The 70,589-nt window shown below is 52.7% G+C and overlaps 2 protein-coding genes across 3 annotated transcripts in view; one reads left to right on the forward strand and one right to left on the reverse strand.

Annotated features, from left to right (window-relative positions):
• Positions 1-10,299: 10,299 nt before the first annotated feature.
• Positions 10,300-32,329, reverse strand: PCDH1 (protocadherin 1; the record flags this gene model as incomplete). The annotated part of the gene is made up of 5 exons (XM_082651058.1): positions 32,289-32,329; positions 23,334-24,196; positions 18,190-20,385; positions 12,875-13,094; positions 10,300-10,694 (listed from the first exon to the last, which is right to left on the reverse strand). The coding sequence occupies exons 1-5, from the start codon at positions 32,326-32,328 to the stop codon at positions 10,300-10,302; spliced, it is 3,714 nt and encodes a 1,237-aa protein (XP_082507184.1). The 5' UTR covers position 32,329.
• Positions 32,330-59,541: 27,212 nt separating this feature from the next.
• DELE1 (DAP3 binding cell death enhancer 1) overlaps positions 59,542-70,589 on the forward strand; it is a 13,458-nt gene continuing 2,410 nt past the window's right edge. Inside the window, exons 1-10 of one of the 2 annotated variants that reach the window (XM_082650474.1) lie at positions 59,543-59,662; positions 60,371-60,485; positions 60,587-60,704; positions 62,739-62,886; positions 63,841-64,002; positions 64,245-64,333; positions 64,436-64,532; positions 67,377-67,519; positions 68,348-68,506; positions 68,600-68,692. In XM_082650474.1, coding sequence (XP_082506600.1) covers positions 59,632-59,662; positions 60,371-60,485; positions 60,587-60,704; positions 62,739-62,886; positions 63,841-64,002; positions 64,245-64,333; positions 64,436-64,532; positions 67,377-67,519; positions 68,348-68,506; positions 68,600-68,692 — 1,155 coding nt within the window. In that variant the 5' untranslated portion in view covers positions 59,543-59,631. Of the gene's footprint in view, positions 59,663-60,370; positions 60,486-60,586; positions 60,705-62,738; positions 62,887-63,840; positions 64,003-64,244; positions 64,334-64,435; positions 64,533-67,376; positions 67,520-68,347; positions 68,507-68,599; positions 68,693-70,589 lie in introns of both variants that reach the window. The other variant, XM_082650475.1, reaches the window with a different exon arrangement.

Genomic DNA, 70,589 nt, shown 5'->3' on the forward strand with positions numbered 1-70,589 from the left:
GGCCTCCCCATCCTGAGCGCCCCCCACCACCACACACACATACAGCCTCTTCTCATGGCCCTGTCCCTGGTCTCAGCCTCACCCGGGGAAGTAGAGAGAAGAGGGAGGAAGCTGATAGGGCTCTCTCAGGGGTACAGTTCTGCAAAGCTGCATGTGTGTGTGTGTGTGTGTGTATGTGTGTGCGTGCGTGTGTGTGTGTGTCCACGCTTGTGTTCCAGGCTTCATAGGGCTTTGAGGGAGAGGCCACCCTCTTGGGATGCAAGTCAGGTTGCCATGACAACCACTGCAGGTGCACAGCACCTCCAATCTTTTCTGCTTCCCCCTCCACAGCCACTCTGACCAATTCTGGGGGAGACACCATCTCTCTGATGGGAGTCTCCCCAACCGCACCCCAGGCTACCACCCCTGTCCCTTGCCTGCCTTCTCAGGAAGCCCCAGGGCTCAGGAGGGGGCCAGGGACAAGGAAGAGCCCTGGGAAAGGATTCCTCTTTCAAGCCCAGGTTCCTCTAGGGGCTTAGTGCTAATGAGTTGATATTGCCTGTCACCTTTGATTTGGGCAGATGGAGGTTTCTGAAGCTTGGGTAATCAGAGAGTCAGGACCCCCTACTGGCTTTGTGTACCTCCCTCCTGCCCTGGGAAGATCCCTGGCTCCTTCTCTGAGGGTGGCACTGGTCAGCGCAGCCCGGGGCATTTCCTGTTTATGGGCTTAGAAGGGCAAGTGGAGGGGACCTCAGTCTGGGCATCTGGCCCAGATTTGGGGGTGAGGGTGAGTTGGAGGGACACTGATGGTACCAGCAGGCCCTGGGAAACTCCCATGGCTCAGCTATTCCTGGTGGGTTTCTGCATTCCACCCACTCTGGCCCCAAACCCAAATTCCAAGTGTAGACTTGCTCAGGGTAGAGCCTGTCCTTGGCTTTCTATTCCAGGCTTGACCTCCTTCTGCTCAAAGGCACCTGCCTCTAACCCCTCTGGGGGCCTGGATCCTTTCCCCCAAAGCCCATGCCTCATGGCTCCAGCTCCATCTACCTCCATCTCAGCTCCCTCCTCACATTCCCCTCTTCCCCAGTCTCCCTCTCATCCCCATCCCACCCACGCCCCTCACTTTCCACACCTCCTTCCCCCTCTCCACCACAACCCTTCCCACCTGTATCCCTACTCACCTGTGGCTGCCCTCCCTCTGCCTCCCTTTTCTTGCTCTGGCTGCAGACTCCCCAGGCAGATTTCCTCCCATTCATTCATTCAGGGATGGTAAATAAGTTGAACAAGATTCTTGCCTCCTGCAAGCTTTTATTCTAGGGGGAAGAGACAGAAATTGAACAAGTAAACAAATAAATGAAATAATGATAGACTGGCCAAGGTCAAGGAAAAGGATAAAGGGGAATCTGTGACAGAGATCACAAGGGCACTTTCTAATCCCCCAAATAGATGTGAAGTCAGGAAAAGGACCATGGAGAGCAGCCGACAGGGGCCACCTGGAGGCAGAGATTTGGCAGAGGCCGTCCCCCAGGTCATCTGTAAGCGGTGGACACGGAAGCTACTAGACCCTGCTGCTCTCCGCCCATTCACCCCCTGCTCAGACAGATGCCTTGCTCTTCAGTCAACCATGATGGACAGAGACAGAAAATCGGAGAGACCTCCTTCCCTCCAGCCCCGCCTCTGCCCCCACCCCATCAGCTCTTGCCAACTAGTGGCTCTCCTGATAACACTGAGATGAGGGCCAAGAGTACCAGTCCCGGGGCATCTAAAGCGGGAGACTGAGTACACGGGCAAGAAAAACATGACCATGTCAAAACACAGCCTCAAACCTGAACAAACTACCACAGCTGTTAAGAAATTAAATATGCAAGTGCTGAGAGAACTTGGGAAGGCTCCTGGCCAGGAAAGGGGTCACTGCAGGCAGTTTTCCGGGGGTGCAGGGGGAATGAGCACGTGGAACAGCTCCAAGCCACGTGGAGTCCAGAGCGCGTTCACAGACACAGCTCGGGGACTTTGCCCTTCCCGGTGCTGCAGCCCCATGAAATATTTAGGCTTCTGGACTCTGCTCATCCCATCTTGTCCTCCTCAGCAAGTGCACTTCCCCTACATGATTTATGGCTGTCCCCTTTCGTCTTCTTCCAGGCCTGCAGAGGAGGGAAAACCCAGTCCCCAGACTGGAGAAGGGTATGTCCCGAACCCCTACCCCCGTGGGCAGGGGCAGGATCCAAGCCTAACCTCCTATTCCATACTCATCCCCCACAACGAGGACACCCACCCATAGAGGGGAGCCTTGAGAGAAAGGTCATGGGGCTGAGTCTAGGAACTGAGAGGTAATTTAGGGGCCGCAATAATGGGGAAGCAGAAGAAGGAGAAGGGAAAGATGCACACGTCCTGGTTCCCAAAGGGCCTGGGAAAGGAAAGGAGCTGCGGACTGAGGATAAAAGCTGCGTTCATCGAGCACTTATAACTTACCGTGCTAAGCAGTTCACATGCATCATCCTCTTAAATCCACACTACAAAGTTAGGATGTATTATTCCCATCTCATAGCTAGAGAAACTGCTGCTCAGAGAGGTTAAGTTACTTGTCCAAGGCAATCGAGACAGTCCAGTTCCAGAGGCCAAGCTCCACATACTCCAGAGATGTGATGACACTTGGTTAGGGGAGGGAGGTGGGAACAGAGGTGGGTGTGTGTCTGTTGGGGGGAAGTCATGCCTGGGCAGTGTCTGCCCCCTTCCCTCTTACTCCCAAAAGATGAGGCAGCTCTCAGTACAATCCGGCCCCCCTGCCTCTCCTCCACTCCAAAGTGGATCAGCCCCAGCCAGCACTCCAAAATCTTCAGCTGTTTATGAGGCAAACATTGTTGGCCAGAGATTGGGAGACCCTGAAGAAGGGGGAAAAGAAAGATGAAGAGACAGAGAAGGAGAGAAGGAGAGAGAGTAAGAGAGAGCTAGAGGAAGAGACAGACACTGAGCACAAAGCAGGTGTGTGTGACGGAACACGAGTGACAGCTGGGCGGGGGTATTAGAGTGACCCACAGCCTGGACAGTTATAGCCCAGCCCATCCACTGGATGGTGACAGAAAGGATGGAAGGTGATAGAAGGAACTCCCACTCCCCACCCCCACTCAGCTCCCTTTCCTCCCGCCCTTCCCCCTTCACACCCCAGCTTCTCCTTCCCCTCCCCCACTGTCTTCTCCAGAACAATTCTAATTAGACTAAGTGACTAAGAGCTGGTTTCGGCCTGAACAGCCAATTAGGCCAGGAAGAAGGGAAAGTAGCTCCCCTAAGTCTCGCATCCCTACCCACACACCTCCTCTGCCTTTTACCCAGACCAAGTCTTCTTAGTCCAAAACTCCAGACTCACTCAAGTTCTCGGGTCCTGCTCCTCCCTCACTGCCCACTGGGCCCCTATGACCTGTGTCCAGACAGCCCTCAGCCCACTGCTTAGTGCCCACCTTGAGGTCCTCCATTCTTGAGGCCCTGAGTCCATTCGAGTCTTCCTGGCAGAGGGTGCAAGGAAAGAGAGGGGGCCTCCTTGGGAGGCTAGCTTTCTGAGTCTCTTTATTTCTGATGCTGCTCCTCTCTCTCTCTTTCCCTTCCTCTGGCACTTATTTCTAACATCCATGGACCAGGCCTTCTGGTTGCCATGGAGACATAATGTGCAGCTGGATGTGAGCGGGTGAGAGGAGCTGTGTGCGCTGTGCAGCACGGGTGGCTGTGTGTGAAACGTATCCACGTGTAAGGAAGCTTTCCTCAAGGTCTCCCTGAAGTGAGATCCCAGCCGAGGGGGAGACTCCAGAGGGCCCCAGTAACCCTCAACCACTGCAGGTCAGATACTAAATCATGTTCAATCCAGGCTCTTAATCAGCAGATTCTGGGCGGAGGCCCAAGCTGCCCCTCCTGTCCAAGGAGAGGATTGGGAGCCCCAGGAAAGGAACAGAAGTGGGCAGACACCTTTCCTGTATAGAACAGCTGGAGGGAAGATTAAGCTGTGCAGATGGGCAGGCTGAGAAGAGGCCAAAAGCACCCCCCTCACAACACACTCCAGGGGATGGGGGTGGGGAGGTTGACCCAGCAAGCCGGAAATTCCCCTCCATTTGTTTACTTCCCCCAGTATTCATCCAGGAGGTGGTGAGAAGTCAGAGACCTAGGTTCCTGCCCTCAGGAAGCCTAGCATCTTAGAGGAATCATGCTAACTTCCTTATTGTCTCCCATCTCGGGGCATTGGCAGCTGCAGTTTTCTGTACCTGGAATACTCTGTCCTGAGCTCTAAATCTTCAGGTTCCCTTGGAGAAGCTGCCTGGGCCACACTGAGTAAGGCGGCCCCCTTCTCTCCCCCACCTCCAGTTATCCTCCTTTGTGTCCCACTGTTTGTTTCCTTCACAGCGCTTTAACACAACCTATAATTACCTCATTTGTTTGTTTATTGTCTGTCTTCTCCACTGGAATGGAAGTTCTAAGAGACAGTAGGGACCATGCCTGTCTAATTCAGTGCTGTAACGCCAACAGCTGGCACAGAGCCTGCCCCACAGTAGGTGTTAAATATGTGTTAAATAAAAGAGTGGACACACGATTTCAGTGAAGCCCCACGATGATCCTCTGTGATGGTAAGCGTTATTAGCTCCATTTTACAGTTGAAGAAACCAAGGCACAGTCACCTGCCCAAGCTCATACCCGTAGGAAGCACTACAGATTTCTAATGTAGGTCTCTCTAACTCCAGGTGTGATGGAAGGATGTGGGGACCGAATTTCCTAATATACCCTGTACCCTGGTTCCTCTTCCTTGCTGTCTGTGGGTATATGCCTCCACCTCCAACCCAGGCTCTCCAGAGAAACTTCGGCAGAGAAGGCAAGAGGACAGTTAGAATCTGTAAAGAACATAAATCTGACCTTTTCTTTTAGAGGCTTAGAATCCCTCAGTGGCTCCCTTTCCTTCCTTAGGTTGACCAGCAGGCCCTGCTAGCTCTGGCCCCTGCCTTCCTCTTCAACTTCTCCTGCCCTCCTGAACTACCTCACCTTCTCCTTCTGTACCTCCAGGCCCTTACACACACTGCTCCATCAGCCTGGGATGCAGACCCCTTCCTCAGTGGGCTCTTCCCCATCTGCCCTTTAGAACTCAGCTCTGGGACCACCTCTTCCAGGAAGCCTGCTGGACGGTGCTGGAGGAGACACCTCCTTTGGCCCTCTAGCCTGAATTTACGGCTCAGGGCAGGGCTGAACGCGATGTGGTCATTGTTTACCTGTCTGCCTCTCCCATAGAGACCGTGAAATGTTTGTGGTATGAATGAACCAACCAGGGACAGGATTCTAGTACCCTAGTCCCTTGACCCCTGATATCATTGGCAGGGCTTGGCCTCAACAGGAGGAGCTCCTCACCCCTCACTGTCTGGCCAAGTCAGGGGTGGAGGTGACATGGGGCCCTCCTGCTGACTCAGCGCCTCCTGTGATGAGAAGGTGAGGCCTCAAGGTTAGGGGCAGGTCACCCTTGCCACAAGTAGAGGGAGGGCTGGAGATTCTGTAACTGGAGGATCGGTGGGGAGCACGGAGTTGCACACTGAGCCAGGGAGCTGACCTCACCCCTTGTGGATTCAGAGGCTGTCAGAAGGGCTTCTGCCCTTCCTTCAGGTGCCCCTCCACCCACCCACCGCCAGGCTCTCTGGGGCGCGACTGATCTAGGCCTGATCTGGGCAGTGTCTTCACGCTGCCCGCCCCCGCCGGCCCCCACCTCTTCCGCACAGCAGATCCAACCAACTTGTCTCCAACTGTAGCGAGGGGGCGTGGGGAGGGTCCAGGCCCTAAGAAGCCCGGAGTATGGGAATGGATAAAGGGGCCCCCACGACCCCCGCCGTACCGGCGGTCGATCGGGGTTTACACGGAGGCTCATCCAGGATTAGTCCCTGCTCTCGACTAATCCCAGCAGCTGAACCAACCCCGGGGTCCGGGAGCCAGGCCCACGCTGCGCGAGCGGGGGTACACGACGCGCGGGCTGAGCGGAAGCGCGCGCGGAGGGAGGGGCGCCCCGGGAGGCGGGGCCGGGAAACCGGCTGATCCGGTCTCTGTTCTACGACCTCTCCGGAGCCGGTGTTTACCCGGGAGCCGGACTGAGGAGGCCGGGACCGCTCGGGCCCGGAAGCAGGGGAGGGGAGCGCAGTCGTGGACGGGGGCTGAGACCTTTTCGGGTCCCCGTACACCGACTTCCAACCCTCGTTCCTGAGCGTGAGAGGGAGCGACAGACAGATGTCTCCCGTCCTTTCTCCTATCCAGTTTCACGATTCAAACTCGTTGCTAAATGAGGGGTGCGTGAACGGATACATGCCCCCTGGAAGAAGGCAGCACAGCTTAACCCTCCGCAGCGCGGCGCGCCCCCCAAGCCTAACCCCTAGCCTGCATGTCAGCTCCGGTGGGAATGGGGTTGCCGGGAGAGGATCGGGCCCAGCGGATGGCACGGGGGCCACTTTGAGGCGTATGAAGTAGATGTCTGTCCTCAGTGTCCGTCCTCTTGCCCCCATCCCTGCGTGGAACCGATTAATCCCAGTATGGGTTTCGATCCCTCTTCTCCCGTCCGCGTCTCCCGGCCCCCCTCCAAGGTCTCTACCCCAGACGTAGCCTCCACTCTCCCCGGGACGCCGGCCCGAGGGCCCAAAAGAAGCCAAGTGGGGTCCGGTTTTCACACTTTTATTGTAAAGCTCGGGAATAATTACACGGGTCTTTCATTGACAGCTCAGCAAACAAACCGGAAACGAACCGAACCGGAGGGGTAGGGGAGGTGCCTGCGCATGCTCGCGGCGGGGTGGGGGGGCGGGGGTGGTCAGAGAAAGAGAAAGACAGAGACAGAAATCATTACAAATCGAGGGGATTGTGCTCGCAGCGCCAGGGACGGGGGTGGAGTGGGGGCGGGACGGGAGCCCTTCCCGGGAGGAGCGAGGCGGTGGGAAGTGGCACGAACCAAGAGAAACACGACCCCAGTGTGGGCATCCGATGCGCCCAAAACCCCCCTCCCCGACCCCCGACCCCCAACACACGAGAGAGACACGGCCCCCCTCCCCACTCAGATAACCCGAGGAGACACAGTCTCCCCCTCCCCACGGGCAGACACACCGCCCGGGAACCCCATGGGCGAGACACAGTCCCCCCTCCCAGAGAAGTCCCGCGTGGAGACGCCCCCTAAGAGGCTTTCTCTTGGCCAACACAAGCCAACCAAACACCAGGAGACGGCCCCACACAGGGAAGAAATGGCTCCGGAGGCCGGGCCCTCAGGAGAGAGAGGTATCCCAGAGCCCCTGCGAGAAAAGACAGCTCAGAGCTGCCCAGTCTCATCCGAAGTGCTGCAAGTCAGAGACACCCCTGGGGAAGAGGTACAGGGAGGGCCAGAAACATCTCTTCCCAGACATGCTTCAGAGATAGCCCCCTTCCCTGGGAAGAGAGATGGCCCAAGACTGACATGCCTTAAGTACTCCGAGAAACCCTGGGAGGACAACAGGCTCCCCAGAGAGCCTGGGTAGCGGGGGAGACATGCTCCCATGGTCCCCAGCGGGAATACATGTCCCCCCCACCCAGAGACTCCCAAGGGGAGAGATAGGGCCTAGGGAGCCCCCAGAGGTGAGGGATGCCCCAGAGACCCTCCCCCGAGGATGTGAGACGCGCTTCAGGGACCCTAGGAGAGAAGTATGTCCCCATATACCCTCCCCCTACCAAGAGACATGCTCTGAAGTAGGAGGTAGGGACAGACTAGGTCCCCTCTAGGAAGACACTGACTGGGTCAGGCTGGGTTTGAGCGGGGTCTCCTCTGGCCAAATGTCGCCTATTTGTACATAAAACTGTACGCGACACAAGGCATTGGGGAAGGGCTTCACAGACCTAGGACCAACAGGCATGGTCCCCAGTGCTGTCACCCATCCCCTGCCCACCTTTGGTTTCACCTCTCAAGTGCCCAGGTGGTGACAGACTCAGTGCCCCAACCCCAACCAGGGGGCTAGGGGCTCTGCCTTTGCCTGTGGGAAGGGCTCCTCCTCTGTGCTTCTCAGCCCTCCCAGCCACCTGGGCCACCCCCTTCCTTCTGGCTTCTCCACTGTGCAAAATGCTCCTCTGCCCTTCCACCTAGTGCGCAGGGGTCTCCGAGACCAGGCCAGGGTGCCCAGGCCACCAGGGGCTTCCAGGGGAAGTCCACTGACCCCAGGAATGCCTCCTGTCTGGACCACCCTCTCCACCAAGCAAATAGGCCTCGTACAATCCTCTTGCCAGAATCTTGACCCCCAGGACCCAGGACAGCCCTCGAGGCCACTGACCCACCAGCGGGGCACCTCACGTTACCAACTGCACCACTATTGCACCTGCCCCGTTTGTGCAGGGGGAAGGGGCTGTCTCTTTAACAAGCCCCAGCCCACTTCCTGGGCCTCCCCCAGGGAAAGGAGCCTTTGGCCAATCCCTAGACCTGGTTGCTGCCACCCCAGGCCACTCTACACCACCCCCCCTCCACCCTCCACTGAAGGGCTGTGTATGCTGGGGCCACGAGCCTAACAAGGCTCTCCTTCCCAGCACTGTTACCCCAAGCCAAGCTAGGGGCACGGAGCAGAGAACAAGGTGATTCTTCAGCCCCCTGGCTTTCAGGGGTGGAGGTGGGGTCTCTGGGGTTACAGGAGTCAAGACTCCAGCAGCACAGCTCCCAAAGGCACCAGACGACCCAGCAGCCTGTACCCACCCCTCCCACCCTCGGGCCACACCCCCAGGCTTAGACTAAGTCAAGCAAGGGCCATACCCTGAGTCTCCAGCCTCCCAGCCTGGGCCCCTGGGGAGCCGGAGAGGTATGGGCCAAGGCAGTGGGGGTTTGTGGAAGGAAGAGGGGCTGAGGCTTTGAGATGGCCACAGTGGGAGATGGGGCCTCTGCAGGATGCCCCTCACACCCTGGCCCCCTGAGGTGAAGAAAAGAATCCCACCTCATCATGGCTGACTGGGCTTCTCTGCCCCCCCGATCCCCCCACGCCACGGGACCCCTGACCCTGGCAAAGGGAAGCCCAACTGGAAGAAGGGGGCCTGGAGCCCAGGGTGCCCTAAGGCAGCCCTTCCCACCCCCTGAGATCAAGGCAATGGTGGTTTTACAGGCTGACGGGTCAGTCATGGCAGGGGCTTGGGGGGGGGTGCAGAGCAGAGAGGGGGCAGGGTGCAGGTACCCCCTGTTGGGGGCAGCAACCAGCCACCCCCTGAGCAAACCTTCCTGCTCCCAACTCACCCAACCAGGCCAGAGGCACAGTCTCCCCACCCCCGGCCAGCTGCCCCCCACAGCCTCAGGGCCCCTCCGTGATGCTCGTCTGGATGTGGGGGCCAGCCTGAGCGGGGATCCCCCCCACCCCAGGGCACAGCGCAACAGTTCCAAAAAAATAGAGATTTGTATTCTTAAAAAAAATTAAATAAAAGCCCAGCTCTGCTGATAGGCGAGTGTTCCCCTATCCCCACCCCCACCCCCCTTGTTTCCCTGGCCTGCACCCCCATCCTGCCACAGCCCCAGGGGTATTTACAACATGGAACAATAGAGGCCTGGGGTGGGGGGCACTGCGGCAGGGAAGAGGGGGAGCAGGGCAGGTCTCCCCCCAGAGGGGCCCCCCCAAGACAACACAACATCAACAAGAAAAGTTGCAAATCAGGCAGAAATGGGGACGTCATTCCAAGGTCCTTATATACAGACACTGCATGACCAGTGGGAAGGGGGGGTGCCCGGATGGGACCAGGCATGGGCATGCGGCAGGCAGGTGGGCCAGCCCAGGAGCAGTATAGGAAGACAAGGCCTCCGCCCCACTCCCACCGCCATCCCACCCCACCTTTGGTAACAAAAGCCCTTCAGGGAGCCCCTGGCGGTCAAGAGTTTCCTCTGGGAGTTCCCAGGGAAAGGGGCTCCCCAGTTCAGCCCTGCTGCAGGGCTGGAATGGGGGCGTCCTATGCCCGCCCTGGTTGGCCATGCGGGGCACAACGAGTTAAAAGTGTGCTGCCCACCCTTGACTCTGCCATCTGCCCAAAGTGAGGGGGTGATCCCTGGAAGTCGAGGAACCGGAGCCTAGTCATTGTAGAGGAGCCCTCTTGGGCATCAGCTGGGGGGAGCCCCATAAAGGGGAAGAGGGGGCTCCCTAGGGTTTGGGGGCTGAAGTGAGGGAAGAAGACCTGGACCCTGCATGGGGGAAGGGCCAGTGTGGTCATGAGGCCAGTAACCCCCCCACTCAGGGCCCTGGCCAGGAAGTCCACGCTAGAGGGGTCAGGAGCAGGGGCCCTGGCATGGGCCCACCTGGGAGCTGGCCGGTGGCTGGGGAAGGGATGGCCGGCCGGCCAGAAGGGGGCTCACAGGTAGATCTCGCGCTTGGCCGTCTGGGCAGATGCCGGTGTGGCTGCAGGTGGGAAGTCCGAGGTCTGGGTCAGGGGGATTTCCTCCAAGGTGGCCGAGTCCTTGCAGGAATCATGGCTACTGTGGGAGAAGGCACTGTAGGAGGGCAGGAGGCGCACGGGGGCCGTTTTGGTGTTCCGGTCTTCCGGGGGGCTGGGGCTGCCGGCGCCCGCAGGCTCCTGCCCTCCTCGGTCCTGGTAAGGCACGAAGGTGGAGAGTTTGAGGGCGCTGCTCTTGGTCCGGCGGCTGGGAGATGACTGGCCAGGCATCCAGCACGTGTCGGAGTGGCCAAACTCGCTGCACTCCCGGGTACATGTGCCCGTCATGGCGACGTCAGGCAAAGGGCGCAGGTCTGCAGGGGAGAGCCGGGAGGATGGTCCTCAGGCAGGGCAGCCTCGCAGAGCTCGGCTCCACAGCCTCCCACCAGCGCCTCCATGCCGCCTTGGAACGGGGGTGCACGCCCCTTCCTGCCCACTGAGCTCACAGGCACACACACCCTCAAATAGACACACACCCTCCCACCATCCACCGCAATAGACACACACCCTCCCACCATCCACCGCATGCGTGCTCTCTCACACACACACACAATCTGTCCTTAAATAGACACATTCTTTCCATCCTCACCCACCCTCCAGCTCTCCTCTCACACATCCACCATATCTGCCCTCAGACAGGTGCACAAACACACACCCCATCTACACACTCCGTCATCTATCTCCAGACGGGCTGAAACATGCACATTTACCCTCAGATAGGGGTGAGGAAACCCCCATCCTCATTAAAGACACAATCTCTCTCTCTCTCTACTGCTCTCTCTCTCCTCTCTCTCTCTCTCTCTCTCTCTCTCTCACACACACACACACACACACTCCTACCCTCAGATAGGTGTGGACACACAAATCTACACCAGGCATCTCTATCCTCAGACAAAGGTGGGCACATGCCTCCCTTCTGAGCCCCCTCCAGCCTCACCATGCTCCCAGTTGCCCTGGGACCCCACCCCACACCAGCATAGCAAGGCCCTGCTACAAAGCCAGGGGTTTGCGTAGAAGCACACACTCACATATCCACAAGCACACTCATGCAGCCCCTCCCCGCCTCACTCCGGCCCCTACACCACCCACCACCCCCCTGGCCTTGCCCCGCTCCCTGCCCAGAACACCCATGGGAACAGAAGTTGGCTGTCTGACATCAGCAGTAGCCAGTGTGGTTGCTGGGCAGTGGGGGTCTCCATGGGAACGTCTGGGCCTTGAGTACTTCCTGTCACAGTTGCCCCTGTCCCGCCCTCGCTTGGGGACAGTACCAGGCGGTGCCCCCCCCCCCACCGTCCAGGGATGTGACTGAGCGGCACCACCCTCCCTGGCTTGGCCTCCTGCCAGTGCAAGGTGAGGAGGGGACAGCTCTGTTGTTAACCCCTCCGGGGCTCTTCAGTTCAGGGCAGAGTGGGGGGACCCAACGTGGCACGGAGCAGAGCACGGGCACTGGGTGGGCGGGGCTGGGTGCTGGGCCGAGTCCCACAGACCCCAGACCCCAGAGCAGCTCCCACATACCTGGCAGTCCACCTCAGGGCCTGCTCCGGCCAGCCGGCTCTGCGCGGGCACAAAAAGGACGAGACGGGCGTGAGATCGCACGATGATGGGCAGGGTGGGGATGGAGGGCACTCTGAGACCTGGGGCCTGGGAGGTTAGACAAGAGCCCTGGGCCTGAGGGGTGAGGTGTGAAACTTTTCATCTTGTGGCGGGCTGGGGGAGTTTGGACTGAGGGAGGGGATGAGATCTGAGGAAAGCTCTAAGCTGGAGAGTCTTTCTATCCCAAGGGGAAGCTGATTTAGTCTCCCCACCACGGGCCACCAGAGGTGCCTTCACGCACACACACGCACTACACACACACATTCTAACAACACGCCCCCCATCCATTCCCATGCTGACCTCTGCTCCAGCCCAGATCCCACGTCTGCCATCACCCTCCAAGCCCCGCCCACACAAGCCTTTCCCCTCCCCAGGCCTCCCCACTCCTTCTCCTCAGCCACACCCTCTCCTGCTCCTCCCGACAGGGGATCATCACACCCTTCTCTGGGCTCCTCATAGCATCCAGGGTCCCTTCCCTTTTCTCAAGGCCCTCTGCGCTCTCATTATCTCAGGATCCCCTCAAAGTTCCCTCACCACCACCTGAGCCCTCTGGCTCCCATTCTCAGGCTCTCTGTTCCCAGGAAGCAGAATAAAGTAGTGCTGAATTCAAAGTCTTTGGAGTCAGAGGTGCCTGGGTGTGAATCCCTCCCAGCTCTGTCACTTCCTGTATATGACTTTGGGTAAGTGACTCAACCTCTCTGAGCCTCCGTTTCCCCCACTGTAAAGGGGGCACAATAAAGTTCTCAGATCAGAGAGCGGTTGCGAAGGTTAAATGAACGTATACCAGAAAGCACTCAGCACAGTGTTTACTGCTGAATACACGAGAGCTCGAGAGATGGAGGCTACCTCTAAGGTCTCGTCATCACTCACAGGCTTCTACTCATTCCTGGGGTCCCCTCACCGTTCTCGGGGTGCTCCATCTCTCCTATGCTGCCATCGGGGGTGGTGCGCTCATAGTGATCCTCAGGCAGAGCCAGGGGACCGAGTCGGGGCCCCGAGGATGACTTGCTGGACGGCGTCTCGGACTCCTCCAGGCCACTGTCGTAGTAACTGTGCTGGGACGGGTCCTGCAGCTCCTGCGCCTGGCTGGTGGCGGAGAAGGTGACTCGGCGGTGAGGTAACTGCAGGGAGAGGGAGTGTCACTGCCAGCCAGCCAGCCTGCACCACGGGGCCACCACCGCACCGGGCTACAGCCCCAGCCAAGCCCACCCCCAGAGCTCCTAGCCCTCTAGGCCTCAACAGCAACCAGGAAGAGGCCCAGCCCCCTAGCACAGCAGAACCCCCCCAGAAAGCAGAGACCTTAATAGAGGACTGCCCCTTGATTCTAGGTCAGCTCCCCGGACAGCCAGGACCACGCACTGGAAGTCCCAACACAGCACAGGCCCCAGTGTTATGATAGCTCCCAGGCCAGCACAATAAGCTTAATCCAGTACAACCACTTGTTAGAGCACAGCTTCCCAGTACTGGCACGGCCTCTGTTTAATTCCAGACAGCCAACACCAAAACAGCACAACACCAGCCAACTCCCCTAATTCCAGCATAGCCTCTAAACACCAGCAAGCCTCCAGTTTTTACAACAGCTCCCTAAAAGCAGGACAGACTCCTAATTCCACAACAGCTCACCAATACCAGAACAGTTCCCTGATTTCCAAATAGCACCCTCCAGACTCCAGCTCCTCACCTGTCTCATTGCTCTGTTAACTTCTCATTGCCTCCAGCCAGTGGGGTGCTAACCTCTTTCTGATCTTCTGTTCCTCACCCCTGGTCTGTAATGCCATAGGCAGGACTCCCTGCTGAGTCCTCACCCACCCAGGTGCCCACCGCGTTCCCCTTCAGAGAGGCCTGGGAGTGGAAAAAGGTGGGAGGGAAGAGGGAAAGGGAGCCTGGGCACCTTGGGGGTGGGGTAGCAGAACACTGGGAACTCCCCAGTCCTCCAGATCAGGAAACAGTATTAACTGGAGCGGGCAGGGCCCAGGAGGACCTGGGCATAGGGGGAGGGGCCCAGCAGACATCAGGGATTCGGAAGGCTGGCTTCTTCGAACGGAGACTCCTTCTAGGAAAGAGGAAGGAGCTTCCGGGAGGGGCCGCTGGCTTGGTAGAGCCAGGATTTAGGAGCTTGGCGCGGGGACTGGGGTGGAGGGAGGGCAACAGGGACAGGCTGCTCCCAGACAGCAGCCCTGCCTGCCTGCCATGGGTTGACGATCTGGCAACCTCAGCCTGGCACTCGGTACAACCAACCCATCCCCTAAACACCCACCTGGGACCACCACTGGTTCTCCTGCCAACTGGAAATTAGAAGTTGTGGAGGGCACAGACCCGGGCCCCTGTGGGCCAGGGGTGGGAGCAGCCCAGGCCCAGGGCCCTGCTGACGAGTCTCCAGGCTCCTTCTAATCCTCTAAGACCTTGTGGTGCTTTGTCTTTAAAACTCTCAATAGGAGGTTCTCAAGATGGCCAGAGGAGGGTGTCCCAGGTCTGCAGACCCACCCTCCTGATACCCTACACAATTTCCGTGCCATCCAAGGCAGCTGGGGTAAGGGAGGTTGTCAGCACAGGGAGCTTTGGAGCCGCCTTCCCACCTTGGCTCCCACCCCACCTTCAGGCATAGGCAACCCTTCTTGAGATCCACGTTGGGATCCAAAACACTGAAAGGTCTGGGTGATGACAGACAAGATCCCCAAAACTGACCTGATACTTGGGGCTGGGAGGATGTAAAGGAGCACGTCCACCTGGTGATGGAGTGAATAGGTTCCAGGAGGGTCTGGGAGGCACAGGGCAGTCTGGCTGTTGGGTGTTTTTCTTTCCAGTTTTCTTTTAAGACATTAGCCAGCAGCCCTCCCTCCCTGCAGAACCTGTGCCTGGTAATCCAAGGCTTCAGTCCTGCCTCCTAGGCACATCACTTGGTCTTTTTCCTATGATTCTTTTCTGTAAAATGGAGGGTTGGGTCATACTCAACACTAAATATTCCCTATCATTCTATGACTATCAAATCTTAAAAAGCCTAGATCCAAAATCTCTCTCAGACCCTAGTCCAGAAGTTCTAGACCCTTGCTGGTTATTTCCAATCGGCCGTCCCTATGGACCCTTCAGATTCAACATGCCTGAAACCAAATTCTTTTTCTTTACTCAGTGTCTGCATGGGCAAAGATCTCATCATCCTACCACCCAGATGCAGAAGGATGATATCTATCTGGGGATCCTGGTAGCTCTCCACTCACTCCCCATCCTTATCCCATATCCAATTATCCCTTGAGTCCTGTGGGTCGTTTCTCCAGAAGGTCAGCCTGATCCATCCATCCATCATGCCCTTTTCCACCATCCTTGCTCAGACCTTAGAGGTGCAGTCCTGTACCTTCACCTCTACCCACCTTAAATCCACCATACACTCCAGTAAACTCTCTAAAACTCAGTTCATCCAAAACTCATGAGCTTTCGGGGCCTCCCACTTCTTCTTAAGGAACTTTTGGCAAAGCATCTATGTCCTCTACAACCTACAGTCTTCCAGTCTCCTGTCTCAGCTCCCTCCTATACCCTCCACTCCAGCCAGAATCCCCTTTCTGCCCTCCCCCTGCCTCCGACTTGGTCACTCTCGCTCACTCCCGCCTCACCTCGGGATTGGCTCAGCCTCCCGTCCAACTCCAGCTCCTCACTTTATGAAGAGCCAGCTCAGGGTTCTCATTCCCCTCCCAGAAGCCCACCCCCATGTCCTATGCATGTTTTCTCATACTATGTGCCTCAAAGAAAGGGAGGGGGCACCATGGTCAAATAAATTTGGAAAACCCAGAGTTACACAAAGTTTAACAGGTTTTCCCTTCTTGCAGGCTTTGCAGAGCCTTTAACAGGTTAATGTGAACTTAGTCTTGGAACCCCTTTTTTATAGCATAACGGAAAACAGCAGACTCTGGCAATCAGATTTCCTGATGATTTGTGTTTGAATTTGACTCCGTCGCTAACTAGTTTTCACTTCTGTAAAATGACCTGCATCACAAAGAGTTATGAGCAGTGGATGAGCTAATTCACATAAAATGCTCAGCATGGTACGTTGCACCTGGTAAGGACTCAAAAAAATGGAAGCAAGTCGTGGCAGAAGTGGTAGAACAAGTTGGGAAGAGCTTTAATATGTGGCAGTTCTCACTGGTGAGAATCGACACCACGATTCTCAACTGCCTCATCTTGTTACTTGTATGTCTTGTAGAAATGTGACCATTTTTCCCTCAAGGTCTAATACTATGCTGAGCACACAGTAGGGATTCAGCCTATGTGTCTTAATGATGACACTGGTGTTGTGGTTTTGTTGTGTTTGAATGTTCAGTGTGGCTCCACGGATGGGTTGGACTGGAGCCGAGTAAGGGATAATCCCTCAGACCTTGAGAAAGAAAAAGAGATTAAGGAGCTAAAGGAACAGAAGAAAGAGAGAGGCGGTAGCAGCAAGGAGAGGAACAAAAGAGAAAGAATGATTGGTCAGGAGCTGCTGGAGGTGACCCTAGAGATGCTTATTTGTCCAAGGGAAACGCGATGAAACCAGATTTCACTTCCCCATGCACCACTCCTCCAAAGCCCCTAGGAGTTTTTACTTTGGGGATACCCCGGGGCATTGGGGAGTTTGTGGACGGAATCAGAGTAGAGAGCTGGCACCCTGTACCTCCTGGGAGTGTCTCAAGCCTCTTCAGTCGCCATGGAGACAGGTTGCCTCTGGCCTCAGAGACTCCCCCAGGACCTGAGGCCCCTCACCCAGACTTTAGCCTCCTCCTCAGGCACAGCCAGAGACAGGGCAGACCCAGGAGAGCAAGAAGTGAGAGACGGAGAGAGAGAGAGTGAGTGAGAGCTAGCAGCTCAGGGTGGCCAGAGCAAGGAGCTGAAGGAAGGGAAGGGAGGGGGCCGGATAGGGCGCCTCAGCCCTGGTCAGCAGTGGGGATACGGAGCAGGTCAGTCCATAGCACTGGGGGACATCCTCCCCTCTCCCTGGGTCCTCCCTCCCGGCAGCCCAGACTGGTGACCATGGTGGGAAGACACAGGGCAGAGCAGGCTAATTGCTGGGTGTTGAGCGGTATTGGGATGAATAGGCTGGGAAAAGGACTTGGGACGATCTTACCTCGAGGGAAGGTGCCTGGTATAATTAAGAGGTTCTCTGCCTTCACCTGAGGCAGCCAGGCTGCACTCCACCCCCACCAGCTGCTCTGGTCTGAGCTCTGTTGGGAGATGCTCCGATGTGCACAAATGGGAAAGGTCAAGTCTCAGCCAGCAGAGAAAGGGCAGGACTTGGGTGCATCTCCATCCGCTTTCTTGGTAAAGGGTGCCATTCCCAGGGAGGTCTCACAAACGTGAGGGAAGGGGACACTGCTGGACAGCTCCATTTGAAGCCTGCTCAGAAAGCACTTCCCCCAATCATGGACATGGTCATGGTGGGGCGGCGGGGGGACCTGGTCAATTAAGATAGGGTTGGGGCAGAGGGGCAGGTCTGGGACGGGGGAAGGGACAAAGAGCAGGGATGGGGAAAGTGAGGCAGGACATCGGACAAAGGGCTGTTTCCAGTCTCTCTCGCTCCTTCTCTCAGTTCCAGGAAAATAAGAAGCCAAAACTCCAAAAATAGAGAACTTTATTATCAGGGTGAAGTGTTTGGGGCTGGGGGAGGGGAACTGGGGCCCAGCCCCAGGAGTCTGGGGTGGGGAAGGGGGTGACACACAGTACACAGAGAAGGCACAAGTGGGGAGGCCCCCTTCCCTGACAGAGCGTCCACCTGGTTACCCACCAGGACCCCAGGTCTCCCCCTTTCCCCTCTAGAGAAGCACCCATGGCTGGTCTCGGACAGAGACCCACGTTTGTAGGAGACTTCTTCTCCATTTCCCTCCCCGCTTCTGCCTCCAAACCCTTCTGCTCACCTACCCATCAGTCCCCACCTGCAGGACCCAGCGGGTGGTCCAGTGTCCCAGAATGTGACAAGCCACAGGCCTCTCCCAGTGCGGAGCGGGGGAGGGGGGGACACGGAGCACACCCTCAGTTTGCATTCGGCCCGACCCTCCAAGCCTGGGTGAGGCAGCAGGGTCATCAGTGGTCCCAGCATCCCCCGATCTTTGGCTCCACCTCCCACCAGCGACTTGGGCTGGTGAGCACGGCAGGCCCGAGACACCAGCTCTGTTACTCCCACACCTCGGTCCAGATGGCCCCGTGGTAGGGGTGGGGTGGGGGCCGGGGTATGCTGAGCTTCAAGGGCTGGCCTACCTGCTTGCTGGGGTATTTGGGGGGGTTGGTGCGGTAGCTGTAGTCGGAGTACTGCTCAGAGCCCGTGGACGTCGTGTCCCCAGTGCCTACGAAAGTGTTGGCTGGTGGCAGGTCCTGCACCACCTGGTGCTTCTTGGAGGCGGAGGGTGACTGGGGCTGCAGCTGGATGGAAGGCAGTGGGGAATTAGAGCGATAGTGGCGGCCGAGGTCAGGGCTGCCTGGTGGGTAGTTGAGGGGCAGGTGGATGCGGGGGCTGTCCCCAGGGGCATCGCTCATCAGGTTGAACTTGAGGGATTTCTGCAGCCCGGCCTCATCCTCGTCCTCCACCGGCTTCACGGGCTTGGGAGACTTGCTCTTCTTGCCCTTGCTTTTGTTTCCCTTGGAAACTTTGCTGCTGGGCTTGGGGGCATACAGGTCCTTGGTCTCCTTCTTGCCAGCCTGGTAGCCACTCTTGGCCTCCCGTTGCCGGCAGTAGCGCACGAGCACAGCCAGGGCGATGAGCAAGGCCACGGCCACGACACCTGCCACCACGCCAAACAGGATGTTGCCGCGCTGCTTGGAGCGCTCGTATTCCGGATCCCCAGCAATGTCGATGTCCAGCGGCGTGTCCAGGCTGTGGCCCAGCAGGGTCTCCAGCAGGGTGCGGTTGGCCAGGGTGTCATTGACATACAGGTGGACCAAGGCTGTGCCAGAGCGAGGGGGCTTGCCGCGGTCAGTGACCTTCACCACTAAGCGGTGCAGCCCGTGGTGGCGCCGCTCAAGCTCCTTTTCCAGGGTGATGGCGCCGGAATGCGACCCAATCTGGAAGAGTCCGTAAGGGTTGCCGCCGGCGATGCTATAGGTCAGCTCAGCGTTGACACCAGAGTCAATGTCCTCAGCTGTCACCTGGCTGACCGTCTCGCCCAGACGGGTCTGGGGGGTCAGCAGCCGGTGGGAGGTGTTGGAAGGGGCGGTGATAAAGGGCGCGTTGTCATTCTCATCCAGCACGTTGATGGTGACGCCAACGTAGGCCGAGCGAGGTGGGACGCCGCCGTCCACCGCCTTCAGCTGGAAGGTATAGGTGCTTTGCTGCTCCCGATCGAAGCTCAGGCTGGAGAGGATGGTGCCCGTGCCGTTCTGGATAACAAAATCACCATTGTCCTGCTCCACCGTGAGCTGCACGCGGGCGTTCTCCCCCTTGTCCCCATCAATGACCGTCACCATGCCCACTGGACTCAGCGCCGGCATGTTCTCCATCACTGAGAAGTTGTAGCCACTCAGCATGAACTTGGGGTCATTGTCATTGCAGTCCAGCACGTTGACAAGGACGGTGGCTGTGCCCTGGAGGCTGGGGCTGCCCCGGTCGGCTGCCACCACCTTCAACTCGTAGCTTTCCCTCTGTTCCCTATCAAGGGATGTCTTCACCCGGATCTCTCCAGTCTCAGGTGAGATGGTGAAGAGGCCCTTGGCAGCCGGCTCAGGCTCCAGAGAGTAAACCAGCTCAGCATTGGAGCCCGAGTCGGCATCACTGGCAGTGACCTCGGCGACCACTTCACCTGGCTTGTTGTTTTCTGGGAAGGCGACCTCAGTGACGCTCTGGGTGAAGACAGGTGCATTGTCATTGACATCCACCACCTGCACCTTGAGGGAGTTGGTGCTCGAGAGTGGGGGGTTGCCAGAGTCCACGGCCACAATCTCGATGGTGTAGTCTTTGACCTTCTCATAGTCGAGCGGGGTGGTGGTCTGCAGGAAGTACTTCTTCTTGCTGTCACTTCCCGTCTCACTGGCCTGGCGGAGCTGGAAGGGCACGTCACCTGCCACCACACAGGTGACAGCTGCGTTTTCTCCCTCATCTCGGTCAGATACCTGCACCAGGGCCACAGCTGTCTCTTCTGCCACGTCCTCTGAGATGTTAGCCATCCCGTCTTGGTGAGTCACCAGCCCTATGCCCCGGATCTCAATGGTGGGGGCATTGTCGTTCACGTCCTTCACGGTCACCACCACTTGGGCTCGGGCACTCTTGGGGTTGGTGCCTCGGTCCTTGGCAAGCACCGAGAAGCGCAGGGTGCTTAGGTCCTCACGGTCCACGGGGCCCTGCACAGTGATAAGTCCCGTGTTCCTGTCCAGTCTCAGAAGACGCCTCACAACCTCGGGCACCTGGTGGAACGTGTAGTCGATCTCTGCGTTGGCACCTTGGTCAGAGTCATTGGCCTTCACCTACAGGGCAGGGGGAAGAAACAAGGAAAACGGGGCTGGGTTAGTTTGGCGATAAATTAAGCGACACATTTCTGCCTTTCCAACGAGCACGGCAGACGCAACTAATCTAACAAGGCACCCTTTCCAAAAGCAGCACATGCATGCCCTGCCCTTTTCCCAATCCTGACACTTTGGCATATATTACGGATCTCTTTCCCTGAAGAGCACAGATACAGCCCACAAATCCTCAGTGGTGCTACAAGCTACTACTAGAGATGGGACAGGGCAGAACTGAACTCTACTTATCTCTCCTATACTAGTCCACCCAAATATGGGGATGAGGATCCAATTAGCAGCTAGGGCAGCCCTTCCACCCGATTAAACTGGCCTTCAAACCCTTCCGAAGAGCTGGAAAGGTGTGAGTAGTAGAGATGGTGTGTATGCGTGACATATGTGTGCAACATGCATGCATGCACACACACGTGTTGTGATTACGTGAGAAGGTATGTTTATGCACGTGTCTACTGGCACACGAATGGAGACCCACGTGCCCCTCTGGAGGCCACAGGTGAGGGGATTTCTTTTTTGAAAGGAGCCAGGTAGGGATGTGGGTCAGAGGGAGCCCGCCAGGCCAGGTCACTACACTCTGTCAAAACCGGGGAAACCTGTTTCATCTCTCTTCCCCTCCCATGGCTGGCGCTGGCTAGGCATCAACTTGAGGAATCCAGCCGAGCCTGCGGCCAGGAGGGAGGGGCTGGTGCAGCCCACAGAGCCTGCTGGCAGCGGGCTGGGCTCCCAGCATCACACAATGAACTGTCTGTCCCTTTGCAGTGGGCGCATCCTTCCACGCCAAGGCCGACACACACTCGGCCCAAGTCTATACAAACATGGGTGGTAGTGGGGCAACAGGAGCCAGTTGGGAACGGTCATGAGGTAGCACTGGTCAGGGAGCAACAAGAGGGATGGAGTTAGGTCACAGCCCAACAGAATGTGATGGCAGTGCGGGCGGGGGCGGGGGAGGAGGGGGTAGGGGGTAGACAGGATAGGCGCCACTTGGCAGAGTCTCTGGGGAGCAGAGCAAGAGTCCTAGGTTCAAATCCCAGCTCTGCCACTTCCCAACTATGAGGCCTTGGGCCAATTATTTAACATCCTCAAGCCTCAGTCTACAAATGTGTAAAATGGGGATAATGATAGAACCTACTTAATGGGGGTGTGGTGAGGATTAAATGGGATGATAAGTGTAAAAATGCCTAACACTGCCTGGCACATGGCAAGCGCTCCCTAAATAGCCTTTATCCCTCTTTTTGTCCATCCAGCTCTGAAAATCGGTGCTGACACAGTATTGGGCATTGCACCTAGCAGGCCCTCAGGCCACTGCTAGTCTCCTTTCCTTCCCATCAGGATTTTTTTGTCAGTGAAAACACTGGTGAGCTACCTGGTCTCTGCTCACCCCTCTAATGGTTTCTCCTCGCCCCTCCATCCCCCTGTTCCCCCAGTCTGTCACCAACTTTTTCATTATGATCCCCACTGTCTCCCTGTCTCTAAACTGGTCACCCACCTCCTTGTCTGCCTCTCTTGCCATCTCACCTCTCTGTCTCTGTCTCTGAGTCTTGACTTCTGTCTCTCTTTTCCTCCCATCTTGCTCAGTTCTCCTTCTGCCTCTTTCCCACTGCTGGCTCTCTCCCATCCTCTCTTTTCTGCTCTGTCTACCCGTAGCCTTGTCTCTGCCCCATTCTCCTGCGTCATCCCACTTCCCAGCTCTTACACACATGGGCTCTGAAGCCAAACTGTTGGATGTGGCCAAGGTGGAATCTGAACACATCAGGTGGGGGTTACCAGGCAAGTTTCCTAATCTCTGTGGGCTCAGTTCCCCATCTGCAAAATGGGGATAATGCTTACATTGTACTGTGGAGATTAAATGATATAATACACATAATGTATTCAGAACAGTACCTGGCACCTAGGCTATGAGTATTCGCCATCCCCGACTGTCTGTCTCCCTTTTCTTTCTCAGTCTCTCTTCTACAGGTTCCAGTCCACCAGCCTCTAAAAAAAGGCCCAAACTCCTCCCCGTGCCCTGCTTCAGCTTGAGGACTTGGGATGAAGGGTTTCCCAGGACGGGTAATGGTGAGCCCTCCTCAGCTTCCTCATACCAGAGACAGACAGCTTCAGCCCATGGGGAAGGAGAAAGGAGCTGGGGCTGGCAGGAGGCCAGGGCTGAGATGACAGTGGGAGATACGCCCACCTGTCTGCAGGGACGCTTTCTTTGCTCTCTCCCAGGCCCTGACCCCACCAAGCTGCCCAGCCCCTGGGGCAGTTCCCATCGAGAGGGGTGTTGAGAGCTTCAGCAGAGCCCACCGACCCCCCCTACTGTGCCCAGCACCCCACACCCATGGGTACCCTGTGCCTAGGGGAGGAGGTGGGTGTACAGACATCTGTGTACAGTTTTCTAGAATTCTGAGGACTCACCTGGCTAAAAGGATCTCTTGTGACTGTCAGGGATGGGCAAAGCAAGGCTCTGTCCTCCAGCCTCAGGAAACTCGCATGTGGCTAAAGGGCCCCTGGTTGGGAAGACATTCTCATCTCTGGAGAGATTCTACTTGGACAAAAGGCGGTTCACTTGTTCCAGCTCAGCTCACTTGGCTGGGGAGAAGGATATCGTTTGACTTGGGAGGGGGTTTCACTTTGCAGAGGTTTCTCCAGCTCGAGTCTGCCTCGGGGATGGGGGGAATCACTGTTCATATGCTATGTCACTGTCACCTGAATAGCTTGACAGAGGAAAGTAAATCCCCTGCTGGGGTGTGGTGGGCTTGTGGGAAGGTCTCACCAGGCGGGGGCTGGGGAAAAGAGATCTCACCACAACATCTTGGCCATCTTGCCCTTAAGTGAAGGGAACTCTCACGAGGTTGGGGTAGGCTCCCATTTCTAAATGTGGGTCACCCTGACAGTTAGATGGAGGGGCCTCTCACCTGGATGACTGAGTGTCCTATGGGGCTGTTCTCAGACAGCTCAGCCTCGTAGGACGGCCGCTCGAACTTGGGGGCATTGTCATTGGTGTCGAGCACAGTGACCCGCAGCAGGGCGCTGCTGGCGCGTGGGGGGTTGCCACCATCCTGCACCTTGATAGTGAGGTCGTAAGAGTCCAAGCGCTCCCGGTCCAGGTTGCCCATCACGATGAGCTGCGGCTGCTTTCCGTCCTGGTCCTCTGCCACCTGCAGCTTAAAGAGCCCCTGGGCCTCGGGCCCCACCTGCAGCTCATAGGATGCCACACCGTTGGGGCCAGCATCGCGGTCCGAAGCCACTGGGATGGAGAAGAGTGAGCCATTGTTGGTGTTCTCGGGAATGGGCAGCGTGATGACTGGTGAGGCGAAGTTGGGCGTGTTGTCATTGATGTCCTGGACCTCTATCTGGCCCTCTAGCAGCCGGGGGCTGCCATTCTGCACGAGGTCCGTGATAGACACCTCAAACTCCAGGATGCAGGGCTCACCAGGGAGCTGGTTCTGGCATTCTCGGAGCCCCTCGCGGTCGATAGAGGTCTCCGTGGTAAAGATGTCGCCTGTCTTGCCGTCCACCCGCAGGTACGGGGCGCCTACTTCTAGTTTGTATAGGTGGCCCACGTCTGGAAAACCGTAATCGGCTGCGAGGCTCCCAATGAGGGTGTTGGGCGGTTGCTCCTCTGGCACCTTGTACACCACCCGAGTGGCGTGGCCTGGGGACGGAGCCAGCAGCAGCAGAAGGGCCAGCAGCAAGGCAGGCGGCAGCAACCGTTGCCCCCCAGGGCCTGGGCTGCGCCTCAGGGACCCCATCCGGGCAGGCTCCAGAATCAGGAGGGCTGTACGCGAGGGAGACAAAACAGGGGGTCAGCTGCGAGGAGGGCCCAGGCCCTGGGGGCTGCCCAGAGCCAGCCCCTGACTCCCCCTCTGCCACCTACACACTGATCTCCCAGGAGAGATCTGCCCTAGTACAGAGCCCAGAACCCTGAGTCTCACCCACAGCTGGTGTAGCAGCGGTGTCTGCCCCAGCTGGAGGAGCAGGTCTAGAGCAGTTCCTGCCCAAGGAACGCCCTGACCCACCTGACACTCCCTCCCTCCCGCCCTGCTCTCTACTCTGTGCTTTGCCCAACACCTTCTCAGCAGCATCCTGCCATAGTCACCCATGCTAATTACCCTGATACTGAGATAGGGAGAGACAGCAAGTGGAAGGGCGAGACCAGGGGCAACCCCCCACCCCCCCACCCCCACATACAAGGTAGGAGAGAGCCGCAGGTACCCTCACGTTCCCCAGACCCCGGATCGTCAGCTGCCCACACTGAGGGCCACTCACGTTGGCTGCAGGGAGAAGGGATGATGTCACGTTCCTCTCCCTTCTGAGATGCCAAGTCAGTGTACGCACAGGAGGTAGGACATCTCAGATCCCTTTCTCCTGGCAGTAATCACCCTAGTGCCCAATGTCCCCGCCCTTGTGAAGGGCCAGCTTGGACTGGGCACCAGTCAAGGCTTGAAAACGGTTAGGGCTGTGGAGTAGGTGTTAGCCCTCCCCGAGCCCCTTCCAAACAAACATGCCCCTGGGCACTCACACCTGTGTGTACACACACAGCTCCCGGGGCTCCTCTACCCTCCCTCTCCACCAGGGTGGGGGACGGCGGGGAGGAGAGACACGGGCAGGTAAGTGGAAGAAGAGAGTAGACGTCAAGACTGGGGTCAGGACTGTGGTCAGAGCTGACTAGCCCTGGAATTGGCATTGGGAGCTGCCCCAGCCTATCCTTAGCAACTAGGAGCCCAGCAGGTCTAACTGGGACAGAGCTGCCAATAACACCAGCAGCCTTGCCCTGACCGCTCACTCCCCATACCCCTGCTCAGTCTCTCAGTGAACATCTGGCCCCTCCCCCGCTTAATCGGTCCAGTCCCATCTCATACCTGCCTCTCCCCGCCCACCCCCAAATCCTTCCAGTTAGAGCCCTGTATGCCCCAGCCAACCACAAGCTGCACCGCCATCACCACAAGAGCCTGCTTCTTCTGCCCATCTCCCCCAGCTTTGAGCTGTGCATCAGCAGACCCCAGCCAGACCCTCCAGCTAAGTCCCAGTCTTGACTCCCTCCTCCTCTCCAGCACTACCACGACCACGGCCAGCCCTTCTATTCAAATCCAAAATCTTCAGCCCAGTATTTTCAGCAGAGGCTCAGGCTCAATCTTCCTTCCCTAGCTCCTGGAGTACGTGCCCCATACCTGGAAATCCCACCCCAGGCCCTGTCACAGGCCACACCCACCCCACTGAAGGCAGGTTCTGGTCACCCAGGAAGCCTTCCCAGGCCTCCTCAGCCCTCGGTGACCTCTCCTTCCTCCAACTCACAGCCACTTATTGTGTGTCTCAATCCCATGGCAATGAATCACTGTGCAGCCTGGGACACCGCCCGCCCGTGTTGTTCAATCCCAGTTATTGTGCACTTATTCCTGTGTTCTCTGCACTTATTCCTCTCTGAGCATCCCGAAGGAAGGGACAGGGCTCCCTACACTCATCCCCCAGCCCCCACCCATTCACCTTCACAGAGCTGGGCATACTATAGGTGCTCATTCATGCATTCAGTGAGCGTTTATTGGGCACTTACAACATTCCAGGCGCTATCCTGGGCAGTGGGACACAGCGGCGAACAAGACAGATGCAATCTGTCATTGTGGAGCTGACAGTGGTTCTAACTCAAGGACTATTTGTCACTTTTGTTGGGCTGTACCCATTTGACAGATGTAAGGCAGCAGGGTGGAGAAGAGCAGGGAATGTGACATCAGACAGCCTGAGGCAAACCCCAGCTGCCCACTTTCTGACTGCGTGAGCTGGAGCAATTGACTTAGAGCCTCAGTTTCCTTACCTGTAAAATGGGGATAATACTACCTCTTTCCTAGGGAGTCTGAGATCATGTGGGCTAAATGCCTAGCACAGTGAGTATTCAACAAATGCTCCCTCAAAGCACTCACAGTTGCAGTTAGGTAGCTGTTTGGGAAATAACCTGTGAATTGTTTCTCTTTCCTATGAGACGGTGAGTGGAGACTGGGAGGGCCTCTGCTCTGTTTACATCCTCAGGGCCTTGCCCTGGACCCTGCACACCGTAGGTACTCAGTAACAGCTCATGAATGACTGTGATTACTTCACCTCTCAGGCTCAGCCTATCCTGGAACTTTCTGTATGGTCACTGCTTGTTTTCTTGCCCAATTTCCCTACTCCACTGAGAACTCCCTGGGGTCTGATTTAATCCTTCTCTGTGTAGGTCCCTAGCAGACTCTCAGCAAATGGTCATTGAATGCAGATTCCTTACACAAGCATAGCCCCTCCCAGGTCACTCCTCGCACTAATAGGCTCAACGCCTGTGAGGCTGTTATCAGATTAGTGTGTGTGTTTGCTCTCAGCTGCAATCTTAATCTCTTTAAAGGAGGGAGGAATCTATCTGATGCTCTATTTGGACCCACCCTCCAGCCATTTCCCCTCTCTCTGCATGGACCTGGCACTGGGCTCATCTTACCAACAAGCCTCAACCCAAACACACCTGTCTCCAAAGAACCTCATTCCCTTCTGGGCGCCTTGTCCTGCCCTCCCTTGCACAGCACACACACGACACGGGATCACTGTGAGCACCGATTCCGTGCGGAAGTCTTGGCGGGGTGGGGGTTACTTGGGAGTTACCCTAAACATGACAAAGAGGAGAAATAAAGCAGTGCCGGCCTGCCTCCACTCCCTCCCTCCAGATCAACGGTTTGTAACCTTTTTGGGTCACATTCCCCTTTACGTATTTTATGAAACCACACCGCAGATTTTTCCAAGAAAAATGAACACTTAGAAATTTTGGCTACAAATTCAGAGGTCCGTGGTCTGGCACCGTCAGGGTGACTTTCATTTGTAGCCGCTCTAAGAGCTACAGATTAAGCACTGACCTTGGGGGCTTCCTTCCCCATCTGGGGTCACAACCAGGGGCTCTAACCCCTCAGGCCTTCCAGGCAGCACAAACGTAGCATGCTTGTGACACATTCCCCCCCCTCCCCCCTCCCCACGCCTGCCCCCTAACTCTCATACACATTCTCTCACTCACCCTGTCACCCTTAGGGGTCAGGAAAGGATTGTGGCATCTAACTTCTGAGTTGGGAAGAAAACCAAAAGGGAATATCCAAGGCAAGCAAGGTTGGGGGCGGGGAGGGGGCGCGGTTTCCTGGGAGGAAGGTGGAATTTGGGGGGGAAATGGGGTTGGGGGAGGGTTGCCCAGAGTAGGTTGCCCAATAAGAGCTGAAGAGAGTTTAGGCTCTTTTAAGCACTTGGAGAGTTCCTTTAAAATGAGTATTATCTGGCTCCACCCTTAGGAATTCTCATTCTGGAAGAGGGACCTGGAGAAACCCCCAGGCAGCAAGGTGGAGGCAGCAAGGGTCAGGAACCTTTTGGGAACAACTTTGAGGTACTCTAGGTCTTTGGAGTTAAGAAAGAAGCATAGATTCTATTATCGTCACCTTTATTACCATCATCACTCTCCTCACTATCACCATCGACCCAACTAACACTCCCCGAGAGATTTCACTACATTTACATCCATTTCCCATCGAATCCTCCCAACCCACTGAAATGGGTACTATTTATTATTAATTTATGGCTCCCCATAATACAGATGATAAAACTGAGGCTCAAAAATAATAATTGCCTTAGGTCACAGAAGTAGTAAGCAGAAGAGTTGGGATTTGAGAAATAAGAATGCCTCCTCACTGAATTGGGAAAAGGCTGGATGGGGGAAGGCAAATCAGTGGTTGTTATGTACCACCCCTGTCACCCCCCCTCCCTGCCCCCGCCAACACACACACACACACACACACACACACACACACACACACACACACACACACACAATCCCTGGGCTGCCAAACCTGCAGGGCAAGGAGTGAAAGAGAAAGCGAGAGCCTAGGGTTCAAGGTCCAAAGGAACCCAGGCCTCCCAGGATGCAGAGAGAGAGACAGAACAGCCAGGAGTGGCAGTGTGGCAGCCTTTCCTACCCCCTGCTCCCACCCACCATCCCTGAACTTTGTCCTGGTGGTTGGTTGCTGGGAGTCCTTAGTCCCAGACAGCAGCCTTTGAAACGATTAGTGCCTTATCTGCCCTTCCCTAGGCATTGGCTGCCTTCCCAGCAGGGGTGTCCCCACCTCCACCTAACGACACTGGGCACCCAGGACCCTGAGAAGCCAGAGCCTCAGTAGGGGCAGTGACTCATTCTTCTCAGGCCAGAGGAGCACAGTGAGGTGTGAGGGGGCAGAGTCCAGGGAAGGGCAAGGAAAACGCCATCTGTGTCAACATCTGGGGAGGAAGGAGAACAGTGCTGAGGGTTCACCTGGAACCTTCATTGACAGTCCACCTCGGGGACCAGGGGCCATTTCCTGCTGAATGCTGTGGCCAGAGAGGAAACATACAGGGGCAGACATCACTGTTCCAGAGGCCAGGTCAGCCCTGACCCTCACTCCTGCACTGTTACACAACAGTCACCACCACTGTGGGCACAAATCACCAAGGGACACAGCAAACATCTGGGAGAGGAGGGTAAGCAAGCTGGGCTGTGTGGGGTGGAGCTGTTCAGAGGCTTCCCACAGTGAATAAGTGCACAGCCCTCAGCTCCTCTCCCTTCTTTTTCACAACCCTCTGTTAGCCTCTGCAGGGTTTCCAGGCACCTGCATTCTTGAGTCAGACTGTCAGGGTTCAAACCCTGGTTCCACCACTTCCTAGCTGTGTGACCTTGGCCAAGTGACTTTACCTCTCTGAACATATTTCCATATTGTGAAATGGAAATAATCCTGCCTCTTGAAGTTATTTGGGAGGATTAAATGAGAGCCGATGCATTAAGGTCTATTACGTTGTAAAGGACAGATAGCTTTCCATCACCGAAGACAGCACTTGATTTCCAACATCAGGCAAACAGCAGGTGCTCATTGGTTCAATAAATAAATGAGCCAATCCCCTGCCAGTTGGGAAGACCTATGAAGGCAAGGATGGTGTCTGTCTTACTACAGTACTGCATCCTCATCACCCACCATGGGCCCTAGCAGACAGTAGGTGCTCAATACATGGTTGAAAGAATCTCTCTCTGCAGCACCAACTATCCTCTCTCACGGTAGGGGCAGACCTCACCCGTATCAGAAGGGCCTCCTCCTTTCCCATCTCCTCTCCCCCCCAGCCTTGACTCCTGCTCAGCTCCTCCCCCCACCCTTGCAGACCTTCTCCTGACCCTTCCACCCACACTCCGCGGCAGTTAGCTCACCATCTCTACCTAGCCCAGCTCCCCTGACCAAGTAGCCACAGCAGCAGCCCGTCTTCCAGGAGGACGCCTTACCAGCAAGACCCCCCCTTTCCAGCTGAAATCCCTTTTGGAATTGGGGATTGGGTGGGAGGGAAGGGGAGAAACTAAATGCAGCCAGAACTGAAACCGGACCTGCTCCCCTACCACCCCGCCCCTGGCAGTCTCTGGAGGCTCCTCTCATCCCTCTCTCCTCGATTCCACGACATCCCCTGGTCTGGTCGTAATTACACATTTCAATCCTCCCAGACCGCCACGTCAAGAAAGTAACACCCATCCACCCCACACACACCTAGACCTCTGGGCTGTCACAAACACCTTCTGCGCGCTCTCCTTCCTGGCAGCTACCAAGGGTTGGCCCAGAGCAGGTAATGGAAGGCTCTCGGCGTTTTCCGGCACGACGTCCTGGACTCTGCCGGCCGTGGCAGACCTCAGCCTACACCGCCGCGGTCAGCGGGCGCTCCCCGTACACCTCCTGCGCGCGGGGTATCTCCTCCCAGAGGACGCGGGAGAGTGTGTCGGGGGAGGTGGGACGGCGGCTGTTCTCCGCCAGCCTCCGGCTCGGCCGGCCCCACCCCACCCCCACCCTCAGCAGGGAGACGCCGGGCCTTCCCGAGCTCAGGGCGAGGCGCGAGCGCGGCGCGGTGAGAACGCGCCTCACCGGCGTGTCCCTGGTGCCCCCAGCCCCAGGGGCCGCCGCGGGGACTCCCTCCTCCTCCGCCTCTCGGGCCTCAGCCTAGGGACCCCCGCAAGCCGGCGTCGTCTAGAGCCGCGCAGCGGGCGCAGTGAGGGGGCGGGGAGGGAGCCAGCGCCGGAATCACAAAGCAGCGAGCCCGGCCCGGAGGAGAAATTCTCGTAAAACGGACCCTCTAGCGGAAAAAGGGGGCTTTGCCCCACTCTCAATCGTCAAAGACCTCAAAGCAGCCCCGAATATTTCCTGCTAGAAGGAATGGTCTCCGACCACTGCTGAAAAACTGAGGCCAGAAGTCTGGGCTCCCGAGGGTAGCTGGGGGGGGGGGGGAAGGGGTGCGAGTCCTTCTCGCCTGCCGGTTGTGCTCCTGCGCGTGCCGCGCGCGTGCCCTCCTGGTCCCAGGGCCTTGCCCGCACACACGACTCTGGCCTGCAGCCGGGACCCGGCGGAGAGGACGCCCAGGTGTGAGAAGGACACAGGTGTGTGGGCCCCAGGTGTGCTGGGGATCCAGGTGGTTTGGAGAACGAAGCTAAATGGTCCGAAGAGGGTCGCAAACACCGCCCAAGGCTTGCACCCTCTGCAAAGGGACCTAGGGCCCTGGAGCTCCGGGGAGGAGGGGTTGGCGCGGGCTGCCAGGTCCAGCTCGTTCCGGGAATTCCCGGCCGGCCGGCCCCGGAGTGGGGGTGGGGAGGCGCCAGCGGGGAAGCAGGTCCGGCCAGTCCCTAGGGTTCCCGCTGGGCCGAAATTTACACTCACTGTACGGCGCTAAGAGGAAACGGGCTCTAGGGGCTCTCCGGGTGGCCCGGCGGCTTCCCCTGACGGAATCTGGCCTCCGAGGGTGAGGGACAGAGCGTGTATGCTTGTGTGTATACGCTGCAAGGTGTAATGTGACACTGTTGGTGGAAGGTGTGTGTGACACCCAGTGTTAAGATGTGTGAAGCAGTAGATTCTGTGTTTGTGACCGTGAGGCGCTGCTGTGGGTGCCACTTGCTGTGTTAGGGCGTGTGCCGTCAAGGAGTGTGCTGAAACACTGGGTTCTGTGTTTATGGGTGCAGTCGAGGGGTGCAAGCGAGACATGTGTTGTGTACCTGTGTTCTGGCCAAGGAGTGTAACATAATTTATGTTAGGGTGTGTGCCTTAAAGGAATATGTGTGTGCGGGGCTGGGTTTTGAGTGTTCATCTGGAGAACTGTGGTCGTGACACTCGTATGTGCGGGCATGAGATTGCTTTTGTGTGTCCATGTCGCCGAATGTCACACCCGGTTGTGTTTTGTTGCTTTGTATGGCCACGGGTTGTGTGTCCGTGCTGCTGAGCGTGCAGAAGCTGAAGCAGATTCTAAGCTACTGACGGTGCCCCAGTGGGCGCTGGTGTGCGGGAGGTATGCCTGTGTGCACATATGTATGTATGTGTGTACATATGTCCGTGGTCTGGCCCTCCGGGTGCCCGCGGGGAGCTGGAAGCGCCTGAGTGATCCGAGCTGGTCGCCCAACAAGTGTGTGTGTGTGTGTGTGTGTGTGTGTGTATGTGTGTGCGCGCGCGCGCGTTGTGAACGAGGGTCCTTGCTTGCTACATCCTCGGGGACGGCCCCCCTTCCAACTGGGGGCTTTGGGCTTGCCCCAGGCCATCTCCATCCCTCGCACGGCTGGAGCCCCCCTATCCCCGCAGCTCCAAGCGCTCCGGGGTGCAGGGCGCCCAGGCTGGAGCCCAGTCCAGCACCCGCTCTCCTCGCTCGGCTATTTGCGGCGGACCTTGGAGGCCAGGGTGCCCCAGCCGCAACCCCAACCGCCCCCACCTCAGCCCCGGCGCGCTGAGCACCGACCGGGCCCCCGTGGCCTCGCTCGGCCGAGTGCCCCTCCCTCGGCTCCTGCCGGCCATGGCCGCTCCCGGCCGGGAGCCACCACCGCCTCCACCGCCACCGATCCTTACCCGCCTGTGGGCAGCGCAGGCCGCGGGCCCTGCAGTCCATGAGCCGCCACCGGCCCCGGCCCGGGCTGCGGCTCGGCACGGCACGGCTCTGGCTGGCGCTGCGGTTCAGGCTCGGCTCCGGCTGGCTTTGGGCACAGCAGCCCCGGCGGCTTCGCGTCCGCGCCGCGCTCCCGCTCCCCGAGTGTGTGAGGCGGCGGTGGTGGCGGCAGCGGTGGCGGAGCCAACGGCGAACGGAGAGCACAGCCGGGCCCGCCCCCTCCCTCCCGCCCCCTCCCTCCCCCTCCCTCCTGGCCCGCCCGCCTGCCTCCCTCCCGCCTCCCTGCCCCCTCCCCCGCCCAACACGGCCGGGAGGTGGAGCTCGGGACCGCTCTGGTCCTGCTGGGAGGGGACCCCAGCACCGCTCCCCAAAGCCAGGACCCCTTTGGCTATCTCTCCCCTACCCGAGGCCCGTATACACAGACCGTCCCCCTCCCTGGCTCTTCAGTTTACACTTATCCCACCCGTGCCCCCATCTGGGACCCCTCCCGAATTCCTTTCCTAACCTCACTCAAACACCTGTCCCCTACCCTGCCCCCCTGGGAAGTGGAGGCACGGGAAATGTCTCCCCCGGTGCCTTCTTTTCTGGGCATCTGCTCCTCCAGATCCACCTTCTTCCCGCCCAGACCCCCAGATCACCCCGAATGGCCCTCCCTTCTCACTGCGCTCAGGGGAAGTCCACCCCTCCCCCTCTGGCCGAAGCCGCAGAGCGGTCAGCGTCGGTGGCCGCAGCAAGTCTTGGGGGTGGGGCTATGGAGGGGACCGTGCGAGGGAGAGGGTAACGGGCCCCGGGGGGCTCCTCTAGAATGAGGACTGGGGAGATGTACAAGTGTGAGGATGAGGTAACGCGCCTAAGCTCGGGCTATTAGAGGGTCCCTCAATCACCTGCCCTCTGGGCGGCATGGAGCTGTGACCCCGACACATTTACCAGTGACATACACACATTCACACAGTCACATGGGTCCCTACCCCGCGAAGCCAAGCAGTGTCACGGCCTGTGTCACACGCCCTCGCAGTGCCACACGCTCCCTGTCACAATCACACCGAGTCACACACTGTGTCACACGCAGTGTCTCACACACTCAATACTCAGTTTCTCCCACTCAGTTTTGGCTCTCTGGCGCCATCTAGAGGTGTCTGAGCAGCCTGGGAACTCCTTTTCCTTCGCTCAGGGTTTGGTACCCCAGGCTTTTAAGTGCCCCAGTCTAATACGACCTCCAGCTTTTGCCACTTATAAGCCAACGCAGTGGGTTCCAGGCCAGAAGAGTGAGAAAGACTGTCCCTGGTAAGGCCTGGAACTGGGTGTGCAGAGGCCTAATATGGGATGACTGGGCCTCTATTTGCCATAGCCTCTGACTACCCTATCCACAGGCATTTTCCCATCCCTACCACTCCTCTATCCCTTGTCTCTTTCCTCTGCTTCCTCCCCTTCTGACACCTGTATTCTCTGTGGAACACTCTTCAGGGTAAGGGTGGGCTCTCGGGCCAGCTGAGGGCTGCCCAAGATCTCTCCGAGAGCAGCCCCCCTCCAACTCCCTTTCTGGCCTGGGCCCTGCTCTAGTCGGCACTCTCAGACCTCAGCCCCGGAATCCAAGATGTGGTGCTCTGGATACGAGATGGGGTGAGCTAGTGAAAGGAGGATCTGTCCTATAGGTGGTTTCTCCCGGTCCCCTGCAAAACTCATATGCTCCGCATCACTGAGCACAACTCCAAGGGAGGAATCAGTGGCCCAGAGACAAGAAATCTTCCACAGAGGAGCTGCCCCAGCTTCCCTGCCCCCAGCCTGTGCCCGCTGCCCACTGCAGCAAACCCTCCCCAGTCTGCTTGCTGGGAGCCATTCAAAGGCTTCTCTGTTCTCCTCCCTTGCTCAGGGCTGAGCAAGAGGCAGCCGCAGAGCTGGGCAGGAAATGCTAATCTCCCAGATGTTCTCCTCCGTCCTCCCTGCTCCACCACCGTCAAACCCAAATCCTGCACCTCAAGTGATAGGAGCAGAACTGGGCCAGCGCAACACCAGGGTGTGTCTACTCTTCTCCCTACTCCCCATCCCCTCCTACCCCAGCTGCCAGGCTGGGCTCTGTGGGGGCCCTGAGCCTGGGACAAGGTAGAAATGAGGATGGGGCTGTCTTCCCCAAGCAGAAGGGCAGGCAAAGGGCTGAGACTGGGAGGTTGCATCTGAAGAGGAGAGAAGCCAGGCTCCTGGCCCCATACCAAACTGGGAGGAGGACCTGGTTGGCAAGTAGGGAATCGGGGTCTTCTAAACTGATAATGCCTGAGATTCCAGCTGAGCCTGTGGCCAGGGATTGGGGGATGCTAGGTGTGGGAGTGGTTGCGTTGCTTGTGGCCTAAGGCTCTTGCTGTGATATGTATGTGCCTGGGATGGGCCGTGGCTAATAGAGAGTTAGGATGCTGTAGAGCCTTGCACTGTAACAGAAAAAATTGTTGTCTCTGATGGCAGCTGGGACACTGTTGTGATGCTATGATGCTGGTGTGCCTAGGGTATAGCCAGAACAATCAGAGAGGCTTTTGCCAAGCTGTGTGTGTGTGTGTGTGTGTGTGTGTGTGTGTGTGTGTGTTCATGTGTGCATGTTGAGAGGAGGGCTGTAACTGAAATGCTGTAAGGCTTGAAGCTAAAAGTGTGAGGTTGGCATACCTGAGACTGGCTATAGCTGAGAAGCTGTTCTCTGTTAATATGACGTAGGTAGAACTGTAGCTGGATCTACTGCTTAGGTACTAGATGAGAGGCCGTTGCTAGGAGCCTGTACCTGAGAGGAAGGCTGTTACCTGGGATAAGAGCAGAGCTACTGTTGTGTATAGGACTGTAGCTGGGTTGCTATTGGTCCTGAAGCTATAGCTGTGATGACAGCATACTGGGGATTGGCTACAGCTAAGGTGCTGTTGCCCAGGCTTGTGGCTGGGCTGTTACTGTGTGCAGGACTCTAGCTGGGATGCTGTTATGCCTGCAGCCATAGCTCTGAAGCTCAAGTGGAGCTGAGAGGCCATTTCCTGGTAATATAGCGGGACCACTGTTGTGTGGGGGACAGAGGCCACACTCTGTTTCCTAGGAGATGAGAAGCTGTTCCCTGGGAAGCTGTTCTGGAAGGCAGGATGCTACCTAAGATGGGAGCTGATCTGCTGTTGGAGCTGATCTACTGCTGTACTTGGGAGGGTTCCCGAGTGGCCATTGCTGTGTCTGTGGCTGGCTGGGTGGGGGAAGGCAAGTGAGTTCTGCCTTGAGGTCTGGGAGATGCCAGGAGCCCAAGGCTGGGCGGGGGCTGCTGCTCTGGGGAGGCTTCAGCAGTTGCTCTGCTGTGGAGCTGGGAAGCCTGTTTTCATTACTGTTTTAACTCTTTTTTTAACCTTGTTTTTCTCTCGGCTGCACTTTCGCTCACTCATTAATTTTGGTATTTTTCTCACGGTGCCTCAGCCCCTGTCACGGCTGCCATGGCAACAGGAGGCAGTGTGCACAGCGCCAAAATATCTGATCAAAAAATAACCAAAATAAGCAAACACCGAAACGACTGTGCTGGGGGCTCTTGCCGAGGGAGAGCCGATGGCGCAAGCCCAGGAAACTCCAGGTTCCCAAGAGACCCCTTTTTCTTCCCCAGGGAAGCTTTGCTGAACCTTCTGATAACCTGGGAGGCCCCTTCCCAAGGGAACCCCACCACCACCACACACACACACACACACACAGATCTCCCAGGACTCTGAGATTTCCAATGGTCCCTGCCTGAGAGGCCGTTTTGCCTGAGGTGGGAGCATTGGGAGGGTGTGAAGGCTGGGGTTCACTTCCCAGGAGCTGACAGTCAAGCCTCTAAGAAGCTCCCTACCTGCCCTCACCATACACATCTGCATCACCCCACCCACCCCTCTCCCTACCCCTCCTTCCTCAGGCTTTCACTTTCTCTGCTCCCAACCCCTACGTGGCCACCTCCACTCTCTTCTTTTCATACCCCAGCATCCTGACAGGATGGATGGCGGGGAGGAAGCTGCAGTCTCTCCCACAACTCTTCAGTGGAGGTGCTAGGAGAGATGCCACAAAAGCACCTGACACTCCTGGGCCTCTGGCCACCTCTAGCTCCAGCTGCCTACGGGAGATTCCCGAACAGCCCTGAACGCTCACACCCCCAATAGCACTTGACCCTCACTTTCCCCCCAATAGCATTCTAGTTTCCTGGGGACCTCCTTCTCTCAAGTGGGCATATCCCCAGGAGGGGCAAAACAATAGAGCCTCATATGAAATAGGAAGGGGCAAAGCTCTTGGTACTACCTGTCTCCCTTCTTTACCCACTAATTTCCCCCCTGAGGGGGCTCGTCTAGATTTCTGGAGCGCGAAGAACCGGAGGAACAAGAAGCTCTTCAACTCTGCCTCGGTCACATCACAAAATTATATCTCTGGCTCCTCTTCTCGGTGCCCCTCCAGCAGGGAAAATCTCACTCCCAACAGGTCTTCGTCCCTTTCTGGGAGCTAGGACTCACCTCCTGCCCCTTACATTCAGTTCCTATAACCCCCTCCCCACCAAGAGCAGTAGTGGCCTTGGCCTCCTGGCAGAGCCTTCCTGGGCCTGTTTCCATAGAAACCAGATAGTCTGTGCAGTGTGAGAAGGGGAGGGGAGACAGGAGCAGGGAGGAGGGACCAGACCTCAGGGGCAACCCCAGAAGCAGGGACCTGGGCAATGAGAGAAGGAGGAAGCTGCCCCATCCAAAGGGAGGGTGGGACCTTGATCTGGGGACGGGAGAGAGGAGGTAACCAAAGCTTGGTAGGTTCTATTCACCACCCCCCTCCCCGCCCCTGCACCACAGCTTATTCTGCTGCCTCCTGAGGAGACCCAGGACTGTCTCTTCCTCTGGCGCAGAGAGGGGGGTTCCTCTCTCCCCACGCCCCTAAGATCCTTCTTTACCAGGAACTGCCTGATCTGGGGTGAATCTCTTTCCCAGGAGCCAGCAGTCTTAGTCTAAGACAGGGGCCATAGGATACCTTCCCTCCCCCAAGAGCTATGCACTCACCCCAGACCAGTGGCTCTGTGCTCTGGAGGCTGGGCCGCCCCGGGACCCAGTGACCACTGCTGACCCCGTGGCGTGCGGCTCTCAAAGGCCCCATTCATCTCCGGGGGCTGAAGGCACCATTGTCCCTGGCGGGGGGTGGTGGGGGCAGTGGGGGGGTCTCGACTCAGAAGGAAGGAATGTGTCTGGAGAAGTTGCCCGAAGGGCTCCAGTCTCCAGGTCCCCACCAGCTCTCCATCGGGACCGCTACATGACCCCAAGCCCTTTCCCCCACTAGCTCCCAGCAGCCTTCATGCTTCTCTTGAGGGTGGGGACTGCCGTGGTTTGGGGGAGAAGCCCCGCCCCAACCCTCTGGCTCTCTCGGCAGAACCCTTTCTGGGACTGGGAGCTGTCCAGCGCCTCGGGTCCTGACGGACCAATGACGCGCCTAGGTGCCATCGGACAAGAGGGGGCTCAGGGCCAGCCTAAGCTGGCCGGGGGCTCGGGAGCTCTCCTCCACCCAGGTTAACACTGCAAACCACACCTGACCTGGGTGGGCATGGGTGCAGCTCTGGACATGGGGATCCATGGGTGCTGAGAACTGACCTGGGGAACAACTTGACCCCTGCCCTATCTGAGGAGAATTGAAGGGTCAAGTGCCACCAGGCCACTCCCCTGGAATTCAGTCTCTGACAGAGTTACAGAAAAAAACAGGAGAGGTCACGCCCTGCCTCTCCCTCCCCCACCGTCTCTGCCGTGCCTCTGTTTCTGTTTTCCTAGCTCTCTCCACCCTCCTCTTCTCTTTCCCTCCCTGCTGGGTTGGGGGCTGCTGAATTATCACTTCCCAACTCTGCTAATGTGCTCCCTGCTGCAGGGAGGGATCGTAATTCTGGGAGATGATTAAGTTTCAAATTGTTTTTCTGTGTGTTGTTGAAGATGAGGCTTTAATATGGTCCCTCCCCAGATAGGGAGCCTGGCCTGGCCCCAGCTGCTTGCCACATCCCTCCTCTGCTGGACCTCTCCTCTCTGATAGGCCAGGTCTGGGAACATGTCCCTTGGTGTCCCCTTTAAACTTATGCGGGGTGTGTGTGTGGGGGGGTGGGGGGGTGGACCCACCTTTGACTCAAGCAGGAATACACATAATGTGTGGTGAGAAACACTGGTTTTGAAGTCAGACACGTCAGAATTCAAATCCTAACTCTGCCACTTACTATCTGTGTGACCTTGGATGAGTTACTTAAACTGTCTGAGCCTCAGTTTCTTCATCTGTAAAATGGGGATAATTTAACAATGGCCTCATAGAGAGCTTTGTGGATTTAAAATGATAATGCATGTAAAGTGCTTAGCGGAGTGCCTGGCTCACGGTAAAACCTGGTCAATGTTAGTGGTTATTAGTACACACGTACCCCATCCTGTGTGATCCTGCCTCCCCCATCCTTCCTAACTTTGTTCTTCAGTTCAGTAAATATACATTTAATGCCTGCTATTTTTCCAGGCACTGTGCAGTAGAAATTAAATTATTCAGGAGTGAGGAAGTTGGTTTTCTTGCTTATCCGCCCTTAAACACTCCTTCATTTGCCTCCTTTCCTCCTTTCAATTTAAGTTCATTCCCATTTTACCCTCCCACCTACTTCCAGCTCTTCCTTCATTCTTCCTACTTCATTCTTCCTTCTTTCTCTGCAGTCTTATCACTTCACCTTGATTCTTATCCTCCTAACACACACACGTCTTTTACCTTCTACATCATTCTCCATCCCATTTGGGGTCATCATAGTGAATAAAGGGGTTGAGTTTTCAAACTAGGAGAGAGGATCCTGAGTCATGCCGTGTGTGTGTGTGTGTGTGTGTGTGTGTGTGTGTATCTAAGGGTCACACACATTAGTCTGAATTCAATGGTGGATCTGTAACAGACTTCTGAACTCACACAATTCAACGGTATACTTGTTTGCCTTCTATCCCCTATGTATAATAAGCCTTACAACGCTTGAAATATGTCTGTTTCTTTGCCTACCTACCTACCTACTCTGTCCCTACCTCCATCCTTGTTATACTCTACTCTAAATGGGAAAGTCTACTGGTTGTCAATAACAGAAGCTGATTTATGATAGTGTCTTTTCGTTTCTTCTCAGCTGGCTTCCTACCCTTCACCATACTGACCAATTTTTCCAAGAAGTCATTTCACAACTCTTTGAGGGCTTGATTCAGTGCAGGAAACAGAAACTACTCTAAGTATTTTAAACTGAAGGGAATTTAATATGGGAATTGAATGCTTATAAAAATATTAAAAAGACTTGTGGAAAGGACTCCTAGAAGCTGTACCAAGAGAGCTAATACATATGCCATGATCAGAAAGATGGGGACTCAAAAGGCCACCACTGGAACTATTGAATTAAAGAACACACTGCCAAAGCTTTTCCATCTAGGAATTAGGAAGAAGAGACCAGGAAGCTGGAATAACCGTTACAGGAGAACCCCACATCTCCAGGATCCTGCTTGCCGGCAGAAAGCCCAAAATAGCAGAAAGAAGGCCTCTTCCGCTTTTCTGCCTGTCAGTCACACAAGTGCACTTAATTGTAAGGGAGTCAGAGGAACTGGATTGTAGCTTTCTAGTCTCTGTAACACAGTAGAAGAAAGTAGCAATAGAGGATGCATGCCAACTGACCATATTCAACACTAATTTGGACCTTGCCCTTTAGGAGTTCACAGACTAGAGGAGAAAACACCAGGATCAATGCAGGTTAAAAGGATGAGCCAGAAAGTATCTGTGACAGACCAAATTTCAGCCCCAGGAGGCCTGGGACCTTAGTGGTCTTAAAGTGAGTCCAGACCTAATTTGTAGCTATGGAGCTCAGGCTCTGCGAATCACTGGAGGACTAAAGCTGACGTCAGTGCACGAGGGAGAGTCGGGGAAAGAAGAGACCATGACCCAATGTCCACAATAGTTCCCACTTCCTGGAAGGGGCTATACGCAATAATCCAGGACCCCGAGTGAGGTCCCAAGAAAACAGGGCCCACACTTGGTAGCAGATCCTCCCTCACGCTGACTGGTTTTGGCTTATGTGGCCCTATGTGGCTCACCTGTCACCTGCCTCAGACCATCATTCTAGAATGAGCCCTCAGGATCACCACTGGGAGAAGAGGAGTGCCGAGGGAAGGCTAAAGTGGGCCCATCTCTCAAGCAGGAGAACCCAGGGGTGTTTTGATGAGGAATATCCAGAAACTGGCACCTTCCAGCTGTCTATCTCTGCTTCCTCCTGAAATTCCAGATGGTTTGGCATCTCTTCTCTTCTCTGACTCTAGGAATCAGGAGCTGAGTCTAGGTGCTTCTCGGACAAGGAAATAGTAGCAGCTTCCAAGATCCCAAATAAATCTCGTTTATAAATGGTGTCAGTTTATATCTGCTGAGCGAGTATGAAAGTGTAGGGATAAGAAGTGGGCTGGCATCTCCTCATGGGCTTAAAATGGAAGGTAGTGTATCCCGGTGGGTAAAATCTTGGCTTCCAGAGTCCTGTCCTGACTCAACTGCTTCCTAGTTTGGCCCTAGTGTGACCTTGGGCCAATGACATAATCTCTCTGAGCTTGTTCCCAATCCGTAAAAGGGGAATAAAACATACTTGCCTCCCAAGAAGGTTGGAGAACTAATTGAAATGATTATGGATAACCATGGACAAAGTGCTTGGTTCAGTTCTTGGCACATAGTAAGCTTTCAGTAAATGGCAGCTGTTAGTATTTTTGTTATTATTATTGATACCGTACTTTCTCAGCAGCAAACATCTTCCATCTTAACTACCTGGAAACATTTAGAAGAGGGGGTTCCTCACACAAGGCTTGCTCTGGAAGTATGCGCTCTTAGTCACAATTTGGAAAAGTGGGGAGCCAGACCAGCTCAGGATGCCCCTCAAGCCTGTTTCTTCCGGCTGAGAAGTCTCTGTCCCCTTGAATCCTAGTGCTGTCCCTGTGTGGATCCATTAGGGCATCTTAACATCACCCAGGGAAGGGGCCGTGATGTCACTCTGGCAGGTGAGGAAAGGAAAGGCTAGTGATATTCACAGGCCCAAGATCAAAAAAGTTTGGAACCATCTGCTCTGACCTTTTGTGCCCCCTTTTCTCCTTTCCTCTCCTTTCCTCAAACCCTCCAACTTCATTTAAATTTTATTGAACATCTACTATGTACCAAGCACAGGCACCATATTAGGTACACGGGGGTACAGTGAAGAACAGAGAGAAAGGCAGCCCCTAACCAACTGGAGCTCTCAGTTCACTGTGGCCACAAACTGTACAACTATAATGACAAAAAATATTCATTTAATTACAGTTATAGTGGATGCACCTAAGGAAAATGACAGAGAGTAATGAGAGTGGATAATGGAGGAACTTAACCTCCCTTGTTAGTCTGGAGGAAGAGGGATTGGGCAGGAAAGGCCAGATCAGACCTGCAGAATGAATAAGAGTTAGCCACCCAAGGAGGGGGAAGTGCCCTGGGCAAAGTGAATTCCTGCCAAGATGTTAGATGATAACCTTGTGATGTGTTGCCTTGACCAGAGGTATTTGATTCTTAACTAGGGACTCCTAAAGGGATAAATATTTAATGGCGGGATTTTTGAGAGACATGTGACCAGCTGATAGGGTCAGGAGGCCTTCTCATCAGCAGCATTCTAACCAAACCATGTGGCCAGGAGGCCTATCTCTGGGTATGCATTGTGTGTGTGTGTGTGTGTGTGTGTGTGTGTGTGTGTGTGTGTGTGTGTGTAGGAATGTAAATGCATGTTTGTGACTGTGAATGTAGGTGCCGGCGTCTATGAATAAATGCAGAGCTGTAGCTAATAACTTTGACATCTGGGCCAAGCAACAGAAACATATCTTTAAATCCAGGTATACACCAACCCATGGGGGAGCTGCAGGAGAACAGAGAAGGAAAACTGTTCACGTGCATGCACATGGGAGCCCCCAGCAGTTAGATCCCCCACCCTTGACCTTGGACATCCCAGATCATCCATCTCTGCTAAGTATCAGGGGCAAACTAGGCAGCCCTGCTAGCGAAGCATTGGTGTTGAAGGTGGGGGAGGAGAAGAGCCTTTAAAATTTGCACAATCTTCTAGAAAATCATTATTTAAAACGTTGGCATCCTCCATATTTTTGTTCCTGGGCCCCTGGTGAGTGAGTATACCTTTATTGAGAGTTTGAGTGTACGTATGCATCTATATGTGTGTGAATGCTGACTGTACGTGCTTATGTGTATATAAGTAGGTGTTTGGGGACTACAGTGTCAGTTGTGATAACTAAGAGCCCCTGTGAGTTTGGGGCCAGCAGACCTGTTTGTGTGCTCCTCCCCTCCTACTACGCCTGTCTCCACTGATCTCATGAGACGCAGAGGCTGGGATTATCTGCTGGTCAGGGCTGAGTCCCTCCGTATTAACAATGGACCAAAAATGTACTGACCACAAGGCAAACAGAAATAATATGCTCACGTTCACCTCCATCCCATAAAGCAAGTGGAACCTGGGCCCGTTGCAGTGAATGAGCTTCAGTAATTCATCCCAGCTGCGGGTGTTGTATTGACACAAAGCTAATTTAACACTGTGGGAGCCAGGGGAGGTAAGGAGCAATTATGCCCTCACCTGCAGCATGGTCACTCTGCTAGCTCTCTGATGCTACGTTGGAAAGCAGAATCCCACAGTGGGAAAAAGGTTGGGGAAGTCGCTTGTCCCTTTCCATCCTTGCAGGCAGTTGACTTTCTGAGGCTGTTAAGATGATGTTCTATTTTCTTCTTGATAATATTCTTGCATAGAGACTTCCCACCCCCATCTCAGGACTTGAACTTCCCAACAGTGACGGAGATGTTTCTTAGGTTAGACCAAGGTCTCTTCTGTATCTCTTTCTGAGGAATCAAAACCACTGGCACTTTCTGTAGGGTGTGATGGGTTTTGGAGGAGTGAGGTTGAGGTTTTTGCTGGAGAGAGAGGGAATCCTTAACATGGTTAATGTCTTAAATGACATCCGACAACCCATCTGATTTTCTTCTTTCTCAAAAATAAAAGTCACTCATTCAACCTCCAAAAAATGTCTGTTGAGTTCCTATCTTTCTTCCTTTAGTCAATAAATGCTTAATAAGCACCTACAGGTACTAGGTGAACCAAAGAGTCTGGATCCTTGCTTTCGTGGGTCAATAGGATAGCAGGAGAGAGAAGCCTTAAACACATGAATAAGTATGTAAGTGCAAATTGTTGCTAGTGCTACTTATTTCTATTCATTCACTCATTCAAACACCAGTACAATGAGGGAGAATAATAGTAAGGAACAGCTTTGGAACAGAAAGGGCTCTTTGAGCCCTGAAGGATGAGTAGCCTAGGGAAGAGAGTGGGAAGAGTAAACCAGGGGAGGGAAAAGCATGTGTTCAATGCCTTGCTTCTTACCGCAAGCAGATGATTAAGCTTTCCTGGGGCCTGGTGGGAGAGAAGGAACTGGAAGAGAAAGGTCTGAGTTCAAATTCTGTCTTTGCCACTTTATAGTTGGGTGGCCTTGGGCAAGCGACTTATCTCTTTCAAGTCTCAAGCTACTTGTCTCTTTCTCACCTCATCTATAAAATGGAGATGATAACGTTTCCCACTTTATAGGATTGTTGTGAAAAATTAAGTAAAATAATGTTCTAAAGTGCTTACCAGTGCTTGGCATATGGTAAGTGTCAATAAATTACTACTGTTGCTATTATGATTATCCTCAAATGCTCCAAGTTATTTATTACCTCCAGGCTTTGGCACAATTTTTTGCCTCTGCCTGGATCACACCCCATTCTCTTTACTCACTTATACTCATCTGTCAAGTAACAGCTGAAATGTATTTCCTTGGAAGGACTTTCCTGACCCCTAGATCTATGGCTCTCAAACTTTAGTGCATGTAAGAGTCACTGTGTGTGTGTGTGTCAGTGTGTGCTTATTACAAAGCAGATTCCCAGTTTTGACAAAGTACCATGGTAACATAAGGTGAAACATTACGGGAAACTGAAACTGAATGGGAGATATACAGGAGCTCTGCTATCTGCAACTTTTCTGTAAATCTAAGATTATCCCAAAATAGAAAGTTTATTCTTTTAAAAAGCAGATTCATATGCAGGTCATCAACCACAATGAGATATCATCTCATACTATTAAAAAAAAACAAGAGAGAGAGAGAGAGAATAACAACTGTTGGCTAGGTTGTGGAGAAATTGGAATACTTGTGCACTGTTGGTAGGAATGTAAACTGGTACAGCCACTTTGGAAAATAGTATGACAGTTCCTCAAAAACTTAAAAATAGAATTACCATGTTCCACCAATTGTACTTCTGGGTATAATCCCAAAAGAATTCAAAACAGGGTCTCAAAGAGGTATTTATACACCCATGTTCACAGCAGCACTATTCACAATAGCCAAAAGGTGGAAGCAAGCCAAATGTTCGTTGATGGATGAATGACTAAACAAAATGTGGTATATACATACTATGGAATATTATTCAGCCTTAAAAAGGAAGGAAATTTTGACACATGCTACAACATGGATGAAACTCGGGGACGTTATGTTAAGTGAAATAAGTCAGTGACAAAACAATACTGTATGATTCTACTTATATGAGGTATTTAGAACAGTCAAATTTATACAGATGGAAAATATAATAGGGTTTCTAGGGGCTGGGAGGAGAGGAAACAGTGGAGGTTTTTTTGTTTGTTTTTTTAATGTGTATAGTTTGTTTTGCAAGATGAAAAAATTTTGGAAATTGGTTGCACAACAATGTGAGTATACTCAACACTATCGAACTGTACACTTAAAATGGTTAAGATGATAAATTTTATGTTATGTATATTTTACCACAATTTTCAAAAATTCAAATAGCAGATTCCCGGGCCCCACCTTCAGAGCTTTTGACTCAGTGAAGAAATGGAAAAGCTGATTGTAAAATTCATATGGAGGGACCTCGAATAGCCAAAACAATCTTGAAAAAGAAGAACAAAGTTGGAGGATTCACATTTCCTGATTTCAAAACTTACTACAAAGCTACAGTAATTAAAATAGTGTGGTACTGGCATAAGGATAGACATATAGATTGATGGAATAGGACTGGGAGTTCAGAAATAAACTCATATATCTATGGTCAGTTGATTTTCAGCAAGGGTGCCAAGACAATTCAATGGTGAAAGAATAGTCTCTTCAACAGTTGGTGCAGGGACAACTGGATATCCACATGCAAAAAGAAGAAGGAGGACGAGGAGGAGGAGGAGGAAGAGAAGTTGGATCCCTACCTTACACTATACACAAAATTTAACTCAATATGGTTCAAAAGGCTAAATATAAGAGCTAAAACTATTACACTCTTAGAAGAAAATATAACGGTAAATCTTCATGACCTGGATTTGGCAATGGTCTTAAACAGGACACCAAAAACACAAGTAACAGAAGAAAAAATGGATATATTGCACATCATTAAATAAAAAACTTTTGTGCATCAAAGGACACCATCAAGAAAGTGAAAACACATTTTGCAAGTTATAGATCCAGTAAGGTTCTGGTATCCAGAATATATAAGGAACTCATTACAACTCAATGACAAAAAGACAAATAACCCAATGTAAAAATGAGTAAAGGGCTTGAACAGACATTTCTCCAAAGAAGATTATACAAGTGGCCAATAAGTACATGAAAAGATGCTCAACATCATTAGTCATTGGGGAAATGGAAATCAAAACCACAGTGAGATACGGCTTCATGTCCGCTAGGATGGCTATAGTAAAACAAAACAAAACAAAAAATAAAACACCTAAACAAAAACAAGTGTTGGCAAGAATCTGAGGACTTTGGAACCCTTGTACATTTCTGGTGGGCACGTAAAATGGTGCAGCCACTGTGGAAAATGGTTTGGTGGTTCCTTAAAAAGCTAAACATAGGGCTTCCCTGGTGGCTGATGCAGGGGACATGGGTTTGTGCCCTGGTCCGGGAATACCCCACATGCCGCGGAGCGCTAGGCCCATGAGCCATGGCCGCTGAGCCTGCGCGTCCGGAGCCTGTGCTCTGCAACGGGAGAGGCCACAACAGTGAGAGGCCTGCATACCGCAAAAAAAAAAAAAGCTAAACATAGAACTAGCATGTAACCCAGCAATGTCACTCCTAGGTATATACCCAAGAAAATTGAAAACAGGTACTCAGACAAATACTTAGACGTGAATGTTCATAGCAGCAACATTCACAATAGCCAAAAGGTGGAACAAACCAAAATGTCCATCGATGGATGAATGGATAAACAAAATATGGTATATTCATGTAATGGAATGTTATTCAGCAATAAGAGGAAATGAAGTACTGACATATGATATAACATGGATGAACCTCAGAAACATTATGACAAGTGAAAGAAATCAGACACAAAATGTCATATAGAGCATCATTTCATTCATTTAAAATATGCAAGATAGGTAAATCCATTGAAAGTGGGTTAGTGGTTGCAAAGAGATGGGGGAGGGGAACATGGGAAGTGACTGCTTGATGGGTGATGAAAATATTTTAGAACTAGATAGAGGTTGTGATTGCACAACATTGTGAATGCACTAAATGTCACTGAAATGTATGCTTTTAAGGCTATTTGTATGTTATGTAAATTTTACTTCGATTAAAAAAGAAAAGCAGATTCCTGGCCCCACCTTCAGAGCCTTAGACTCAGTGCATCTGCCACGAGGCCCAGGAATCTGAATTTTCTGCAAGTACCTTAGATACCTGACGCAGGTACAGGTACCGATTTTGAGAAATATCACTATACTGTCTTAAACCTCCTGTTGATCCTCTCCCATAGGACCTGAGCTTCTCCTTTCGTAATACACCTCATAACTGGAATTACTTTTCCCGCAGCTCTTCCTGCACCGCCACCCGCCCCCACCCAGCGAGTCTGCAAACTCCCTGAGGGCAGAACCCATGTCTTCCTTATTTATCATAATACTCCCAGCATTTAGAAAAATCACCTGGACAGTACATGTGCTTAATTGATATCAGGTGAATGGAATTACTGAACTGGATTAACTAGAAGGGGTCAGAATAAAAGGGGGAAATCCTAAGGAGTCTCTAGCTCAAGAAGCCACAGTCTATGTAATGCATCCAAGGTTTAAACTCACTTCTCTCCATGAGTTCCACCGCATGATGCAGTGTATCCATCCCTGGTGTGGAAATCAGCACACTCTGGTTGGGAAAGGCCTTCTCTAGGATCTCAGACTGGGCTCCCCATGGGGAGGCACAGCTAGGGAGCTCCTGGCCAAGCCTGGGCACAGCAGTTTCCGTTCTTGGACCCTCAGACGTGGCATCTACAGGTGTACACCTCTGTTGGCATCTCCTGGCTGGAAGACTCTGCCAGGTTTTCCCAGCCTCCTGGCTGATCCCAGCACCTTTTGGCTGGGCGACTGCTCCTGCCTTGGCTGCTTGCACCTTGCCTTAGAGAACACAGTCAGCAGAATGGCTTCCCTCACTGTCGCTGAGCTGGGCCTGAGCCATCCTACTGTCGCCCGTGCTGATTTCTGAGGCCTCAACCACACTGCAGGAAGCACAGTGCAGTCGAGAGGGTGTAGGTGAGACATCCCTGGGACTGGCTGGACCTCTCATATGAGGCTTGCAAAATGCAGTTTTCTCCTCACTGCTGTTACCCCTCCCGTCCAGGCTCCCTAGAGGCACCCTCGCCTCTGTGTCTTCTCTGAGGAGGAGAGTGAAGTTTTCCAGCTCCGCACTAAGCTTACGACGGTCAATTAACCCTACATCCATCAGCCACCGCCTCCCCGCCCCCACAGACTTATGCTTACATACCAGATACCACCAAAATAGGAAGACAGTGTGTCTCAAAGGAAAAACCAGGGCCTTTTAGAATTTTTATTATTGGCTAATTATATGGCATTTCTCCAAGGCCCCCAATATTTCCCTCAACATGAAAAAAGTCACTTCCGTTGAGAACATACTGTGCACCAGGCAATGGAACTTAACGCTTTCATCATGTATTACCTCATTCAATTCTCACAGGACCCTAGTAGGTATGTGATGCTTTAGAAATTTAATTGTGAATACAACATATACAGAAGATGTCTAAAACATGTATATGAACCATTTAACCCATACTGGTCCCCTATATTAACATACTTATAATTAATATTATAATATCAATAGATTATGTGTTATTATTACATATATCTGTGATAAACATCCCCTTGTTTTTCTTTATAGTTTTATTACCCATGTATGCATTCCTAAATCGTATAGTTTTGTTTATTTTTAAACTATATATGAATGGAATAATACAATATATATTCTTTTGAGGTTTTTTCTTATCATGAATCTATGTGGAATTCATTTATGTTGTTTCATGTATCTGAAGTTAATTGATATTCATTGCTGTATATTCCACTGTATGAAATACAACCATTTATATTTCCATTCATTATAGCTGGGTATTGGGGTTGTTTCTCCTTTTTGGACCTCACAAACTTTTCTTTCTTTTTTTTAAAATTTAATTTATCTTATTTTTGGCTGCGTTGGGTCTTCGTTGCTGTGCGTGGGCTTTCTCTAGTTGCAGCGAGCAGGGGCTACTCTTCGTTGCAGTGCGCAGGCTTCTCATTGCGGTGGCTTCTCTTGTTGCAGAGCACGGGCTCCAGGAGCTCAGGCTTCAGTAGTTGTGGCACGCAGGCTCGGTAGTTGTGGCTCACGGGCTCTAGAGCACAGGCTCAGTAGTTGTGGCTCATGGGCTTAGTTGCTCCGCGGCATGTGGGATCTTCCCAGACCAGGACTCGAACCCGTGTCCCATGCATTGGCAGGCAGATTCTTAACCACCGCGCCACCAGGGAAGCCCCCGATTCTCTTTAATAATCATATTTTGAGGCTTCCTTCCTGTAAGGCACTGAGCACATACAGAGGCATCATAAATGTCGGTTTACCATATATGGGAGTTCCAGAAAACAGCATGTGTGGATGAAGAGTTAAGGACATGTGCTCCTATAGAGTGAGCTTAGAACCAAATCATAGAGTCCCAGATATGTAGCCATGTCCTGCCCTGCAGGGAGAGCCCCACGTAGCACATGCAGAGGAGCTTGGACTGGGTGGGATATACGTAAGGAAGGAATGTGCTTCACAAAGGATGTACTATGGAATAATCTCACACTTTGAGTAATCCCTCCCCTCTACTCAGGACTGAAGATACAGCCTTGGGCCTTAGCAACAAGGGGTCTTAAGGGGCTTGGTCTGTGGAAATCATGTTTCTTACATTCAAATGGTCCCATTCAAGGGTCTGTGGGTCTCCTGATACCTAGAGGCACCCTCAGATAGGAGGGGCTGTAAGGACGTGAGTTTTCTGTACCTGTCGGGGAAGTCTGCATGGATTAGGTAGGAGACCCGATGAGATGACCTGTAGGTCCTTCCCAAATCTGGGCCTATGTTCTAAGGTTAGATAGATATTGTTCTAAGGTGTCAGACTTCCTGAACCATAACTTCTAGTTTTTTCTTCTGCCTCATGGAAAAGAGGGTACCCCCTTTCTGTCACAGATGGCCTATTCTGGGAAACCTGGAGGAGCAGCTGTGCAAGATTGGGGTTGAATAAATAGGGTGAGGATCAGAAAGACATAGGAGTATGTCCTGGCTCTGTCCTAGTTGGGAAAATCTCTAAACTACCTTCAGCCTCGGTGTCTCATTTGTAAAGTGTAACTGTATCTGAGAAAGAAAGAATAATCATCCCCATTTTACAGATGAGGAATCTGAGGTTCAGAGAACTTAAGGTGTTCAGGAATTCACTATACAGAGCAGAGTCAGGATTCAGACTCAGGCTGTCTGACTCTAGAGGTGAAGCTCTTATTAATTACTAAGAATCACTCCTGGGGTGGGCAGAGGAGCCGGGGAAGGAAGAGATACTCTTTAATACATTTGATGCGGACAGCCACTGTCAGACGTAGAGTGTTTTGGCGTGAAGGCAGCGTGGTACTGTGGGTGGGCTGGAAGGAGAAGGAACAGAGACTCCGTGTGACTCCTGCCATTTCTTTGTCGGGTTTACAGCCTCTGGCAGGCACCAAGCAGGGGAACAGCCACGTTAACGGGGGCCTAGGGCACCTGCTCCCCAAGCGGAGGACATGCAGCAGCCTTATCCGCAGGGTGCCACACACTCCCTTCCCCCAGCAGCCAAGGTTTGGAGGAGCGGGGAGGGGTACAGCGGTTGCCACCGTTTATGCTCCTCCAGAGCTTCGGAGCAAGATTTCCCCCAAAAGCCGTATTAAATAAATAAAAGGAAATCCAGCAGATGGAAACATGAATCAATGAAAAGACTCCCATATGAGTGCAAAGATTTATGTCAAAAAACAAAACATCAACATCTGGGAGCTGCCGTGTCTCCTCTTGGCTGCTCGTTTGGAATGGATTCTCCGTGTCGCTTTCTGCCTCTTTCTGGCCCTGGGAGAGGCCAGAGAGGAAGAATGAAGCCTATTTAAAAAACAGTCATTTTTTAAATCAGAAACGAACGCTGTTTTCCGTCTCAAGGCTGGAGGGAACTTGATCCGGGCTGCCGGGGCCCCGAGATCTCCGGGAGAGAGAGCGCCCTGCCGGACGCGGAGCGGCACCCCTCGTTCCCCACACCCCCACGGCTCTCTGGGGTCCGGTACTCCAGATTTCACAGCTGCCGCGGCAGCGCGAGCGCGTTACCCCAGCGCCCACCGCACTGCGGCCGCGTTCCGCGCTCCCAGCGCCGGCGCCCAGACCCGTCACGTGGCTGGAGGCCTGCGTTGAGGAGGTTCGGTGCTCGCCACCACCCGCAGTACGGCCGGCCGCCAGGGAGCTCATCTCACCAGGGCGGGCCTCTGCGTGGGTTCCCCCAGTTCCAAGGGGAAGGATCGGGGATGTATGGTGAAATTAGAACGCAGGCTTTGAAGATGATGCAGCACGGATCAAAGATCGCACTTAGTTCGTAGGCTGGGCCACGCTGGAGTTAAGAGGGCAGGCGTTGGGATCCTGATGTCTGGGTTCAAATCCCAGATCTGCCACAGCCAACTGGGTGACCTTGAACACGTTAACCTCCCTGAGCCAGGGTTTCATCATCTGTAAAATGGGAATAATAGCACCAGCCTCCTGGGGGATTGTGCAAAGAGAATGAGAAAACACACATAAAGTACTCAGCTCAGTACAAATATACATGAAATTGAATAAATGTTAGCTATTGTCATCAGGTTAAAGGCTCAGATTCTCATCATAACCTACAAGGCTCTGCATAACCTATGCTTCCAGCTCTGTGGCCTTGGAGAAGCCACTGACCCCCTCCATCACTAGGCTCCAGTCATTAACCTTGGCTTCCACCCAGCAGCCTAGCTCCCTTCCACCTCAGGATCTTTGCACATGCTGTTTCCTCTGCTTGGAAGGCTATTTTACACCTTCCACTTCGCTCCAGGCTGCCCGTTCTTGGGGCCTCGGTTTACTTGCCTCCAGGAAATTTCCTGATTCTCCCCTCCCCCAAACATAGTCTCTGCTCTATACTTTCATAGCAGCCTTGGCTTCTTACTAGCAATGCTCCCAGTTGTAATGTATCTTCAGTTTTGTTATATGTTTGATGTCCATCACTCCCTAGACAGTTCACTTCTTGAGGCCAGGAGCCCATCCTATTGCATTCACTGTGGTATCCCCAGCCCCCAGGACAGTGACCGACCTAGGCCCACTATTTTTGGTGAAATGGTGGGACTCTGAGGCCAGAGGGAATCTTGAATCTTCTATATTGTTTTACCAGTTCCTTCCAACAATAAATGTATTTATTAAGCTTGGCACCAAGGACACAGAACCGTATAATTCTATCGCTGACCTACTGGAGCTCATAGTCCAATGGCAGAGACAGGCATGTAAATAGAGGACAACACAACACACAGATGGGGTGGAGACAGCACAGGGTGTGTGGGGGGTGGTCTAAGTGGACTAAGCTTCGTGCTTTTCCTGCATTATCTTACTAAAACTCACAACTGTCAGATAGGCCTATTACTATCCCCATTGTATAGTTGAAGCATAGAGGTTAAACAACTTGCCTAGGATCACAAAGACAGCCATGGCAGAAGTGGCATTCAAAGAGGGCACATTCTGCTTCAAAGCCAGAGCTCTCAACTACTTGGCCACTCTGCCTCAGAGCAAAGGGCTCTCAGTGAGGTTACCCTCCCTGCCCACGACCCCAGTTCTGGTTCTGCACTGAGAGTGGGGCACTGCCCCTCACCATGTTCTTGCCAGTAGAAATCCCGCCACCCAGCGGCAGAGAGGGAGGTGGGCGCGCAGGGCTGAGGGGCAGGTGAAAGCCCTACGCCCTGCTCCGCACAAGAGCTTAATGAGGAATGTTCACAGGGCGGCAAGGGGGGACCTGCAACAGCTCAGCTGAAAACAGGAGCACCTCTGGCTTCTGTGCTGCCAAACCCCAGCACTGGAGGGAGGCCCCAGCCTAAGCCGGCTCAGCACCCTAAGGGTGTTGCTCTCAGCTTTCACACCCACCTCGAAGCTCCATTGATCCTGCTACCACACCCCCGGGGCTTTTTTTTAAAAGGTTGGATTCACATCCTTCATTTGCTCTCTTAACAGCGGCCCTGCCTGCTCTCCCAGATTCCAAGAAACAGCCAGCAAAGCTTTTGGAGGCTTACAGGGGAACTGCTCTTCAGAGTCTTCTCTGCTGGGGCGTGGCTGAGGTTAGGTCAGGGTTCCTTCGAGGATTTGATGAGACCACCCCTCTTTTTCAGCACCCACCCCCCTCCAGTTCTCAGAAAGCTGCATCTTCCAGCAGTGGCTGGAGTATTCCGACAGGTGGATCTGAGGTCACAGCAGGACATCTAATGGAAGAGACTAGCAGGTGATGTTAGAACTCAGGAAAGAGAACAAGGGTAAGGCTGTTAAGTGCTGCCATTTATCGAGTCCTTTCTGTGTGCAGGGAGCTGTGCTAAGCACCTCATGTGTGGTTGCCCAGTGAATGCTCACATCAACCCTGTCAGGAAGGGACCAGTATTATCCCCATTTCACAGATGAGGAATTGAGGCTCAAAAAATTCAGGTAACTTGCCCAAGTTCACTCAGCTAGAAAGTGGTGGTAGGGACTTCCCTGGAAGTCCAGTGGTTAAGACTCCGTGCTCCCACTGCAGGGGGCAAGGGTTCGATCCCTGGTCAGGGAACTAAGATCCCACATGCTGCACGGTGCGACCAAAAACAAAGTGGTGGGGGATTCAAACCCAGGCCATTAGGACTCCGGAATTCAAGCTCTTAACCACTCTACTCTGTTTAGGAGTCAGCCGCCCAGAAGGAAGGTCAAGAAAAGAGTGATGGACAGAGAACTGAAATGTGGGCAATGCTGTACTCAGCATCGGGAGGAAGAGGCAATGGCAGAAACAGTGATCAGGAGGTAAACAGACATGGGAGAGGCAGTACAAGGGAAGCTGGAGAGGAGACAGATTCAAGGGGCTGACACAAAAGATGGTGATTTTTACGGGACCTGGTGACTAGCTGGGTGTGGGAGTGTCTGACACCTTTGGGGTGCCGATCACGAGAAATCCAGGAGGCAAGCTAGAGAGAGAGGACTCACATCATTGGCTTTGAGTCTGCAGTCCTGGGCTTTCCTGGGTTCCAGATGCATTCTACCTTTGGGGTCCATTAGCTGTCCCCCACTCCTCCATATCCTGATAAAAACTTTTCTAAAAAGCTATCTTCAATGAGTTTCTCACATTTGCAGTAAGAGTCAAAAGTAATATAGGGGTGGGCAGAGAAAGGAGTTGAGCCAACCCTGGGTTTAAGGTTTATTCCTGAATGGTCTGGGGAAATGATACAATTGACGGCCGTAAGGAAGGGTTGGGTGACGAGGTGGTTTGGTATGTGAGAGTTAAGGAGTGGACGGTCAACTGAGTCAAGGGCTCTGGGTCAAGACTGATTGAGTGAAGGCCCACTGATGGTTAATAAGGAGGTCTTTGATGACCCTGGTGACAGCTGTGTCAGAAGAGTAGCGATGGAGGCTGGGAGCCGGCGGAAAAGTGAGGGAGTCATGAAGGAATGGGAGGCAGAGTGTGTGTTACTTAAGAAATCCAGCAGTAGGGAGAACGAAACAGAATGGTAGCTGTAAAGGGCAGGAGGATGAAATAAAGGATTTCCCCCCCAAGAAAGGAAAGGCCTGTGTATATTTCATAGAAAGAAAAAAACTAATAGATGTATGCTTGTCTTGAGGGTCAGGATAATTATAGAGACAAGGTTCTAGAAGAGACAGGAAGGGAATGGGACTAGGAGCAAATACCGAGTTTGGCCTTAGAACAAAGGAAAGAGACAGACCTCTTCTGTGTTCTTGTCATTTCCTCCAACTCACATTCATGGCTTACATTTATTTGTACAGTGTGCAGCTAAACATCCACAGCTGTGCTCACAGCTGCTTTCAAGTTAGATCCTTCTTCACATTCCTGTTTGTTGACCACGGGCCAGGCAATTATGTGTTATCTCATGAGACGTGTACAATTATCATTCCCATCTTACAGATGTGGAAACCAAGGTAAAAGATAATTCACTTGACCAAGGTCACCCAGCCGGTAAGTGGGAGAGCTGGGTTGGATGCCAGATAGTCCCATTCCAGTGCTCTTCTGTGCTGCTTCTAGAAATTTTAGAGTTGAAAATTGTTGCCTCTAGGGAGCAGGACTAGAGGGTAGAGAGCTGTGTGTGGGGTCTGCTGGGCTTTGTTATAAGCCGTTTAGTGACGTTTTTACTAGAGTAGGCGCTCCTTTAACAGACCTTTTTTTATTTTTATTTTTTTTACTTATTTATTTTTGGCTGTGTTGGGTCTTCGTGGCTGTGTGCGGGCTTCTCACTGCGGTGGCTTCTCTTGTTGCAGAGCACGGGCTCTGGGCACGTGGGCTTCAGTAGTTGTGGCACATAGGCTCAGTAGTTGTGGCTCGTGGGCTCAGTAGTTGTGGCTCACAGGCTTAGTTGCTCTGCGGCATGTGGGATCTTCCCGGACCAGGGATCGAACCCGTGTCCCCTGCACTGGCAGGCGGATTCTTAACCACTGCGCCACCAGGGAAGTCCTGGCAGGCAGCCCATTTTTTAAGTGAGGGGTAGAATCCACTGAGCCTGGCACGATCCCTGCTTTTTGCAGGCAGGCTCTTCCTTAACACGGTTCACACTTAAGCATAAACTGTTTGACCACCTGGCCAGCCTCATGTCTAGATGCTACCAGAAATAGCAGGCTCTCTATGACATGTTTTTGGGTTTTTTCTCTAATACAAAACAAAAAAAAAATCAAAAACTTGCACAAAGGAGTCTGCATTTTTTAATGATACAAATTCCCACTAACAAAAAGCAAAAGGAACTGGTATCAGTGCTGTGATAATGACTCAGCCTTCTCAGCGATGAAGGTGAGGTCACTGGCTAGAAGGGACAGGGTGAAAATGAGGGCGTGACCCTCTCCAAACCATCCCTCACACAGCAGCCAAGAGCCTTTTAGCATCCCTTGGGCCTGATCATGCCCCTCCTTCCTTCTTTGATGTTTCACGCCCTCAGGACAGAGTCCAGACATGGGGTGGGAGTGGGGGGGTGGGCGGTGGGCGCTATATAAGACTATGAACCAACAAGGACTTACTGTAGAGCACAGGGAACTCTACTCAATAATACGTAACAACCTAAGTGGGAAAAGAGTTGGAAAAAGAATAGATACATTTATATATATAAATATAAAAAAAAATATATATATATATATATATAACTGAATCACTTTGCTGCACACCTGAAACTATCACAACATTATTAATCAACTATACTCCAATATAAAATAAAAAGTTAAAAAAAAAAGAGACTTTATGATCTGGCCCCATTTACCTCTCCAGACTAAAGGGCTATTGCTATCCTATACCACCCCCTCCACCATCCCCTACCCTAGCTACAGTTGCACTGATCTTAAATTGTGCTCTTTGCCTCCCTGGGACTTTGTACCAGCTGTTTCCCCTGCCTGAATTGTTTTTCCCTTCCCTTCTTCATCTGGCTAGTTCCCAGGCCTCCTCATTCAGGTTCATCGGTTTAGAAGTCACTGCCTCCAGGAAGTCTTCCTGACTTCCATACCTAGGTTATGAGCTTCCCCTGGGTGTTCCAATAGCACCCTGTTCTTTCCCCACAAAAAAACCACATTCCCCTGTATTCGTGCCTGTGTGTCTTCCCCTCCCCCACTGATGCTGGGATGGCCCTGTGAAGTGCTTTAACCAACAGAGTGTGGGAGAAGTGGCCCTGAGCAGGTTCCAGGCCTAAGGCTGAAGAAGCCTGGCAGTTTCAGCTTTTGTACTTTTAGAAGCTCTGAGCCACTATTTAAGAAGTTCAGCTACCCAGATGGAGAGGCCCTGGGACTACACGGAGAAAGAAAGCGGCCTAGTTGAGCCTTCATATGACTCCAGCCCCAGCTGCCATCTGACTGCCACCTCATGACAGACCCCAAGTGAGACCAGCAGAATTGCCCAGCTGAGCCCAGTCAGTTCACAGAACTGCAAGAGATAATAAAATGATTGTTTTAAGCCACTAAATTTTGGAGAGTTTGCTATGCTGCAATACATAACTAAAGGACCATTCTGGATTTCAATCGTCTACTGAATGTTTGTCCTGCTAGACTATTTTCTCCATGAAGGCAGGGACCATTCTATTCTTAAAAATTGTTATACACTCAGGACATTCTCCAGCACAGAATAAGCTCTCATATATTTGATGAATGCAAATTAAGAATGTCTACAAGGCGAAGCCAACAACAAATGTCTAGACCACTCACTGTGTTGAGTATACAATGACATCAACAAAAGGTGATTAACTGGACATCTGGGCAGTAAGTTCCCGATGTCAGACAGCTTACCTTTGTAGAAGGACTGAGTCAGATTGACTTTGGGCCACAAGCCAACAACACAGAACAACGTTGGGAGCAGAAGAGAATGGCTAATGGTTCGGGCCTGCAAGTTCAGAAGCTAAAGGCAAGGGAACAAAGTTGTGATCCCCGATGGTGCTCCTCTGGGCAGCACTGAACAGGTGATCTGGTGTGTCAGTCAGTGAGGACTCCAGCTGCTCTAGCCAAGTACCCCTCACTCAAATGGTCTGTTAGCATTCACAGGCTTCTAGGGACAAGAGACATCAAAATGCCATTTTACACATAGGAACAGACATCATCGTCAAAAATTTTTAACTCGCTTTAAACATGGAGGGCCTTCAATGTATGCGGAATGAATACATTTCTGCTCAAATCGGTAAATCCCAGGATTGAGGTCTGGTGGTCTTGTCTGTAATAATCATCAGCACAAAGTGTCCAGTCAAGTCAACGTGTATTGTTTGAATATCTTCTGTGTCAAGCCTTACGTGGGATGCAAAATGGGAAAATGCCATCCCTGCCCTGAGGGAGAGAACTGGGGAGACTAGACTTACACAAATGAGATAATTAAATAACAGGACAACATATAATTACTGCTAAATTGTGTGGTAAGAAATTAAGTGCTACAGGAATTGGGAAACGTGGAGAGCAGTGAGGGCTCAAACAGTTGGGAAATGCTGGGAGGTGGAAGAGAGCTGAACCAGCATGCTTGTTATTTTATTTTGACACAATAACACAAGGAATGTGAAAGGTGGCTGCCCCAAATCCCAAAGCCAAGGGTATTTCTGAAGTTTCCCAATATTCACGTTTCTGGGCCTTTGTTTATTGCTTCTTCTGCTTGCAATACCTTCCTCCCTTCTCCACCTGGTAAATTCTTACTCAAATTTAAAGGTCCAACTCAAATGCAACTACTTTTCTGAATCCTTCCATGGTATCCCATAACCCAGTGCTCTTGCTTCTACTGGAACATATCTATGCCTTTTGCGTACTCACCTCCTCTACCACTGCCATTAATAGCAACTTACATTCGTTAGGCTCTTACCATGTGCCGGGAACTATGCTAAACAGTTTAAATGTGTTGTTTAAGCCTCACAACAATTGCATGACATATCCGTTTTCCTATTTTATAGATCAAGAACCTGAGGCTTAAAGTGGTTAAGTAAACTGACCAAGAATACATAACAGGAAGTAAGAAACCATTCAAACCATTTGTGGGACTCCAGAGGCCACTCTTAAAACACTGGACCATGTCTTCCTGGAGGCTGCAAATGCTGGGATTCAAACCGTTTGTGGGACTCCAGAGGCCACTCTTAAAACACTGGATCATGTCTTCCTGGAGGCTACAAATGCTCTTTACTCCTCGGTCTTCTCAGATTCTAGGATGCTGGCTGACATATGGCTCAAAAATTGCTGAACAAATTAATACCACTGTCATACACATGCCTGGGTCTAAAAGTAGGTACCTCCAGTACTCTTTTACCCCAGATAGAGACTTCCATCAAACCAGAAGTCACTACCTGGGAGAAAGAAGGAGGGAGAAAGTGTAAGCAACTTATATTTGATTTTGAGCTCCTTTATTTCACGGATTCAGGTGTGGGGAAAGAGGACCGAGTCTTTGCCCAACAAAAGAATACACAGATAACTCTGGCTGGGTCTGAAGATGAGAGCTCTGATTAACAGGCGTGGGGGCGGGGAAGGGGCCAGTATCCTCTTTGGTATTTTGAAAGCAGCAATTCAAGTTGTTCTTGTCAAATCAGGAAGGACCAGTCGACCTCACTCCATCTGACCCTATTACTGGGCAGACGGAGGCCCAGACAAGGGAAGGGCTCGGCCCGAGGCTACATGGTGAGACAAAGCTGGAGCCAGAGCTGGATCCCCCGGAATCGGAACCCCGCTCGCAGTTATCATCGCCTACCCAGTCGGGCAACTCCAAGCAGATGGCCTTGGGCAGAAAGCTCGTACTACTGGTTTCCTCCGTCGGACCCTAAGGTTCCTCTCCTCCACCCACTGGGCCTGGCGTCTCCCACCTCCTCTAGCATCGGGGCCTGGGGAAGATTGTTCCCCCTCGAGTCTCCACGGTGTCTGCAAGGTCGTCTGGCACCACCGAGGCCGCTCTCGCCCCGCTTCTCAATGGTCCTTCTTCTGAGGCGGTTCAGCTTCGCCCCCTGCGACCCTCCTCCTCTGCACGACCCCCCCCCCCCATTCTTATGCCGGCAGCAAATGACACCTCTTCCACCGGAGGCCAGGCCCACATCCCCGTGCCCTTGTTGAAGTTCACCTCCCCGCCAGCCCCAGTACGCCTACACCTCCCACTTCCTTTCGCTGAGCGCCGTCCTTCCGGCTGGGCCCCCTTCTAATTGGCTGGTGGTGAGCTTCCTTGGGGACTCGGCCACTCCGAGGGCGCCACACAGGCCACTCTAGCCGCCGTCCCGGGGTTTGGCCGCGCTCTTTCGGCTGCGAGCTCTATGGTGTTGGCGACGACATGTGGCGGCTCCCGGGACTCCTGGGCCGAGGTAAGGGCCTTCGGCCGCGGGTCTTGCGGCAGCTGAGACTTGGAACTGAGGAGGGGGCGGGCCGGAGGACTGAGCCAAAGCAATAGTGGGCGGTGTTAGAGCGGAAGAGAGGCGGGGTTGTTAGGGGCCGCCCTGCACTCTGAGTCAAGGGGCGGTTCGAATTTGAGGTGTGGGCGTGGCTAGTAGGAAGAGGGTGGGACTTAGAGCCAAGGAGATGGGTGGAGCCATTGGAAGGGGGAGGAGCCAAGTACCCGGAGATGGTGGGCGGAGTTCATGAAAGAGGAGTAGAGGCCAGTGCAGTAGGCGGGGCCAATGGGGTAGGCGGAGCCAATGAAAAGAGGCGCGATTTAGAGACAAAGAGCTACAAACATGGAGCGAGAGTTTGTGTATGAATGTCTGGTCATTTTAGAACAGTGGTTGTCAGCCCTAGGAGGGCGTCAGAATCACCCGGGGAGCTTTTTCAAAATATTGATGCTCAACCCTGAATGATCCTAGTTTATTTGGCTCTGGGGTGGCACGCTGGAATCTGTACTAAGCAAAAGATCCCCACGTGTATGTATCCTTGTTTAAGAACCTCTGCAGAAGCAGGTGCCAGTGTTTCCTCGGTTCCTGGCGTGGGGCTCTGTCAAGGGTCGGAGGGAAGATTGATGGGGCCACTGTTGCCTCAGTCCCGCTCATATCAAAGTGACTGATCCTTGCTCTGCACAGCTCTTCCCCGTCTGCTGGGACCTGGCCTCCGTGGGGTGACCTCCAAGTCCACCAGCCCAGATGGGCCTCAGGCTACCTCCTCCAACCTGCTGGTCCCTGTGCCCAGTTTCGACAGGTGAAAGACTGCCATTCCGTCACCCATGTGCTCCCCTAGCCTCCCTCTACTCCCACTTAGGACAGAACTTGATAGCCTCTGTTACATCTTACATCTTCTAGGTCTGGCCACCATGGCCCAGGCACAAGCAAGGGCCCAAGGTCCCATGGATGGAAGGCTGCCTTCCAGTGGATGTCTGCCCGTGACTCCCGGAACACATTGTGGGATGCCATATCATGGGTAAGGTTTCCCTAGCCCTGTCCTTGTCCTTCAGTGTGGATGAGAATGATCCTGTATGGAAGTATAGCCTAGAAACAAGAGCTAGGGCATCATTGTGGCCACACTCAAAATTTGAGTAACTCATGGCATTGGAGCATATTTGGGGAGATATTGCTACTCCCTTTCCCCCTGCTGCCCATGTATATATTCCTCCTTTCATTCAGTAAACATTTATTTAACACTTTCTTTGAGCCAGGCATTTTTTGCTAAGTACTAGGGACATAGCAGAGAACAAGGTAGATATGACTCTTGCCTTCCTGAATCTTATAATTAAATAATACTAAATAGCTAACTTTTAATTTATTAATGTATCTATATATATCATCTTATTTAATCCTTACAAAATCTTGCAGAGGAAATATAATCTCTATTTTATAGATGAGAAAACTCAGGCTCTGAAACTTTAGGTAACACTCTTAAGGTCACACAGCTATTAAGTAGAGGAACCAGATTTTACTCTGGAGCTCGTGCTCTTAGCTACTATGCTCTGCAGCTTGGTTGCTATACCTAGTATGGCTTGTAAAAGCACATAGTACATATCCTGACCCATGATCGTCGCTCAGTAAATATTTGTTAAATCTGATCTATAAAGCCAGAGGCTCAGTAACACGAGGTCTAACAAGGCAGAATCTTTGCCTCTTAGGTTCTGCTTATAAGATATTTTAAATGAAGTTGGCACTCACGTCACACTTGTCTCCATCACTTCTCATCCCTCTCACTTTCATGCTGCATACTTTGGGCAAGTGGCTTGACCTCTCTGAGCCTCAGTTGTCTCATCTGTAACTTGGTGTCATCAGCAGAGCTGAGACTGGAATGTGTCCATGCCAGGGACACTTCTCTCTGGGGAGCTATGGCCTAGGGGCATAACACACCCTGGAGAGGGATGTGTTTTCCCATTTTGTCGAAGATATGAACCCTAGGGCAATCCTATAGTGAGTCCTTCTAAAACTGGGTCTGCATCTCAGGGGTCCTGATGCCATCCCTCAGCTCTGTCACTACTGCCTATGTGAAAGGGCCTGAGCACAAGCTTATCTCCAGTGATATGGATACGTGTCCCTGTTATTGACATTGCTGGGACCTTCTCTTCCTTCAGGTCTCAGCACACACATCACTTCTACAGACAGGCTTTCCTCTACTCCTGTCTTGTCAGGAGTCCCTCTTATGCCCTGTGTAAACTCTTGATTTGTTTCCTTAGCGGCATTTGGCATAATTTGTCGTTATTATATTATTTCTCTGTGTACTTGGATGTCGTCTTTCTCCCTCAGTGAAGGTATGAACTCCATGAGGGCAGAGACTGGGTCTGTCTTGTTTGCCATTGTATACAGTGCCTGTTGCAACAAATAAGTATTTGGGTGTCTTTTCTCGTGCATAACACAGGAAGGGACAGGGAAAACCAAGCAGTCACTGGGCTAGGAGCTAGCTTAGGTCTTCTGCAGACCTGTTGGAGAAGAGACACCCATGACAAGCCTGTAGCTGTGAATGTGTGTGGTGGGGTGGCTTTGGGGTGGGGGAGGAGTTGTGCCAGGCTAGAGAAGGAGGGAGCCTGATGGGGAACTCTGACCCGTCTGCGTTTGGCTGCACGTGTGCCCAAGCCCAAACTTGCCGTGTTATCTTTTTGCCTGCTTATATTTTGTTTATTCAGTCACTCGCTCAGGCGTTTATTCAGCATGTATTTATTAGTGCTGTATCTTAGTGCTCTGCTAGGCGCTGGGGATACATAGGTGAGCAAAACAGACAGGTTCCTCCCTCGTGGTGCTTAGAGACTAACAGGAGAGACAGACCTTGATGAGTAATTGTAGAGGTGGCTGTCTAAGTACCAGTGTGATCAGGGCTCCATGGGGGAAGTTCGGGTGCTTACGAGAGTGCGCTGTGGGGGAGCGGCTACAGCCAGGAGTCAGGAAGGACTTCTCGAGGAAGTGATGTTGGAGATGTAGGCGGAGACTGAAGGAGCTGACTGGTGGAGAACTGTGTCCCCTGAAGTGCTGTCTTCCTCAGGGCACCCTGGCCGTGCTGGCCCTGCAGCTGGCAAGGCAGATCCACTTCCAGGTGTCCCTGCCAGCAGGACCTCGGCGAGCGGAGCGCTGCTTTTGGCGCAGTCCTCTGGACCGTTTCTTCTCATCTCCCTTGAGGCATCCGCGCTCCTGTGAGTTCTCAGTCTCGGGGACAGGAGAGCTGGGCTGGGAGCTTCTCTGGGCCAGGAAACATCTCTGGACACACCTCAGGAAAAGAGCCGTCAGCAGCTCCTTGCCTCTCCTATCTGCAGTCAGAGGAAGAGGAATGGGAGGAAGGTCTGTCCACCCGGCGTGTGGGCCACGCCTGTCCTCCAGGCCCCTCCCATGTCCTCCCCTCCCCTTCCATTGACAGAGCCCCGCAGGGGTCCAGGTCATTTTAGATCCTAGGAGTGGCTTCCTGCCCACTCCTCAGCCAGTTAGGTCATTCTCTGGTCAGTCATTCATCAATAATGAATGGCTATCATGCGCCGTGGTACAGAGGCAATGCAGCACAGTGATTAAGGCTCTGGAGTCACACTGTCACGGTTCAAGCCCAGAACTGCTCATACTAGTTTGGTGTCCCTGGATGAGTCACTTTTAACTTCCCTGTGCCTCAGTGTCTTCACCTATAGAATGGGGAACTAATAAAACCTACACCCACAGGTTTCTTGGAAGGACTAAATGAGTTAATACATGTCGAGGACTTAGAACAGTGCCTGGCATGTAGTATGTGCTCAGTAAGTAGCGGTTTAAGTTCTTGCCCTTAGTATTATGATTATAATCATAATCAATATTAACCATCAAACTAAGTGCTAAGTGCTGGGGCTAGAACAGTGAATAAAGTAGATCCCTCCCTGCGACTGGAAGAATTCAAGCCAAGGAGCGATTTATGCTTGGGGTGTGGGGATCAGAATAAATGTGGGCCCCTCTCCACCCCTGCGGAGGGAAGCCAGCCAAGGAAATGGAGGAGAAGGCATGTGAAGGACATGTGTCAGCAGTTTCTAGATTCTTCCTTTGGTCCGCGAAGCCTCAGGGAGGGCTCAGTCAGCCCCAGCAGGCTGAACCTATCCCCTTCTGATGTGACCGCTCTCACTGGCTCTTTCCAGCACTGCGGAGACACATTCTGCCCAGCCCTGATAGCCCGGCTCCCAGGCACACTGGCCTCAGGGAACTCAGGCTGGGCCAGGAAGAACCCTCCACTCGGCCTGAGAGCCTCTCTTCACCCAGCTCCTTGAGAACAACTGGTCTTCAGGGTGCTTCTGAGGAAGGTATGGTCTCACCTCCTAAAATCAGCAGAAGGCGGTGGCGGGGTGGGGAGTTGGGCAGATGGACATTTGTTGCTGCATATACCACATTGGGGAATTGTCATTCCTGTGAGCCCCCATGCTTTCTGGGGCAATTTGGAATGATTTTGGTTCCTGGCAGTGGTGCTGGATGGAGGGCTCTATGGACTGGGGGAGTGAGAGAAAAGGAGAACTAACACCTTCCTCCTTTGCCTTTTCCCTTGCAGATCCCAGTGACGCCGGCTTCCTGCATGCCAGCAGTAGCTTCAAGTCCAAGGCAAAGCCAGCCCAGCCTCAGCCCACTGGCGAAAAGCAGGTATTGTCCAGATTTGGCCACCTGGATCCCCGTAACATTCCCCTAGACAGGTGGCAATCCCAGTGAACTGTCCCATGATGAGTCTTTATATTTCTTCCCCAGGAACAAGATAAATCAAAAAGTCTTTCCCTCGAGGAGGCCATGACTTCCATTCAGCAGCTCTTCCAGCTCAGTGTTTCCATCGCTTTCAACTTCCTGGGTAACTGGGTGGACCCTGTCTCAAGAAGGGTGGATGGGAAAATGGAAAGGGTATGCAGTAGGTCAAGTAGAGTCAGGGCAAGGAGTGGTTTACATAAGAGAGAGTTTATTTTCTCCCAGGTAGGTCGACCAAATCTGGCCTGGTGGCACAGTGGTGTCAGGGACCTATTCTCAGTCAGATGGTTCTACCCTTCTTAAAATGGGCTCCCATCTCAAGGTTCAGTTTGCCTCATATCCAAATTCTAGCTAGCTAGAAGGGAAAGGTGGGAAAACTAAAGGACCACTCCTCCCCAACCTAAAAGTTACACAAATCATTGTCCAGAATGAAGTCTCACGGCCTTACCTAGTCACAGAGGAGCCTGGAAAATAGAGTCCTTAGCTGAATGACCATGTGCTTACCTGAAAATTCGGTTACTGTGTCAGAAGGAGAAAATAAATCTCGAATGACACCTTGAATTTTCTGCCGCACTTAGGCAAGAACAGGCTCCTGAGATTTGGAGCAGGCCCTCAAGTGCCCTTCCTTACCCACATCTGGAGACTCCAGATTCCTCTCCACCATTTGTCCTATTCTCTGCAGTGACTTGGCTTCTTTCAGGCCTTCTCATGTGGAGACCCAGACTGCCAGCAGCATCTCCTGGACTCTAGTGGGCAAGTGAGTGAGAGGCTAGGATTCATTCAGTACAAATGTATTAAGCATTCACCTTTGGTTAGGTCTTAGTTGAGGTGTTGGGGGTACAGTGATTCACAAGACAAAGTCCTTACTCTCATGGAGCTTCCATGTGAGTTGAGGGAGAGAAAAACAGCAAACTGGTAAACAAATAAAAAAGGGAATTTCAGGGCTTCCCTGATGGCGCAGTGGTTGAGAGTCCGCCTGCTGATGCAGGGGACAGGGGTTCGTGCCCTGGTCCGGGAAGATCCCACATGCCGCGGAGCCATGGCCGCTGAGCCTGCGCCGTCCGGAGCCTGTGCTCTGCAACGGGAGAGGCCACAACAGTGAGAGGCCCGCATACCGCAAAAAAAACCCCCCAAAAAACAAAGAGTATTTCAGATAGTGATAAATGTTATGGAGAAAATTAAACAGGGGGATGCATTAGTGACTTGGGCAAGGAGCAGCTCTGATTTGGAAGGCCTCGCGGATGGAAAGATCCTTGACCAGACTGACAAAAACAAGCCAGTCTTGTTTCCATCTGGAGAAAGCTTTCCAAGTAAAGGGAACCGCAAGTGCAAAGGTCCTGAGGCAGGATTGAGTTTTGTTTGTTAAAGGAACAAAGAAAAGGGTGAGCGTGGTTGTAGTTTAGCGATCACCAGGAGAGTAGAAAGAGATGAAGTCAGAGAAGCAGGCAGGGGCCAGATCAGATCAGGCCTTCTGAGCCGTGGTGGCGTGTGGTGCTTCTGAGTGAGCCAGGAAGCCATTGGAGTGTTTTACGCTGGAGCAGGAAGTGGGGGTAGTCATGTGATCTGATTTACTTTTCCAAAGATCTCTCTGCCTGCTGTGTAGACAGACGCAGGTCATAGAAATGCCAGAGGGGAAACAGGAGACTAGATTGGAGCTGTTACTGATGGCTAAGCAAAACACGATGGTGACTTGGTTTAGGTTAGAGGCAGAGGATCGGTGTGGGGGATGGGGACAGGGTGGGATCCTGTGCCCTCTCGAGTCTTCTCCTCAAGAACAGAGGGCTCTGTGAACCCTTGACAGTGAGTTTTCAGGCAGCCAGGAGGTGACTCATTCACTGCTGGCCGAACGGAGCCCGGTTCTGCCTCATTGGCTTTTTGTGATTTTTCATGGGCAGACAGTCTTCCGCGAATTTTCTTGCCCATTCCTTCCTTCATATGCATATTCATTTATTCAGCAAGTGCTAAGCACTGTGGCAGAACACAAAGGGAGCATAAGCCATAATCATATTTTGCATTTGTATAGAGCTTTCACCCTATGCAAAGTTATTTCTTCTACATTCTTTTTCTGCTTCTGCCTCCAGGATTTTACAGTCTAATTGAGGAGACAGGGCTTGTACTCTTGAAACAGTTCAGTTCCTAGAAAAAGGCTTGTGTGTGAAGTAAGTGCCGAAAGCGTGTTTAAAGCCTGAGTGTGGTCTGAAGATTCTAGAGCAGAAACAGGTTGGGAAGGTCTGATGATGGAGGCAGAAAAAGGTATCCCAGGCAGGAGAAACAGCTTGAGCAAAGGCTTAGAGTTGAGAGTAGGCTGTGCTCAGCCCCTTCCCTGTTTTCCTTTTCGTTTGGATGATAAAGAGAACATGGGCTTTGGAGCTGAGCTCTCTTTCTTATATTCTCTCACAAAGCAAGATTGACAGTGTCAGCTGAATCAGTTATGTTATGTTGGTTACAAGCAGCCTAAAACCACTTTGGCTAACCTAAGCACAAAAGGAATCTATTGGGATCTGTCGACTTGCCAAGCCTCAGAAAGGACAGGAATCAGAGAGCTCCAAGGATGCATGCGGCAGTAACTGAGAAACAGCGTCTTCAGAGTGCTGCCATCAGAATAAACCTGCGGAAGCTGTTTTCTTTCCTGTTGCAGCCAGATCAAGATTCAGACTCCTGAGAGAGGGTCTCATTGGTTGGGAAGAGGGCAGGCACATTGATTGACAGCACTGCGGGGAGGGCTGTTCCCAAAGGGAAATTAGGATGTTGTTACCAAGAGGAGGATGGTGTACAGGAGGGCAGAACCCACTGATACCTATGGCAAACCAGTGAAATATTCAGAGGATGGAAGTGCATGCGAAGTGTCCAAAAAAAAAAGAAAAGAAAGGAAGGAGCATGTGGGTATCTGACTAAGAATGTGGGGAAGTTCACAGAGCAAGCTATGTTTACGCCTAGTGCTTTCTTACAGGGACAGAGAACATGAGGGATGGAGACTACATGGCAGCCTTTTCTTACTTCCAGAAAGCAGCAGACCGTGGCTACAGCAAAGCGCAGTACAATGTGGGCTTGTGTCACGAGCACGGCAGAGGCACCCCCAGGGACCTCGGCAAGGTACTACACTTCCTCCCTGCCCCCAGGCCCATGGCCTGTGCTGCACCGCCCAGAGTGACCTCCAGAAATGAGCCGTGGGCAGGGCTTGGGAAAGTCCAGCTTCTCTCTTCTAGCCCGGAGGGAAAACTAAGAAAGAAGTCTCCAGCTTCTAGGAATTTAGACTCAAAACACAGGAAGGCCGGGGACCTTGTCTTTCTTCTTTGCAGCTGTATCCTCACGACCTAGAACGTTACCTTGATGAAGGGATCAATTAATTCTAAAAAGTAGGATAAGTATGCATAGATGTTATATATAAGAATTTATATATAACAGTTTCTTAGAATTGTATACGATGGCCAAAAAATGGGAAGAAACTTGAAGTTCCTTCAACAGAGAATTGGTTAATAAGATCTATGTGGGCCTTAAAAATGATATGCTAGATCTATATTTATTTTCAGGGAAAGATATTCATGGTGTATTGTTAAATGAAAAAGAATAGGTTACAAAAAATAGTGAGTGTAGTTTTCTCTCTCTCCCTTTCTTCCTACACACACACACATACACACACACATTTATATATGTGTGTGAGTGTATATTAACATATTTGTGTATATATGTTAATACGTACAGTACGGGGGGGGAAGAAATTTGCAAGATTGTACACTAAAATGTTAACAGAGAATGATCTTTAGGAGGCAGGATTTCTTGGAATTTTGTTTCTATTTTTGGCTTCTCTGTATTTTCTGACTAATCTATAATGATTATGTGTTATTTAATTAAACACTTCACTCCATAAAAAGGCAGCGTACAGAGTTATCAGTTGACTGGATGTTTTTCCCTTTGCCCCAGGCAGCCTCTTACTACCAGCTGGCTGCCAGCCAGGGCCACAACCTGGCTCAGTACCGCTATGCCAGGTGCCTGCTGCAGGATCCAGCCTCCTCGTGGGACCCTGAGCAGCAGAGGGCAGTGTCCATGCTGAAGCATGCTGCAGACTCAGGCTTGAGAGAGGTGAGTGCCACTGGTGGGGTTACTCCTGGGCACTTGGGGCAGGTGGGGCCTGGCAGTGACCAAGATACCTTTTTCCTTCTTCCTTGACCACAGGCCCAAGCTTTTCTCGGGGTGCTCTTCACCAAGGAGGCATACCTGGACGAGCAGAGAGCCGTGAAATATCTTTGGCTTGCAGCCAACAGTGGGGTATGAGGTGTCCATATCCAGGCATGATGGGGATCAAGTCTGATAAAGGAAGGGATTTTGGAACTGGTACCGTGCCTAGGAGACGGTTGATAAGAGCATTGGGCTGGCTTCAAGCCTTAACTCTTGCTGACTTACTGTGTGCCCCTTGGACAGGTCCAGTGGTGTGCTGGCACTGGCTTGTACCAGCCTGCGAGAATTGTTGTTAGCTTGAAGTCAGCTACGGGGAGAGCATTAGCATTAGAATTGCCAAATGCTACAAAACAGGGCTTTTTCCCCTGGAGAGCTGGTTGTTAAACATTTACTAGCATACTACTGGGCTGGTCACTTCTTGTCTTCCTCATCTCTTAAGATTGGGATACTAATGCCTGCCTGACCTGTCTACCACTTCACAGGGTTGTCGTGAGGATCAAAATCTGAGATAATAAGTGTGAAAGTGCTTTGTAAAGTGTACACGTGGAAGGTGCATCGTCACAAGTGGCTTAGTCCAGGGAAGTCAGAAGACGCGTGAGGTGAAGACATTGAGCAGTTTGGCGGGGTAGAGGATGTCTGGTTGTCTGTCACCTAGGGGTTGGCATCCAGGCAGCATGGAGTTTGTTCCACAGAGCATTAGTTCCATGGAACGTTTATAAATCACACGAGGGAAAAATGGTCAGATGCGTTTGGGAAATACTTTGTTAAACAGGTATCTTTAATGCAGGAAATCTCAGAGCTTTATGTCACTGTGAATTACTGAAAAGGCATCTGTGGGTTTGCTGTATCGTCAAGTGTCTTTGACCAGTATATTTTTTGAGTTGTATCTTAAAGGACCAGGAGCCCTGGGTTAAAGCCAGCAGGGGCCATGCACTAGAATTTCCCAGCATAGGGGCTGCTGCTTCTCTTTACTTCCTGGCCAACATAGTGATAGCGTTATTGAACTCTTGGGCATCAGAATACTTCTCCTTTTTCACTCTGTGTTGTCCAAAGTATCTGCAGTAGCCATCAAAAGGGGACCAATGTCATCAAACAGTACCTGCCTCTGTGCCTGTCTTTCTATGAAAGAGCCCCAGTCTTCCTTGGGCTCAGTGGGTTGTGTGACCATGTGTGGGACAAGCCTGGGGGCACCCTGGCTGGCATTAGTCACCCAGCATGCCAGGAGAAGTGCACAAAGGGATGTTGTGTAACACACACATAACAGCATGGGTGTTTTGGCCTAACTGTCCTAAGCTGGCCTGTAGCCATGAGTCCACCATATTTATTACATAGACTTTGACCTACGTGTTACAGAAACTCTTTAGAGGGTAGAAGAGAAATAGAACCATGGTTGGGAGATTGAATATAATGAAAATATTCATTACAGAGAGGGAGAGATGAATGATGTGGGCAACTAAAGGTGTGAAAATAATAACACTAATCTAAGCACTTTCCACATATTGACACATTTAATCCTCACGACAGGGTAATAAGGTAGGTGCTCTTATCATGCCTACTTTACAGATGAGGAAACTGAGGCACAGAGACACAGAATATGATGCCCGAGGTTACACAGCTGGTAAGTGGTGGAGCCAAGATTGGAACCCAGGCGTCTGGCTGGAGAGATTGGGCTCCTACTCACTACCTGATACTGCCTCTCCCAGGAGCCTAATTCTCAGTGAGAGGGGAGAGAGGATCCAGAGCCAGGGACAAAGAGATTAAACATGTTCTCTGTAATGTATGCTTTGTAGCTCTCTGGGTAGAGATCAGGAAGGCATTCAGGGCCTTCGGAAGCCCAGCCTCCACCCTTGCTCCTGGCTCTTTCAGGATAACATAGGAGCCCGACTCCCTGGGCTCCCAGAGCAGGGCCAAGTGCTTCCCGCAGCCTTCACTTCTGCACACTTTCAGCACCATCCTCAACACGAGAAGCCTCCACGCTGCTCTGGCT

This window comes from Grampus griseus (genome assembly GCF_964374135.1).
Source record: "Grampus griseus genome assembly, chromosome: 3".
Taxonomy (NCBI): Eukaryota; Metazoa; Chordata; class Mammalia; order Artiodactyla; family Delphinidae; genus Grampus; species Grampus griseus.